Source organism: Rutidosis leptorrhynchoides, chromosome 1, assembly GCF_046630445.1.
Source record: "Rutidosis leptorrhynchoides isolate AG116_Rl617_1_P2 chromosome 1, CSIRO_AGI_Rlap_v1, whole genome shotgun sequence".
NCBI lineage: Eukaryota > Viridiplantae > Streptophyta > Magnoliopsida > Asterales > Asteraceae > Rutidosis > Rutidosis leptorrhynchoides.
This window is the reverse complement of record NC_092333.1, coordinates 375,241,748-375,313,836: the sequence shown is the minus strand read 5'-3', so window position 1 is coordinate 375,313,836 and position 72,089 is coordinate 375,241,748.

The window sequence follows — 72,089 nt, the reverse complement described above, 5'->3', positions numbered from 1 at the left end:
TAAAATGTATATACATGTAGTGTATTTAGATGTATTAAAATACTTTTGAAAGACTTAAAGACATATATCAAAACACTCATACTTAACGAAAATGGTTACAGTTACTTTCCCATTCTTTTCTTTCATCAAGAATTCTAGTCGTATTCTTACCCGTATTATACACAGCTTCAAAATGTACTTACTATGAGTATATACCAATAGGAACTAGCATGGGATTCCACTCTTGATTATGTCATGTATGACTAATCAATTTTAACTTCTACCATGAGCTAGTCAACTAACTAGAACTCCTTTTAACCCCACTCACCACTCACCAATTACCACTCATCATTCACTCCATTTCACTTCCAATTCTCTTTCTAATTCTCTCTCAACACACACACACACACACTATTATGAACGTATTTTTCCAGTAGTTAATCATCATCTTCATCAAAAATCACTTCAAGAATCAAGCTATAATCATCATAGGAAGAACACTTCAAGAACACTTCAAAAATCCCTTCAAGTTTACTAATTTACTTCCAAGCTTTCTAATCCATTCCAAGTAATCATCTAAGATCAAGAAACCTTTGTTATATACAGTAGGTTATCTTTCTTATTCAAGGTAATATTCATATTCAAACTTTGATTCAATTTCTATAACTATAAACTATCTTAATTCGAGTAAAAATCTTACTTGAACTTGTTTTTGTGTCATGATCCTACTTCAAGAACTTTCAAGCCATCCAAGATCCTTTGAAGCTAGATCATTTCTTGTCACTTCCAGTAGGTTTACCTACTAAACTTGAGGTAGTAATGATGTTCATAACATCATTCGATTCATATATATAAAACTATCTTATTCGAAGGTTTAAACTCGTAATCACTAGAACATAGTTTAGTTAATTCTAAACTTGTTCGCAAACAAAAGTTAATCCTTCTAACTTGACTTTTAAAATTAACTAAACACATGTTCTATATCTATATGATATGCTAACTTAATGATTTAAAACCTGGAAACACGAAAAACACCGTAAAACCGGATTTACGCCGTCGTAGTAACACCGCGGGCAGTTTTGGGTTAGTTAATTAAAAACTATGATAAACTTTGATTTAAAAGTTGTTATTCTGAGAAAATGATTTTTATTATGAACATGAAACTATATCCAAAAATTATGGTTAAACTCAAAGTGGAAGTATGTTTTCTAAAATGGTCATCTAGACGTCGTTCTTTCGACTGAAATGACTATCTTTACAAAAATGACATGTAACTTATTTTTCCGACTATAAACCTATACTTTTTCTGTTTAGATTCATAAAATAGAGTTCAATATGAAACCATAGCAATTTTATTCACTCAAAATGGATTTAAAATGAAGAAGTTATGGGTAAAACAAGATTGGATAATTTTTCTCATTTTAGCTACGTGAAAATTGGTAACAAATCTATTCCAACCATAACTTAATCAACTTGTATTGTATATTATGTAATCTTGAGATACCATAGACACGTATACAATGTTTCGGCCTATCATGTCGACACATCTATATATATTTCGGAACAACCATAGACACTCTATATGTGAATGTTGGAGTTAGCTATACAGGGTTGAAGTTGATTCCAAAATATATATAGTTTGAGTTGTGATCAATACTGAGATACGTATACACTGGGTCGTGGATTGATTCAAGATAATATTTATCGATTTATTTCTGTACATCTAACTGTGGACAACTAGTTGTAGGTTACTAACGAGGACAGCTGACTTAATAAACTTAAAACATCAAAATATATTAAAAGTGTTGTAAATATATTTTGAACATACTTTAATATACATGTATATATTGTTATAGGTTCGTGAATCAACAGTGGCCAAGTCTTACTTCTCGACGAAGTAAAAATCTGTGAAAGTGAGTTATAGTCCCACTTTTAAAATCTAATATTTTTGGGATGAGAATACATGCAGGTTTTATAAATGATTTACAAAATAGACACAAGTACGTGAAACTACATTCTATGGTTGAATTATCGAAATCGAATATGCCCCTTTTTATTAAGTCTGGTAATCTAAGAATTAGGGAACAGACACCCTAATTGACGCGAATCCTAAAGATAGATCTATTGGGCCTAACAAACCCCATCCAAAGTATCGGATGCTTTAGTACTTCGAAATTTATATCATATCCGAAGGGTGTCCCGGAATGATGGGGATATTCTTATATATGCATCTTGTTAATGTCGGTTACCAGGTGTTCACCATATGAATGATTTTTATCTCTATGTATGGGATGTATATTGAAATATGAAATCTTGTGGTCTATTGTTACAATTTGATATATATAGGTTAAACCTATAACTCACCAACATTTTTGTTGACGTTTAAAGCATGTTTATTCTCAGGTGAATACTAAGAGCTTCCGCTGTTGCATACTAAAATAAGGACAAGATTTGGAGTCCATGTTTGTATGATACTGTGTAAAAACTGCATTCAAGAAACTGATTTCGATGTAACATATTTGTATTGTAAACCATTATGTAATGGTCGTGTGTAAACAGGATATTTTAGATTATCATTATTTGATAATCTACGTAAAGCTTTTTAAACCTTTATTTATGAAATAAAGGTTATGGTTTGTTTTAAAAATGAATGCAGTCTTTGAAAAACGTCTCATATAGAGGTCAAAACCTCGCAACGAAATCAATTAATATGGAACATTTTTAATCTATAAGAACGGCACATTTCACCACTGGTGCAGCTCCTGGTACTAGATCTATTTGAAATTCTACAGATCTAAATGGAGGTAATCCCGGCAACTCTTCCGGAAAGACTTCAGGAAAATCTCTTACCATAGGCACGTCGTTGATGCACTTCTCTTTTTCTTTCGTTTCCACTTTATTAACATGTGCTAGGATAGCATATCACCCTTTCTTCAAGCACTTTTGGGCTTTCAAACAGCTAATGAGTTTTAGCTTTGAGTTACTCTTCTCTCCATAAATCATTGCTGGCGTTTTATCCTTACGAGGAATGCGAATTGCCTTCTTGGCACACACAACTTCAGCTCCTATTTTGGACATCCAGTCCATGTCGACTATTACATCAAAACTTCCTAATTCTACGGGTATCAAATCAATTTTAAACGTTTCTCCGGCTAAATTTATTTTACAATCACGGCAAATTTTATCGGCTTTAATTAGTTTACCATTAGCTAACTCAATCATGTACTTAGCATCTAGAGGTAATGATGAACAATTCAATTTAGCGTAAAAGTCTCAACACATATAACTTCTATTGGCACCAGTATCAAATATAATAGATGCTGATAAGTTATTAATGGTAAACGTACCCGTAACAAGCTCCGGGTCTTCACGCGCCTCTCTAGCATTAATAATAAATGCTCTTCCATGTGCAGGTCCGTTATTCTTCTCTGGATTCGGGCACTGGCTCTGATAATGACCCTGTTTCCCACACCCATAAAAAGTAACAGTGGCCAAGGCAGTTCTATTTGCATTGGTGGCAGGAGTCTTGGTGTCATTTGTAATTGTAACGGGAACCCTACAATCTTCAGTAAGATGACCCCTTCGATTACAATTGTTGCACACCACATTATAATGACCAGAGTGATGTTTGTGGCATCTGTTACATAAAGGATTTCGTCCCTTGTAACCTGAGCTCGAACCGCTACCCGCACCTTGCGTGGTTTCTTGTTGGATTGTTGATGATTACCTTCCCACTTTCTTTTGTTTCCCGATGTCTTGGCATCGGTGTTCTTATCCAGAATAATCTGGTCCATTAACTCGTTTGCCATAGTGATGGCTTCATGAATATTCTTGGGTTTCAATGCTGTAACATTTGTCTTGACATTTTTAGGCAAACCATCTTTGTACAGTTCAATCTTCTGTTCTTCGGTTGGTACCAATTCGGGACATAGCAAATCTAATTCCATAAATCGCTGATTGTAGTTGGTGAGTTCAGTACCAACAACTTTCAGGCTTCGTAATTCAGTTTCCAACTTCCAAACCTCCTTCCTTGGACAATACTCGTTGATTAACATTGTTTTGAATTCTTCCCATGGAGTATCATAAGCTACATCTCCTCCTACGGCCTTCACATAGTTTTTCCACCACGTGAGTGCACTATCTTGTAGGGTGCATGATGCAAACTTGGTCATGTCCTTCTCAATACAACCACTGATTTTAAACACAGACTCAATCTTTTCGATCCACCGGGTTAAACCGACCGGTCCTTCTGTTCCACTGAATGATGAGGGCTTGCAACCTTGAAAAGTTTTGTAGGTGCATCCCACACGAGGATTTGGGTTAACTGCAGCACCTCTTGCAGCCTCGACCCATAACATTCTGTCGTTCACTCGCTGATTGATGAGTTCCTCGATTTCTTGTTCCGTCATTCGGTTCAATCGCGCCATAATCTTCAATAAGAATGAAAAAAATAATTATTCACATGGAATATTATAGATGTAGTGTGTATTTACAGTACATCGTAGCTTATTAATAATATGAACCAGTTATTATTATAAAAGCCTTTTCTTCTTATTAGCATTTTATAATTATATCTAGGGTAGTACCTACCCGTTAAAGTTCATACTTAATAGCTTAGTACGAAAATCAATTACTACCACCCAAATAATACTCAACCATGGAAAATTATTGCATTTCACACTTCACTATTTTACATATGCTTATCTTACATCGAACATTAAACAAACCACACTAGTAATATTATATAAAATGTTATATGATCCCATGGTTAAAAACAACATCGCATCATTTAACCCAAAACGTTTGTGTTCAAAGAAATCGCTTAAAGGTTATCCTGGCTATCTCCCTGCATTTTGGATGAGGGACCGAAGAACTGGATATCGGGATAGAACTAATAGGAATAGCAGGAATAGGGGTGGAAGTGTCTGGTGGAGTTGGTGCCACAACATCCTCACTAAACTCGGGATTTGGATTTTCCAATTCATTAGCCTTTCATTTCTTTCCTCGTTCGAACTTATTTTTCGTAATTTCCTGTATTTCTTCCTCCTCAGGATCACTTTCTGGTTCCTCTTCAATTGATTCATCCGAAAATTGTGAGTCTTTCCCAAAGGTGTCATTTTCATCATCGGATAGGTTAATGACTGGAACACTATCTGAGGATTCTTGTTCGGAGTCGCTGAATATGATAACAAGTTCTAAGCCAGACATCTATCACACAACAACTAGCACGTTAGTACCACATAATATTTACATATTAATTTTTAACCAACAAGGATAAGCAATAGTTTTCGAAATCAAACACGGTCAAAGTCCAGACTCACTAATGCATCCTAACAAACTCGATAAGACACACTAATGCAAATTTTCTGGTTCTCTAAGACCAACGCTCTAATACCACCTGAAGTGTCCCGTTCATATCGAATATAAACGTCACGTACTCATTGGTGTCATTGCGAGGTATTGACCTCTATATGTGACATTTTTCAAAATCTGCATACATTTTTATAATACAAACCATAACCTTTATTATAATCGAAGGTTCAAACAGCATAATAATGATTATAGTTTAGTGATAATCTTAGTTTTACAAACTTTACATTTGATAATAACAATACGATTTCCAACATATTTCACATTACAAATCTTCCGATATGCAGTTTTATTTTTGACACAAATATGCATACTCCAAATCTTGCTTAAATTCAGCATAATGCAGCGGAAGCTTTTAATTATCACCTGAGAATAAACATGATTAAAACGTCAACATAAAGTTGGTGAGATATAGGTTTAATGCTAGCAGCGTTATAAATATAGGCCACAAGATTTCATATACACAAACGTTTTAATAAAAATATTCTAAGTGGTTTAGCACTTGATAACCATACTTAACATTTAATCAACATCGCATATTCCCTATATTATGAAATCTCACTACACCGTACCAAGTATAGTTACCGAAACGAAGTACTGTGCAACCGTTGAATACTGGTCGTCCAGTCCGGTTGGGGTTGTCAGGCCCGATAGATCTCTCAACAGTATTCGCGTTTACAATACCGCATGTAAATAGTAGTTACCAAGTTACAGGGAAGTATGCCAGTGGTACAACTCAACGTAGAATATATATATTTTTTATCTCTTGTGTCCATAACGTAAATCATAAAATGCATGTATTCTCATCCCGAAATATTTAGAGTTTAAAAGTGGGACTATATACTCACTTTTGTCTTGAAGATATACGACTTGGTCTCCGATAGATATCACGAACCTAACCATATATAATATATCAACATGTTTTCTTTTCAAATAATCGTTACATGTATACTTATAATACTTTTAATATCTAATTGTCCGTAGTTAGCAGTCCGATATTAGTGGTCCACAATTATTTGTTCAATAAAATAAATAAAGACCCCATCGTATTCGTATTGATCGGAATTAATCTCGACCCATGATACCATGTTGTCAAATGACGTGTTGCGTACATAAAGTACCGTGTTGTCAAATGACGTGTTGCGTACAATCATGAAGTCTTATGATTAATCTTCTCGTGTTGTTTACGGGTGGTCCTGAAATATGTAGAATTAAATCATGAGTAAATATATATGAAATATCATATTAATTAGCAAAGATATGATTAGTTTAGTTTTACTCCAATTAATTTCGTAGCTAACCTAGCTTCGGATACCCAATTTTGTTTTAGCCGTAGTTTCTTCAATATAACTCCGTTTTTGTTGGTTCAACTTGCCACTTCCTTGGATCGAGCCATTATTTATGAATATGAACTGTAAATACCTTAGTTTGCATTTGAAATCACAGGTTATAGGTCAAACTTTTGTGAATCTTATGAAAGTGATCATTTCCGTCGTAAAAACAACATCTAGATGATCATTTTTACAAAAATACTTACACTTTGAGTTACACCATGAGATTTTTATATATTAAAATATTCATAAGAAATATCATTTTTCCAGAATATAAACTTCCAATTGAAAGTTTAAGATGGTTTTTAATTATCCAACCCAAAACAGCCCCCGGTTGCACTCCGACGACGTAGATTCAGTTTTAAGGTGTTCTTTGTAAAATCAAGTTGTATCTTGTTAAGTTAGCATATCATTATGATATATTACAGGGCTTTAAGTGTTTTAAAAGTCAATTTAGAAGGATCTATTTAGTTTGCAAACAAGTTTGAAATCATTCAAACTATGTTCTTGTTGTTATATATATTCGTAGTAAGATAGTCATATATGAATTGAACAAGATGATGAACCATGGTTATACCTCAAGTATGATGAAGAAATTTACTGAATAAACAAGATATGAACTTGTTCTTGATGACTTGGAAGATTAAGAAGTGAAATCATGAAAATAAACAAAAGTTGTAAGTAAGTTTATATCTTGATTTAAGATAAATAACTTACATGAATTGAATCAAAGTTTAAACATAGTTTTACCTTGATTATGAAGCTAAAAGATGGTGAAAATGCTTGGAGATGATCAAGTATGATGTTAGGAGTATTTTGAGAGAGAATTTGGAGTGTAAGTATGAGAAAATGGAATGAAAAAATGAGGTGAAATCATAAAAACAAATTTACTTGTTATATAGAAAAAAAAATCCTTAAGTTTGTTTTTTAGCTCACTAGTCATACAACTTGATAAATAATGGTTCCACATATTTTTGACTCTAAGATGACTACTAAGAATGAATGATTAAAGGTGTATATACCAATAGTAAATACATCTAGAAGCTGCGTACAATACGGTTACATATACCCTAGGTATACGTGTAAAAATCTTGAGGAAACGGAATGAGAATTCATATATAACTATCTTTTGTGAATATACTTATATTGTTTTATGTATTTAAGCCCTTTAAAAGTAATTAAATACGTATTTATACGATACTTGTATAAGCATTATAGGTTATAGGTATATATATCAAAGAACGTTACGTATAGTTACCGTTTTGAAAACTTTAGTTAGTAGTCTCAAAGTATACTTATAACTCATTGTTATTAGTACACAATAATATGTTAAACCATCCTTAGGTCATGTTAAATATGTATAAATATGTATATGTACACAATCGTATAATTATCGTATGTTATATAGTTCGTGATATCATCGGTCAAATTGGACGGTCAAACGTTGTGTAAAACTCTTTTCAAAAACACAAGACTCAACAATTTGGATTGCTTATTAAGTTGGTAATGTTTAATTTATGTAAATATTAATCTTATATGTATAAAATGATCAGAAAAATCCGGGTCGTTACATATTAATTCACGATCACAATTATCTACACCATCATAACCTAATCATCATCTTATTCTATCATCGTGTATCTGCACATGAAATCATGGAATTATGTTCTCATCTTCTCTTCCTCTTCATAATCGTGATCTCCTCCTGAATCAATCTCATTCGTAAAATAAAAACAGCAGCCTTGCAGTCATTTACGACCCAAGAGATATGTTAGCCCAACACTCACACAAATCTTGACCCACAACACATGGACGAGATCTCTGGCCCAACAAGTATGTTCTTTTATGGCCCAAATTGTAAAAAAGAAATAATAACGATCCAGCTAGTATTCTTTTTATAACTGATTGATATCCTTTTTAATATACAAGTGGAGTTATCTTTTAGGTAAATGTCGACTATTAAGAAAAGGCACAAACTAGCAATGATAAATAGATTAGAATAACAAACACGGTAGTCGATATAATAAGATTTCTGTTTTGTTTGAGTGCCCATCAAAAGAGAAAGAAAAGAAAGAAGGAATAATTAACTTAACAGAAGTAAGCTTGTGAGGGTTCATGGTGATGTTTACCAGCTGTACACAGCAGCAAGGCTACGGTGGTGGTGGCAGTTTATGGCTACAATTGACAGCTGTAGCAGCGACAGAATATAAGTGGTCTATGGTACTTGGTTATTAATTCATCATCATCTTTATCTCTGATGTAGCAAAACAGAAACATGAATTACAAGTGGTGTGTTGGGGTTTGTCGAGCATGAAAACAAGAACATGAAATAGTTGTTGTGTTTGTGGCTTGATTGTTCACGAAATAAAATAAAAAATGAAGAGAGAGAAAAGAGAGAGTGAGGTGGTCGGAGGTGGTAGTCGGTTAAGGTCGTGATGAGTGGTGTCGTGGTGATCATGGTGGTGAAGGGTGGTGATAGATGGACGTATGAGTAGTAACGGGTGGTGGTTTAAAGGTTACTTGGTGGTTGTGATTCGATGGTGACAGAAACAATAATGAAGAAGTAGCAGTTTGATTGGTTTAAAAAGCGTTCAATGATGGTTGTTTTTGATGGGTATTAATCAGTAGTAGTCCAACATATTAACAACAACAATATCATGGTGGTGACCAGTGGTAGTGATGTTTTATTATGGTTTGAAGGTTAGAGGTGGCGGTATTTAAGGTTCACCAAGGTGGAAGAGATAGTGAAGGAGAGAGATGGTGGATATGGTAACCATGGGTCACGGCTTTAATAGAAACAGTGACAGTGATCGGCCAATAAAGATCACAACAAGAATGATAACCGAAAGGACAAAGAGATGGAGTTGTTGTTCGGTTGGGAGCTTGACAAGGAGAGAAAGAACCAAAAAGAATAGACGCAGGGATAGTGGTTGTAGGGTGGTGAATTAATGATTTTGGAGGATGAAGGAAGGTGAGCAAAGATGATCAAAGTGATGGTGAATGATGGGGGTTTGATTGAACTTAAGATAGTATGCAGCTAGCAATTGTACAAGTTGGTGTTTGATGATGATGCTCGCCAGAAGTAGAACAGGAAGTGAGCAATAGTGATGGTTCGGTTGATAGCAGAGGAAAGAAGAAAAGATTATAAGTGTTATACATGTGTGTCTTCTATGAACAACATCATGTATAAGCATATATGTTTTCCCATATGCAAGACAAATTAGAATAAAATTAAGATCAAACAAGTTGCCATCCTATATAACCCGTGAACCATTATTGTTGTCTTTGTGTCTCATCAACAAGAAAAAAAAAATTAAAGTGTTTTTGTATTACATCAGTCAATCAATTATAGAATTATATACATCCATTTGATTTACCTCATTGCTCAAGAAGAAATAAAATAGAAAATGAAACAGTCGCCTTTTACTTTACGATTACTAAACTACTACTCTAATTTCTTTTCTTTTCTTTTAGATGGTACATAATGCAAACTGGGACGAGTCACACGCCTTTAAGTTTTTTTTTGTAATTACTATTAACCTTAAACCATGATAGTTAACTTATTCGTTTAAACTTATGGTATGTAACACTGACTATGGATCTAGTAATTGTTGATTAAGTTTTTGTTGGTTATCACTAAAAGTTAATTAATTACAATTAAAAATAATATCATAATGTTTGATACAAAAGTACCTATAATTGATGGGTACAAGGATATTTATAAAAATGTTCTAAACAAGTTTCCAATATATTATTATATATTTTTAAATATGCTTTAATAACAAGTTTATTATATCACAAGTTATTTTACATAATAATTAAATCATGTAATAGTTTATTAATATATTTAAAATTATTATATATAATTATTTATATATACATAACTGTTGTTCGTGAATCGTCGGGAATAGTCAAAGGACAATTGAATATATGAAACAGTTCAAAAATTTTGAGACTCAACATTACAGACTTTGCTTATCGTGTCGGAAATATATAATGATTAAGTTTAAATTTGATCGGAAATTTCCGGGCTCACATTTTACCCTGAATAATATGAAGGTTATCTAGTTAACATCTATATACGAAATCGAACAGGAAACTCCACTAAATTTTGTCTAGTTCCCGTTAATTGACACCTTTGTTCTTACTTAATTCACATTAGCAATTAATCTGAATACCGTTAAAAATGATAGATTTCTTAAATCATAGTGGACCTCATAACAGAGACTCATAATCATACAATGTATCTGATAAATCAATCATTTGATATTATCTTCTAATTTCACAGATAAACATATTGAAACAAATACGTTCATGTAAAGTATTATACGTTTAGTATTTTGTTAATATCCTCAAGTTAATATATATATATATATATATATATATATATATATATATATATATATATATATATATATATATATATATATATATATATATATATATATATATAATCATATTCATTTATATAATGGTTCGTAAATCGTCGCGGTTTGGTCGAGGTTAAATAAATGTATGAACACAATTTGAAATTCTTGAGATTCAACTTAACAAACTTTGCTTATCGTGTCGGAATAATATAAAGATAAAGTTTGAATTTGGTCAGAAATTTTCGGGTTGTCACAAAGACAAGTGTTTAGCACTTGTGTTTTGGTTTAGTTGGCGTTATAGGACTATTTTCACTAATGTTAGTGATTATTGGTTAGTTTAGGCACGTGTTATGCTCGGAAGTGCAATTGGGTCACAATTGCACTAAGTGTCAATTTGGGTTGGTTTGTAATCCACCATAATTGTGTTGTTTGTTTATGTGATAATGGAATAGGTACATTCTATTAACTGATTGCGGATTTGGTATTGCATTCATCAAGGCAACATGGTGAGTGTAAATATATTATATGCATATGTATGCATAGGATGGGTGCGGGTGGGATAGGGTGATCCTTGTGCGTTCGGGTTCGCTTTACATGTGTGTGGGAGAATGGACCCTGTGAGTTTCAGGTCCACCTTGCACGTTTGTGCATTTTGGGTTATCACCCTTGGGGTAGTGAATCGCGTGTGTTTTCGGACTCACATTGGCGTGAGTAAGCCAACCCCATTGATGTTGTTGAGGTGTTTTGTGAAATGAATCGTGTATGTTTTCGGATTCACAATGTCACGTGAGTTTCAGATATTCCCATTATTGTTGTTATGGCTTAGGGTAGTGAATCACGTGTGTTTTCGGATTCACTAGGGTGCGTTTGTTTTTGGCCAACTCTATTGTCCTATGGATTGGGGTAGTGAATCGCATGTGTTTTCGGATTCACTAGGGTGAGTGAGTTTTCGGCCGACCCCTATTGTCGTTGTGGTGAAGGTAGTGAATCGCGTGTGTTTTCAGATTCACTAGGGCACGTGAGTTTTCGGCCTACCCCGATTGTCGTTGTGGTGAAGGTAGTGAATCGCGTGTGTTTTCGGATTCAATAAGGCGCGTGAGTTTTCGGCCAACCTTCATGCGGTTGCGGTTAAGGGGTTAACCTTGGGGTATATATATGTATAGATATATATATATATATATATATATATATATATATATATATATATATATATATATATATATATATATATATATATATATATATATACTGTTGTGTTGTAGCTAATCTTGCGGAATTAACATGGAGGAACGTAATGTATAGCCTGCTTAGTTATACATGGGCATGGTATGTAATGGTGTGTCATAAGGACACAAGCATTAAAGCATCATTTTTACACAAAAGGAAGGATAAAAAATGTAACGACCCGACTTTTTCGACTTATATTTGTGATTATTACTTTCACGAAACTGCGTATTTGTGCGTACTGTGTTATTCTGGAATCATTATTCATGTTAATTACTTTAGTTAATACCTTACAACGTGCTATTAAGTACTTGGTTACTTAACTTGATCCCCGAATGCTTTTATGACTGTTAGTGTCAGTTTTCGTTTAAAGCGAGCTACGTACTTGATACACGTTTAACTTTTGTCATAATTGGAATAATATCGCTACGTAATACTAATTGTTATTTTCTAGTGACAATTGCTTGGCTTATTGGTTGCTTAATTACTCTTAGTAATTTACTAATGCACACTAGTTAGTCTTATTGGACTTTTATCTTAATGGACTTAAGCCCACCCTACCCTAGTTAATGGACCCTTGAATTAGCCCAACTTTAATGAATTTATGATCCATTAAGATGTAGGACAAAAACCTATTAAGATGATCCAACATACTAGCATTTTTGTTAACCTTTATCACATGTGTTGCATGGGATCCCAACAATAAGCACCACCTTTAGACCACCACTAAGAAAAAAGCAAAAAGTCCCCCCCCCCCCAAACCCACGGCCTACACCACCCACTACCATTATAAATATCAAGCCTCATTCACCCATTTCACACTTGATTTCATTCTCATTTTACACACACTTACTCTCTAATTTCCTATCTAGTCTTTCTCTCACTAAAATTGTAAGTTTTAACTTTTATTCTTCTTCTTCTTATACACGACATCATCATCATCATCATCATCATCATCATAAGATCAAGCTTTTTAGCTTCTTGATCTTGTTATATCTTGTAGATTCAAACTTTGATTTGAATCCTTCAAGAACATAAAAGATTCAATCTTTCTAGCTTTGAATCTTCATTACTTTATTGGATCTAAGTTTTCTAGCTTATGATCTCTTTATTTTTGTTAAAAGATCAAAACTTGTGTTTATGATCTTCATGAAACTTGAAGATCTAACCTTTTGCTTTAAAGATCTTCAAGAACATAAAAGATTCAAGCTTTCTAGCTTTGGATCTTCATTACTATGATGGATCTAAGTTTTATAGCTTAAGATCACTTTGTTTTTGCTAAAAGATCAAAACTTGTGTTTATGATCTTCATGAAACTTGAAGATCTAGCTTCTTGCTTTAAAGATCTTCAAGAACATAAAAGATTCAAGCTTTCTAGCTTTGAAATCTCATAATTATTTGTTAAGGGATCCAAGCTTTCTAGCTTAGGGTTTCATTACTTTGTTTGATCAAATTTATGTCTTGCTTGCTTGATTTGATTTATAGTTTGGAGCTTTAATCTTGAATAGAACTTGTATTTGTATTAAGACTAAGAACATGATGTAACCTTGGTTCATCATCCATCTAAAACTCTTAAGTGAGTTGTATTTTTTCTTAGTCTTGACATTGTGTGTTGATGGTTGAAACTTTGTCAAAGTGATGCTAAAACATCAAGAGTTGTACACTTGAGGCTTATACGCATCAAGGATGAGAACCGTGATGAGCATCAAGCACCAAGAAACCCACCAAAGCACTTTTTTTCTGTTGTTCGGGGTCTGATTATACTTCTGGGACTTCTGAAAAATTTATTTTCATATATTTCGGTTCGAGTAGATGACTTTTCGTTTAAGACTCGACTAAATCCGATATACGGTTTAGGATTTATAGCCTTCCGAAAATCACTACGCCTTTGTAACGACGTGCTGAAAATTCTGACCTACTCGCGCTTGAACAGTCACCACGGTCAAACAACACTGAGTTAGGATCTGAAAATTAGATAGCGGTACAAGGACTCACATACGGAGCCTTGGCCACTGACCACACGTCTTTTCAGTTTGTATAGAGGTCGTAGCAGCTGTCCGAATTTAGCCTTTTGTTTCGACCTCTATTCTTGTTGAAAACTTACTTTATCTTTTACGAATGATGATGATGATGATGATGATACTTAAGACTTAATTTATTCACTTTTAAACTTTTGGGGACAATATACTGACTTAGTAACCTTTGAATTAGGTTGAGGACCTTTCGGACCGACTTACTACTTGCATACTTTTCATATCAACTTTTACCGCATTGTTCACTGTGAGTTATAGCTCCCTTTCTACTTTAATTATTTTTGGGACTGAGAATACATGCGCTTTTTATGTTTTACTTACTTGACACGAGTACTTAAACTTTATATATGTGTGGGTTATATAGCGACATAAACTTTCCCCTTAGCACGGTAACGTTTAACTATTGGTTTTTGAACCGGTAGACGTGAATCTTAGATATAGATCCATAGGGTTTGACATCCCCATTCGGGCTAGTCGCGCTTGCATTTAACGGGAGTTTAATATTTTGAGAACATACGCATTCGCCAAGTGTACTTTTAGGGGGTAATATATTATTTTTACGTTAAGTTAGTTACCGGGTGCCCATGGATAAGCATATACTTTATCATACTGATTTGAATTACTGATTTGAAATACTGATTTGAAATGCTGGTTGAAGCACTGAAATCTCGTGGTCTACATTACATTACTGATTACAAACAAACTATAGCTCACCAACATTCGTGTTGAAATTTTTAAGCATGTATTTCTCAGGTGCTTAGACGTTGTTGCTTCCGCTATTAGACTTGCTGTTAGACTTGCTGTTAGACCTGCTATGTTAGACTTCCACTGCAATGTTTAGAGATGTCTCAATCATGGAACTTTTATTTTGCATTCGCAACTTATATTATTTTTGAACAATGGCTTTGTAATGACCTTTGTGTCACATACTTATGTTTATGTTTTCTATTCGTAGAAGCACGTTATCTTTTGTAAAACTTTTGACGATTTCCATGAATGCAAAACTTGATTTTAAACAGCATATAGTGTTTGACCTTGTAATGATCCTGTTGTTGATGATCCGTACACGTTGATTTTGTACGGGTGTTACATTTGGTATCAGAGCATTGGTTGTAGGGAATTAGGTTGTATTATTGAGTCTTGACCGAGTCGAGTAGGATTCACTAATAGGACGAATCTACAACTTGCTCGTTTACTTGTTTCTGTGGAACTGCTGCATGCTACTGCTTACTTTTACTGCCATATGAACTTGCTGTATGCTATTGCTTATTCTCGTTACTGCATGCTACTATATTCTTTTGATTGCATGTTACTTCTATTTGATACTACTTATATTGCCATGCTATGTACTGCTGTAGACGATCTAGGCTGATGTAGTTATTATGCCTAATTACGTTCTTGCTACATGTCTGCTATTCGCTGTACCGACTTGAAAAATTTATCTTTCCTAGTTCAGATGTTTTTCTGAACCCTCTTCCCACTCGTCTAACCCTAAGAACTAGTAATGTAATCCACCTGTTACTACCGTTCCACCGTTCCAGAGATCGAAACATTACTTCACGCAATCTAGGAAGAGTACCCCTCGGATTGCACACCCACTAAAGTTGATTTTTGGAGAAGGAGATATGTGAGGACTTGTCGGAGTAACCACACCTCGCCCCACCCCCGAGCTCACCCTAATTAGCCACGTACAACGTATGAACATTAGAAGGTTGTTAAATTTCGGCAAGTTGACCCGTATCCCGTACGCTTTTGTGACCGTCACTTATCTCTTTCATCCATCACCACTGCTCGATGATCTAACGACACTTCTGGACTTAGGTCCCTAACACTCTTAGTCATTGGAGAAGTCGGGAAGGCACCTCCTTTCACAAGGTTAGAGTGTCTCCTACTGATGCTCCGCCATACCCAAAGACTTGGGAGTCACCTCAAGACATATCATATTACTACTTGCTACACGTACAACTCCACACGAGACCCAGATTGAATTTCTAGAAAGGAACCTAACGACATTACCTGAACCCGAACAATTGGAAGAAAATTTTGGGTCATTTAGGCATTGATGCAGGACCTACGGAACCTACGCACCCACACCGAGAAACTGTGAGACTAATTATGTAGATTTTGTTTTGAGATAACATAGATAAAGCACCGTTAGATGAAATTGAGTAGAACTTGAAGTGATCACGTTACATTGACAATATGGAGTGATATTAGAATGAACGTACAATTTAGTATAATATAATTGAAATGTCCCGTTCATATTGATTATAAATGTTCCATATTAATTGATTTCGTTGCGAGGTTTTGACCTCTATATGAGACGTTTTTCAAAGACTGCATTCGTTTTTAAAACAAACCATAACCTTTATTTTATCGACAAGGTTAAAAAGACACCACTTAGATTATTTAGAAATGATAATCTAACAAATATCACACTTACAAACTACAAATACATATTGGTTTACAAATATTAATATGTTACAACAAAATAAATCTCGAATGCAGTTTTAAACAATATTATACAAGCATGCTGACACCAAATCTTGTCCATATAATAGCATGCAACAGTGGAAGCTCTTAATAATCACCTGAGAATAAACATGCTTTAAACGTCAACAAAAATGTTGGTGAGTTATAGGTTTAACCTATATATTTATCAAATCGTAATAATAAACCACAAGATTTCATATTTTAATATATATATCCCATACATAGAGATAAAAATCATTCATATGGTGAACACCTGGTAACCGACCTTAACAAGATGCATATAGAATATCCCCTATCATTCCTGGATTCCCTTCCGACATGATAAATTCGAAGTACTAAAGCATCCGGTACTTTGGATGGGGCTTGTTGGGCCCAATAGATCTATCTTTAGGATTCGCGTCAATTAGGGTGTCTATTACCTAATTCTTAGATTACCAGACTAAAAAGGGGCATATTCGGTTTAATAATCTAGCCATAGAATGTAGTTTCATTTACTTGTGTCTATTTTGTAAAACATTTATCAAAACTGCATGTATTTTCATCCCAAAATATTAGATTTTAAAAGTGGGACTATAACTCACTTTGACAGATTTTTACTTTGTCGAGATGTAAGACTTGGCACTGGTCGATTCACGAACCTATAACAAATATGTACATATATATCAAAGTATGTTCAAAATATATTTACAATATTTTTAATACATTTTGCTGTTTTAAGTTTATTAAGTCAGCAGTCCTCGTTAGTAACCTACAACTAGTTGTCCACAGTTAGATGTACAGAAAATAAAGCAATATATATTATCTCGAATCAATCCATGACCTCGTGTATACAAGCCTCAGGCTAGATCACAACTCAAAGTATATATAATATTTTGGAATCAACCTCAACCCTGTATAGCTAACTCCAACATTACTGCATATAGAGTGTCTATGGTTTTTCCGAAATATATATATAGATGGGTCGATATGATATGTCAAAACATTGTATTCATGTCTATGGTATCCCAAGATTACATAATATATTAGAATACATGTATAATACAATATGAGTTAGCTAGGATATGATTAATATAGATTTGTTACCAATTTTCACGTAGCTACAACAAGAAAAAATTATCCAATCTTGTTTTACCCATAACTTCTTCGTTTTAAATCCGTTTTGAGTGATTCAAGTTGCTATGGTTTCATATTGAACTTAAGTTTATGAATCTAAACAGAAAAAATATATGTTTATAGTCAGAAATACAGGTTACAAGTCATTTTTGTAAAGGTAGTCATTTCAGTCGAAAGAACGACGTCTAGATGAGCATTTTAGAAAACATACCTCCACTTTGAGTTTAACCATGATTTTTAGATATAGTTTCATGTTCATAAGAAAAATCATTTTCCCAGAAGAACAACTTTTAAATCAAAGTTTATCATATTTTTTAATTAACTAACCCAAAACAGCCCGCGGTGTTACTACGACGACGTATATCAGGTTTTACGGTGTTTTTCGTGTTTTCAGGTTTTAAATCATTAAGTTAGCATATCATATAGATATATAACATGTGTTTAGTTGATTTTAAAAGTCAAGTTAGAAGGATTAACTAAACTATGTTCTAGTGATTACAAGTTTAAACCTTCGAATAAGGTAGTTTTATATATATAAATCGAATGATGTTATGAACATCATTACTACCTCAGGTTTTGTGGATAAACCTACTGGAAATGAGAAAAATAGATCTAGCTTCAAAGGATCCTTGGAGGGCTTGAAAGTTCTTCAAGTAGAATCATGACACGAAAACAAATTCAAGTAAGATTTCCACTCGAAATAAGATTGTTAAAGTTATAGGAATTGAATCAAAGTTTGAATATGAGTATTACCTTGTATTAGAAAGATATCTTACTGTAAATAAGAAAGATTTCTTGAGGTTGGATGATCACTTAAATTGGATTTACAAGATTGGAAGTAAGCTAGTAAACTTGGAAGTGTTGTTGGTGTGTTCTTGAGTAGTTGTTTTATAACTTGGTTTATGTATGGATTTATGAACTAGATTGAGCTAGATTTTGATGAAGATGCCGAAGAACACTTAGAACAATGAAAGAACACTTTAGAGAGAGTAGTTTGATGCATGTTAGTTGCAAAATGAAAGTGTTTGTGTACCTCCTCATTCACGTGAACTTTGCTCTATCATATAGGCTCCATTAGTTTGTTATTTTGTGAGATATTTCATGCTAGATGTTAAATGATGGTTACCACATGGTTAGGTAACTTACATGGGCTTCTAAGAGCTGATCATTAGAGTATATATACCAATAGTAAGTACATTTGGAAGTTGTGTATTGTACGAGTACAAATACGAGTGTATACGAGTAGAATTGTTAATGAAAATGAATGAGGATGTAATTGTAAGCATTTTTGTTAAGTAGAAGTACTTTGATAAGTGTATTGAAGTCTTTCAAAAGTGTATAATACATATTAAAACACTACATGTGTATACATTTTAACTGAGTCGTTAAGTCATCGTTAGTCGTTACATGTAAATGTTGATTTGAAATCTTTAAGTTAACGATCTTGTTAAATGTTGTTAACCCAATATTTATTATATCTAATGAGATGTTAAATTATTATATTATCATAATATTATGATATATTAATATATCTTAATATGACATATATACATTTAAATATCATTACAACGATAATAGTTACATATATGTCTCGTTTCGAAATCCTTAAGTTAGTAGTCTTGTTTTTACGTATGTAGTTCATTGTTAATATATTTAATGATATGTTTACTTATAATTTATCATGTTTATATATAGTGTAACAATATCTTAAAATGATTCATATGTAATTAGTAAAACGTTGTTATAACGATAATCGTTATATATATCGTTTTTAAGTTTCTTAATTCAATAGTCTCATTTTAATGTATATAACTCATTGTTAAAATACCTAATGAGATACTTACTTATCATAATATCATGTTAACTATATATATATATCCATATATATGTCATCATATAGTTTTTTATAAGTTTTAACGTTCGTGAATCACCGGTCAACTTGGGTGGTCAATTGTCTATATGAAACCTATTTCAATTAATCAAGTCTTAACAAGTTTGATTGCTTAACATGTTGGAAGCACTTAATCATGTAAATATCAATTTTATTTAATATATATAAACATGGAAAAGTTCGGGTCACTACAGTACCTACCCGTTAAATAAATTTCGTCCCGAAATTTTAAGCAGTTGGAGGTGTTGACGTATCTTTTGGAAATAAGTGCGGGTATTTCTTCTTCATATGATCTTCTCGTTCCCAGGTGAACTCGGGTCCTCTACGAGCATTCCATCGAACCTTAACAATTGGTATCTTGTTTTGCTTAAGTCTTTTAACCTCTCGATCCGTTATATCGACGGGTTCTTCGATGAATTGAAGTTTTTCGTTGATTTGGATTTCGTCTAATGGAATAGTGAGATCTTCTTTAGCAAAACATTTCTTCAAATTCGAGACTTGGAAAGTGTTATTTACAGCCGCGAGTTGTTGAGGTAACTCAAGTCGGTAAGCTACTGGTCCGACACGATCAATAATTTTGAATGGTCCAATATACCTTTGATTTAATTTTCCTCGTTTACCAAATCGAACAACGCCTTTCCAAGGTGCAACTTTAAGCATGACCATCTCTCCAATTTCAAATTCTATATCTTTTCTTTTAATGTCAGCGCAGCTATTTTGTCGACTTTGGGCGGTTTTCAACCGTTGTTGAATTTGGTTGATCTTTTCGGTAGTTTCTTGTATTATCTCCGGACCCGAAATCTGTTTATCCCCCACTTCACTCCAACAAATCGGAGACCTGTAGTTTCTACCATAAAGTGTTCAAACGGTGTCATCTCAATGCTAATTGGTAGCTGTTGTTGTAGGAAAATTCTGCTAACGGTAGATGTCGATCCCAACTATTTCCGAAATCAATAACACATGCTCGTAGCATGTCTTCAAGCGTTTGTATCATCCTTTCGCTCTGCCCATCAGTTTGTGGATGATAGGTAGTACTCATGTCTAGACGAGTTCCTAATGCTTGCTGTAATGTCTGCCAAAATCTTGAAATAAATCTGCCATCCCTATCAGAGATAATAGAGATTGGTATTCCATGTATGGAGACGACTTCCTTCAAATACAGTCGTGCTAACATCTCCATCTTGTCATCTTCTCTTATTGGCAGGAAGTGTGCTGATTTGGTGAGTCTATCAACTATTACCCAAATAGTATTAAAACCACTTGCTGTCCTTGGCAATTTAGTGATGAAATCCATGGTAATTTTTTCCCATTTCCATTTCGGGATTTCAGGTTATTGAAGTAGACCTGATGCTTTCTGATGCCCAGCTTTGATCTTAGAACACGTCAAACATTCTCCTACATATTTAGCAACATCGGCTTTCATACCCGGCCACCAAAATTGTTTCTTGAGATCCTTGTACATCTTCCCCGTTCCAGGATGTATTGAGTATCTGGTTTTATGAGCTTCTCTAAGTACCATTTCTCTCATATCTCCAAATTTTGGTACCCAAATTCTTTCAACCCTATACTGGGTTCCGTCTTCCCGAATATTAAGATGCTTCTCCGATCCTTTGGGTATTTCATCCTTTAAATTTCCTTCTTTTAAAACTTCTTGTTGCGCCTCCTTTATTTGAGTAGTAAGGTTATTGTGAATCATTATATTCATAGCTTTTACTCGAATGGGTTCTCTGTCCTTTCTGCTCAAGGCGTCGGCTACCACATTTGCCTTTCCCGGGTGGTAACGAATCTCAAACTCGTAATCATTCAACAATTCAATCCACCTGCGCTGTCTCATGTTCAGTTGTTTCTGATTAAATATGTGTTGAAGACTTTTGTGGTCGGTATATATAATACTTTTGACCCCATATACGTAGTGCCTCCAAGGCTTTAATGCAAAAACAACCGCGCCTAATTCCAAATCATGCGTCGTATAATTCTGCTCGTGAATCTTTAATTGTCTAGACGCATAAGCAATTACTTTCGTTCGTCGCATTAATACACAACCGAGACCTTGCTTTGAGGCGTCACAATATATCACAAAATCATCATTCCCTTCAGGTAATGACAATATAGGTGTCGTAGTTAACTTTTTCTTTAACAATTCAAACGCTTTTTCTTGTTCATCTTTCCATTCAAATTTCTTCCCTTTATGCGTTAATGCAGTCAAGGGTTTTGCTATTCTGGAAAAGTCTTGGATGAATCTTCTGTAGTAACCAGCCAGTCCTAAAACTTGGCGTATATGCTTCGGAGTTTTCGGGGTTTCCCACTTTTCAACGGTTTCAATCTTTGCTTGATCCACCTGAATACCTTCTCTGTTCACTATGTGACCGAGGAATTGAACTTCTTCCAACCAAAATGTACACTTTGAAAATTTAGCGTACAGTTTTTCTTTCCTTAACAACTCTAGCACTTTTCTCAAATGTTCTTCGTGCTCTTGGTCGTTCTTTGAGTAAATAAGTATGTCATCGATGAAAACAATGACAAACTTGTCAAGGTATGGTCCACACACTCGGTTCATGAGGTCCATGAACACAGCTGGTGCGTTAGTCAACCCAAACAGCATAACCATAAACTCGTAATGACCGTAACGCGTCCTAAAAGCAGTCTTTGGAATATCATCCTCCTTCACCCGCATTTGATGATACCCAGAACATAAATCAATCTTCGAATAAACCGACGAGCCTTGTAGTTGATCAAATAAGTCTTCGATTCTCGGTAGTAGATAGCGGTTCTTGATGGTAAGTTTGTTCAACTCTCGGTAGTCGATACTCAACCTAAATGTACCATCCTTCTTCTTGACAAACAAAACAGGAGCTCCCCATGGTGATGTACTTGGTCGAATGAAACCACGCTCTAAAAGTTCCTGTAATTGACTTTGTAATTCTTTCATTTCGCTGGGTGCGAGTCTGTATGGAGCACGAGCTATTGGTGCAGCTCCTGGTACAAGATCTATTTGAAATTCAACGGATCGATGTGGGGGTAATCCCGGTAATTCTTTCAGAAATACATCGGGAAATTCTTTTGCGACGGGAACATCACTGATGTTCTTTTCTTCAGGTTTAACTTCCTTGATGTGTGCTAGAATGACGTAACAACCTTTTGTTATTAGTTTTTGCGCCTTCAAACTACTAGTAAGATTTAATTTAGCGTTGTTCTTTTCTCCGTACACCATTAAAGGTTTTCCTTTTTCACTCATAATGCGAATCGCATTTTTGTAACAAACGACCTCTGCTCTCACCTTTTTCAACCAGTCCATGCCAATTATTACATCAAAACTCCCTAACTCGACTGGTATTAAATCAATTTTAAACATTTCATCCCCCAGTTTAATTTCTCTATTCCGACATATATTATCTTCTGAAATTAATTTACCGTTTGCTAATTCGATAAAAAATTTATTATCCAAAGGCGTCAGTGGACAACTTAATTTAGCACAAAAATCTCTACACATATAGCTTCTATCCGCACCCGAATCAAATAAAACATAAGCAGATGTATTGTCAATAAGAAACGTACCCGTAACAAGCTCCAGTCTTCCTGCGCTTCTGCCGCATTAATATTGAAAACTCTTCCGCGGCCTTGCCCATTAGTATTCCCTTAGTTTGGGCAATTTCTAATAATGTGGCCCAGTTTTCCACATTTATAACAAACTACGTCGGCATTATTTGTTCCGACCTTATTTGTTTCTTTATTTTTGTTGTTTTTTGGTCCGTAAACCTCACATTTTGCGGCGCCATGACCACTTCTCTTACACTTGGTGCAAACTGTTATGCAAAACACATTCAAATGGTACTCTGCACACCTGAAGCATGGTTGTTTCTGTTGTTTGTTGTTATTGAGGATTTTGTTGGGATTGTTATTGTTGTTGAAACGGTTGTTGTAGTTGTTGTTGTTGTTGTTGCTGGGACGTTTGTTGTAGTTATTGTTAGGATTGCGGTTATTGTTACGATTGTTGTTGCGGTTGTGGTTGTAATTGTTATTGTTGTTGTACTGGTGACTCTTGTCACTGTTTTCCTTTCACTTCCTCTTGAGTTGTTTTGTGTTGGCTTCTTCGGCCGCCTGTTCTTTAATTCTCCCCTCAATCTAATTTATGATTTTATGAGCCATTCGACTTGTCTTCTGTATGGAAGCGGGCTTGTGTGAACTCACATCTTCTTGAATCCTTACTGGTAACCCTTTTACAAACGCGTCGATCTTCTTTTCTTCATCTTCGAACGCTCCCGGACACAATAGGCACAACTCTGTGAATCGTCCTTCATATGTGGTAATGTCAAATCCTTGTGTTCGTAACTCTCTAAGTTCTACCTTGAGCTTATTGACTTCGTTTCTAGGACGGTACTGCTCGTTCATCAATTGCTTGAATGCCGACCACGGTAGTGCGTAAGCAGCATTTTGTCCTACCTGTTCAAGATAGGTGTTCCACCACGTTAACGCGGTACCTATGAAGGTATGCGTAGCGTACTTAACTTTGTCCTCTTCAGTACACTTACTTATGGCAAACATCGATTCGACCTTCTCGGTCCACCGTTTTAATCCAATTGGTCCTTCGGTTCCATCAAATTCCAAAGGTTTGCAGGCAGTGAATTCTTTGCAGGAACATCCTACACGATTTCTTGTGGAATTAGTTCCAATACTAGATCCAGAGTTATTGTTATTTTACATCGTAGCCTGTACTGCGGCTATGTTTGCTGCAAGGAAAACACGAAAGTCTTCCTCGCTCATGTTCAAATTATGACGAGTCGCCGGTGCCATTTCCTTCAAAAATAGCCCAAAAGAATTGAGTTAATCATATAGAATTTAAGAGTAGTCAATAGTATTTCGTAGCATAACATAAACTTATTTATAAAAGCTTTTTCTTCATATTAGCATTTTATAGTTTTAATTCGGGTAGTACCTACCCGTTAAGTTCATACTTAGTAGCTATTATACAATTCAACTACTACGATTCTATATGAAAAACTTATTACAATAATAATTCGCGTTCAAACTTTTATACAATATTTACAAACATACAATACCACTATTATACATATAAGATGAAATATAGCACATAATAACTTGATACACGGCAGCTATAAAGGTAATTCTAATTAATACGCAAGTTGTTCAGCAAAGGCAATAAAGACACGTAATTCATAAGTCCAGAAACAGGTCATGCATTCTGGTTTTACTAAAATGACTTCCCATCCTTGGTCTTGTGGAAAGTAACCGTTATGACCATTGGCTAGGTAGAATGTTGTAATGTCGTCAAAAGGACGAGGGTTTCGTAATGCCCAACAGCCTCGTAGCAATCTAAAAACCTTGTTTCTTACCCCAACTACTGAATCCGTCACTTGTGGGAATGTTTCATTTAATAGTTGTAATCCGATGTTCTTTTTCTCACTTTGGTGAGAAGCGAACATCACTAACCCGTAAGCATAACATGCTTCTTTATGTTGCATGTTAGAAGCTCTTTCTAATTCACGAAATCCTATGTTGGGATATGTTGAGTCAAAATAGGTTCTTAACCCGTAGCGAAAAATTGCATTTGGGTTCCCCGCATTTAACGCTTTAAAGAAAACACGGCGTAACTTACGGTCTCCACAATGTGATATACCCCACCTATCAAAGGAAATCCTTTTATAAACTAAGGCATTTCTGGAAAGTATTTCAAATGTTTGACAAGTTAATTTCGCCATAACTAATTGTGTTGATGAATTATGACCGACTCTAGATAAGATTTCATCAATCATATCCTCTGGTAGGTCTTCTAAAATATTTGGTTGTTTACCCTTAACGTCCATTTTGTGTTTTTATACTGTTAAAAATAGACGAGGGTTAGATTCATAAAAGATAATTAACAAACAATACAAGCAATTTTACATTTATCATAAAAGCACAAGCACACTATATTACATATATTACACAACATGATTACAACTCTTTAATCCGACTCACTCCTTTCTTCTTCTTCGGACTTGGTTCATTTTGATAATTTCCTAGGGATATATGATGCTCCCCTAATACGAGCTGTCGTTTTCCATAATGGGTTAGAAAAACCTGGTGGTTTAGAGGTTCCCGGGTTATTGTTACATTTTAGGAAATACGGACGTTGCCGATACATATAAAGTTCATCGGGGTTGGAATCAGGTTTCTCTATTTTTATACCTTTTTTCTTATTATTTTCTTTTGCTTTATTAAATTGGGTCGAGGTAATTTCTATAACATCATCGGAATCCTCATCAGGATCCGATTCATCAGAAAATTGGTAATCTTCCCAATATTTTGCTTCCTCGGCGGAAACACCATTGACCATTATTGACTTTGGTCCGTTGGTTGAGGATTTTCTTTTATTTAACCGATTTACTATAGGTATCAATATTTCTTCCTCCGGAACCTCTTCTTCTTCTGGTTCCTCCTCTTCCGGTTCCTCCTCTTCCGGTTCCTCTTCGGGAATTTGTGAATCTTCCAAAAGTATATTTGACTCTTCATTATTATTAGGTGAGTCGATGGGATTTGTACTAGAGGTAGACATCTATCACACAATATCAAACACGTTAAGAGATTAATATATCACATAATATTTGTAGTGACCCGAACTTTTGCATGTTTTTATATATTAAATGAAATTGATATTTACATGATTAAATGTTTCCAACATGTTAAGCAATCAAACTTGTTAAGACTTGATTAATTGAAATAGGTTTCATATAGACAATTGACCACCCAAGTTGACCGGCGATTCACGAACATTAAAACTTGTAAAAACTATATGATGACATATATATGGATATATATATAGTTAACATGATATTATGATAATTAAACATATCATTAAGTATATTAACAATGAACTACATATGTAAAAACAAGACTACTAACTTAATGATTTTGAAACGAGACATATATGTAACGATTATCGTTGTAACGACATTTAATGTATATATATCATATTAAGATATATTAATACATCATGATATCATGATAATGTAATAATTTAACATCTCATTTGATTTAATAAACAATGGGTTAACAACATTTAACAAGATCGTTAACCTAAAGGTTTCAAAACAACACTTACATGTAACGACTAACGATGACTTAACGACTCAGTTAAAATGTATATACATGTAGTGTTTTAATATGTATTCATACACTTTTGAAAGACTTCAAGACACTTATCAAAATACTTCTACTTAACAAAAATGCTTACAATTACATCCTCGTTCAGTTTCATCAACAATTCTACTCGTATGCACCCGTATTCGTACTCGTACAATACACAGCTTTTAGATGTATGTACTATTGGTATATACACTCCAATGATCAGCTATTAGCAGCCCATGTGAGTCACCTAACACATGTGGGAACCAACATTTGGCAACTAGCATGAAATATCTCATAAAATTACAAAAATATGAGTAATCATTCATGACTTATTTACATGTAAACAAAATTACACATCCTTTATATATAATCCATATACCAACGACCAAAAATACCTACAAACACTTTCATTCTTCAATTTTCTTCATCTAATTAATCTCTCTCAAGTTCTATCTTCAAGTTCTAAGTGTTCTTCATAAATTCTACAAGTTCTAGTTTCATAAAATCAAGAATACTTCCAAGTTTGCTAGCTTACTTCCAATCTTGCAGAGTGATCATCCAACCTCAAGAAATCTTTATTATTTACAGTAAGATATCTTTCTAATACAAGGTAATACTCATATTCAAACTTTGATTCAATTTCTATAACTATAACAATCTTATTTCGAGTGGAAATCTTACTTGAACTTGTTTTCGTGTCATGATTCTGCTTCAAGAACTTTCAAGCCATCCAAGGATCCTTTGAAGCTAGATCCATTTTTCTCATTTCCAGTAGCTTTATCCAAAAAACTTGAGGTAGTAATGATGTTCATAACATCATTCGATTCATACATATAAAGCTATCTTATTCGAAGGTTTAAACTTGTAATCACTAGAACATAGTTTAGTTAATTCTAAACTTGTTCGCAAACAAAAGTTAATCCTTCTAACTTGACTTTTAAAATCAACTAAACACATGTTCTATATCTATATGATATGCTAACTTAATGATTTAAAACCTGGAAACACGAAGAACACTATAAAACCGGACATACGCCGTCGTAGAAACACCGCGGGCTGTTTTGGTTTAGTTAAATAAAAACTATGATAAACTTTGATTTAAAATTTATTCTTCTGGGAAAATGATTTTTCCTATGAACTTGAAACTATATCCAAAAATCATGGTTAAACTCAAAGTGGAAGTACGTTTTCTAAAATGGTCATCTAGACGTCGTTCTTTCGACTAAAATGACTACCTTTATAAAAACGACTTGTAACTTATATTTCCAACTATAAACCTATACTTTTTCTGTTTAGATTCATAAAATAGAGTTCAATATGAAACCATAGCAATTTGATTCACTCAAAACGGATTTAAAATGAAGAAGTTATGGGTAAACCAAGATTGGATAATTTTTCTTGTTGTAGCAACGTGAAAATTGGTAACAAATCTATATTAATCATATCCTAGCTAACTTATATTGTATTATACATGTATTCTAATATATTATGTAATCTTGGGATACTATAGACACGTATGCAAATGTTTTGACATATCATATCGACCCATGTGTATATATTATTTGGAACAACCATAGACACTCTATATGCAGTAATGTGGGAGTTAGCTATACAGGGTTGAGGTTGATTCCAAAAATATATATACTTTGAGTTGTGATCTATCCTGAGACGTGTATACACTGGGTCGTGGATTTATTCAAGATAATATATATCAATTTTTTTCTGTACAACAACGTTGGACAACTAGTTGTAGGTTACTAACGAGGACAGCTGACTTAATAAACTTAAAACATCAAAATGTATTAAAAGTGTTGTAAATATATTTTGAATATACTTTGATATATATGTACATATTTGTTATAGGTTCGTGAATCGACCAGTGGCCAAGTCTTACTTTCCGACGAAGTAAAAAATCTGTGAAAGTGAGTTATAGTCCCACTTTTAAAATCTAATATTTTTGAGATGAGAATACATGCAGGTTTTATAAATGATTTACAAAATAGACACAAGTACGTGAAACTAAATTCTATGGTTGAATTATCAAAATCGAATATGCCCCTTTTTATTAAGTCTGGTAATCTAAGAATTAGGGAACAGACACCCTAATTGACGCGAATCCTAAAGATAGATCTATTGGGCCTAACAAACCTCATCCAAAGTACCGGATGCTTTAGTACTTCGAAATTTATATCATATCTGAAGGGTGTCCCGGAATGATGGGGATATTCTTATATATGCATCTTGTTAATGTCGGTTACCAGGTGTTCACCATATGAATGATTTTTATCTCTATGTATGGGATGTATATTGAAATATGAAATCTTGTGGTCTATTGTTACGATTTGATATATATAGGTTAAACCTATAACTCACCAACATTTTTGTTGATGTTTAAAGCATGTTTATTCTCAGGTGAATATTAAGAGCTTCCACTGTTGCATACTAAAATAAGGACAAGATTTGGAGTCCATATTTGTATGATATTATGTAAAAACTGCATTCAAGAAACATATGTCGATGTAATATATTTCTATTGTAAACCATTATGTAATGGTCGTGTGTAAACAGTATATTTTAGATTATCATTATTTGATAATCTACGTAATGCTTTTGAAACCTTTATTGATAAAATAAAGGTTATGGTTGTTTTAAAAATGAATGCAGTCTTTGAAAAACGTCTCATATAGAGGTCAAAACCTCGCAACGAAATCAATTAATATGGAACGTTTATAATCAATATAAACGGGACATTTCAGTTGGTATCCGAGCGTTGGTCTTAGAGAACCAGAAAATTTGTATTAGTGTGTCTTATCGAGTTTGTTAGGATGCTTAGTGAGTCTGGACTTCGACCGTGTTTTCTTTAAAAATGATTGCTTAACATTTTTGTTGGAAACTATATATTTTTAAATGCTAATATTATGTGATATATTAATCTCTTAATGTGTTTGATATTATGTGATAGATGTCTACCTCTAGAACAAGTCCCGTTGACTCACCTAATAATAATGAAGAGTTAAATATAAATTGGAATGATTCGTGGACTGATTCACAAGTTCCCGAAGAGGAACCGGAAGAAGAGTCGGAACCGGAAGAAGAATCGGAACCGGAAGAAGAATCGGAACCGAAAGAAGAAATCGAACCAGTGGGGGAAATAATAAAACGGTTAAGTAGAAGAAAATCCTCAACCAACTGACTAAAGTTAATTATGGTCAATGGTGTTTCCGCCAAGGAAGCAAAGTATTGGGAGGATTACCAATTCTCCGATGAATCGGATCCCGAAAAGGATTCCGATGATGTTATAGAAATTACCCCAACACAATTTAATAAGGAAAAAGAGAACAATAAGGGAAAGGGCATAAAAATAGAGAAATTTGATTCCAAACACGATGAACTTTATATGTATCGTCAACACCCGTATTTCTTAAGTTGTGACAATAACCCGGGAACCTCTAAACCACCAGGTTTTTCTAAACCAATGTGGAAAACGACGGCTCGTATTAGGGGAACATCATATATCCCTAGAAACTTGGCAAAACGAACCAAAACCGAAGAAGAAGAAACGAGCGAGTCGGAATAAGATAGTTATATTCGTGTGGTGTAATATATGTAATATAGTGTGCTTATACTTTATGATATATGTAAAAATTGCTTGTATAATAAGTATTTTTTATGAATCTAACTCTTGTCTATTTTACAGTATAAAAACACAAAATGGATAGACAACCCAATATTTTAAGAGACCTACCCGGAGACATGATTGATGAAATCTTGTCTAGAGTCGGTCAGAATTCCTCGGCACTACTATTTAAGGCGAGATCAGTTTGTAAGACATTCTAAGAACGTTCCAAGAATGCCTTGATTTATAAAAGGCTGTCGTTCAAAAGATGGGGGATATCACATTGGGAAATCCATAAGTTACGATGTGTTTACTTTGACGCATATATTGCGGGGAACCCAAATGCTATTTTACGCAACGGGTTAAGAAATTATTTTGACTCAATATATCCGAATATAGGACTTCGTGATTTAGAAAAAGCGGCTAACATGCAACATAAAGAAGCATGTTATGCTTACGGGTTAGTAATGTTCACTTCTCACCAAAGTGAGAACAAGAACATCGAGCTACAACTATTAAACAAAACGTTCCCACAAGTGACGGAGTCGGTAATTGGGGTAAGAAATGAGGTTTTTAGGTTATTACGAGACTGTTGGTCATTACGTAACCTTCATCCTTTTGACGACGTTACAACACATTGTCTTACTATCGGTCACAACGGTTATGTTCCACAAAACCAAAGATGGGAAGTGGTATTAGTAAAACCAGAATGCATGACTTGTTTCTGGACGTATGAATTACGTGTCTTTATTGCCTTTGCTGAACGCCTTATTTATTAACTAGAATTATCTTCGCAACTACTTTGTATCAAAGTTTTATGTGCTATATTTCATGCTATATGTAAAAAAAAAACGGTATTGTAAGTTTGCAAGTTATTGTATAAAGGTTTGAATATGATATTTTTTTTTTTGTGATTAGTTTTTCATATAGAATTGTAGTAGTTGAAATGGTATGTTAGCTACTAAGTATGAACTTAACGGGTAGGTACTACCCGAATTAAAGAGTATAAAACGCTAATATGAAGAAAGAGGTTTTATAAATAAGTTCATATTACGCTACGAAATACTATTGACTACTCTTGATATTCTATATGATTAACTCGTTTCATTTGACTATTTTGAAGGAAATGGCACCGACTACTCGACACACCTTGAATATGAGTGAAGAGGAATTTTGTGCCTTTCTTGCTTCAAACATAGCCGAAGTATAGGCTGTGCTACATACCAACAATAACTCCGAATCTAGCAATGCAGCTAACGGCGCAAGAAATCATGTAGGATGCACCTACAAAGAATTCACTGCCTGCAAACCTTTGGAATTTGATGGAACCGAAGGACCGATCGGATTGAAACGGTGGACCGAGAAGGTGGAATCGGTGTTTGTCATAAGTAAGTGTACTGAAGAGGACAAAGTGAAGTACGCTACGCATACCTTCACAGGTACTGCATTAACATGGTGGAATAGCTATCTAGAGCAAGTGGGACAAGATGATGCTTACGCACTACCGTGGTCAGCATTCAAGCACTTGATGAACGAGAAGTACCGTCCCAGAACCGAGGTCAATAAGCTCAAGACAGAACTTAGAGGGTTATGAACCCAAGGATTTGATATTACCACGTACGAAAGACGATTCACAGAATTGTACCTATTGTGTCCGAGAGCGTTCGAAGATGAGGAAGAGAAGATCGACGCGTTTGTGAAAGGATTACCGAAAAGAATCCAAGAAGATATAAGTTCACACGAGCCAGCCTCCATACAACAGGCATGTAGAATGGCTCACAAACTAGTGAACCAGATTGAGGAAAGAATTAAAGAATAGGCGGCTGAAGAGGCCAATGTGAAGCAAGTCAAAAGAAAGTGGGAGGAAAACGGTGATAAGAATCACCAATACAACAACAACAGCAATTACAACAATAATCGCAACAACTATCCCAATAACTATCCCAACAATTGCAACATCAATCACAACTACAACAAACGGTCCAACAACAACAACAACAACAACAACAACTACTACTACTACTACAACAATCATGCCAACAACAATAACAACCGCAACAACAACAACAATCAGAAGTAGCTATGCCAAAGGTGTGAAAAGTATCACTCGGGGTTCTGCACCAAATTTTGAAACAAGTGTAAAAGAAATGGTCATAGCGCGACGAAGTGTGAGGTCTACGGACCAGGGGTTAACAGAACGAAAGGAACAAATGGTTTCAGAACGAGTAATGGCGGAGCAAGTAGTGTCGGAGCAAGTTATGACAATGTAGTTTGTTATAAATGTGGAAAATCGGGCCACATTATTAGAAATTGCCCGAACCAGGAGAACACGAATGGACAAGGCCGTGGAAGAGTTTTCAATATTAATGCGGTAGAGGTACATGAAGACCCGGAGCTTGTTACGGGTACGTTTCTTATTGACAATAAATATGCTTACGTTTTATTTGATTCGGGTGCGGATAGAAGCTATATGAGTAGAGATTTTTGTGCTAAATTAAGTTGTCCATTGACGCCGTTGGATAGTAAATTTTTACTCGAATTAGCAAACGGTAAATTAATTTCAGCAGATTATATATGCCGGAATCGAGAAATTAAACTGGGTAGTGAAATATTTAAGATTGATTTGATACCCATAGAGTTAGGGAGTTTTGATGTAATAGTTGGCATGGACTGGCTGAAGAAGGTGAAAGCAGAGATCGTATGTTATAAAAATGCAATTCGCATTGTACGAGAAGAATGTGAACCCTTAATAGTGTACGGAGAAAAGGGCAACACGAAGCTACATCTTATTAGTAATTTGAAGGCACAAAAACTAATAAAAAAGGTTGCTATGCTGTTCTAGTACATGTCGAGAAAGTACAAACTGAAGAAAAGAGCATCAATGATGTTCCCGTCGCAAAAGAATTTCCTGATGTATTTTCGAAAGAATTACCGGGACTACCTCCACATCGATCTGTTGAATTTCAAATAGATCTTGTACCAGGAGCTGCACCAATAGCTCGTGCTCCTTATAGACTCGCACCCAGCGAGATGAAAGAACTTAAAAGCCAACTGCAAGAACTATTAGAACGTGGTTTCATTCGACCAAGCACATCACCATGGGGAGCTCCTGTTTTGTTTGTCAAGAAGAAGGATGGTACATTTAGGTTGTGTATTGACTACAGAGAGTTGAACAAACTTACAATTAAAAACCGTTATCCACTGCCAAGAATTGATGACTTATTTGATCAACTACAAGGCTCGTCAGTTTATTCGAAGATCGATTTACGTTCTGGATATCATCAAATGCGAGTAAAGGAGGATGATATTCCAAAAACTGCTTTTAGGACGCGTTATGGTCATTACGAGTTTATGGTTATGCCGTTTAGATTGACTAACGCACCAGCTGTGTTCATGGACCTTATGAACCGAGTGTGTGGGCCATATCTTGACAAGTTTGTCATTGTTTTCATCAATGACATACTTATTTACTCAAAGAATGATCAAGAGCACGAAGAACATTTGAGAAAAGTGCTAGAAGTATTGAGGAAAGAAAAATTGTGCGCTAAGTTTTCAAAGTGTGCATTTTGATTGGAAGAAGTTCAATTCCTCGGTCACATAGTGAACAAAGAAGGTATCCAGGTGGACCCGGCAAAGATCGAAACCGTCAAAAAGTGGGAAACCCCAAAAACTCTGAAGCATATACGTCAATTTTTAGGATTGGCTTGTTACTACAGAAGATTCATCCAAAATTTCTCCAAAATAGCAAAACCCTTGACTGCATTAACGCATAAAGGGAAGAAATTTGAATGGAAGGATGAACAAGAGAAGGCATTTCAATTATTGAAGAAAAAGCTAACTACGGCACCTATATTGTCATTGCCTGAAGGGAATGATGATTTTGTGATTTATTGTGACGCATTAAAGCAAGGTCTCGGTTGTGTATTAATGCAACGGACGAAGGTGATTGCTTATGCGTCTAGACAATTGAAGATTCACGAGCAAAATTATACGACGCATGATTTGGAATTAGGCGCGGTTGTTTTTGCATTAAAGACTTGGAGGCACTACTTATATGGGGTCAAAAGTATTATATATACCGACCACAAAAGTCTTCAACACATATTTAATCAGAAACAACTGAATATGAGACAGCGTAGGTGGATTGAATTGTTGAATGATTACGACTTTGAGATTCGTTACCACCCGGGGAAGGAAAATGTGGTAGCCGACGCCTTAAGCAGAAAGGACAGAGAACCCATTCGAGTAAAATCTATGAATATAATGATTCATACTAACCTTACTACTCAAATAAAGGAGGCGCAACAAAGAGTTTTAAAAGAGGGAAATTTAAAGGATGAAATACCCAAAGGATCGGAGAAGCATCTTAATATTCGGGAAGACAGAACTCGGTATAGGGCTGAAAGAATTTCGGTACCAAAATTTGGAGATATGAGAGAAATGGTACTTAGAGAAGCTCATAAAACCAGATACTCAATACATCCTGGAACGAGGAAGATGTACAAGGATCTTAAGAAACATTTTTGGTGGCCAGGTATGAAAGTCGATATTGCTAAATATTTGACGTGTTCTAAGGTCAAAGCTGAACATCAGAAACCATCAGGTCTACTACAACAACCTGAAATCCCGGAATGGAAATGGGAAAACATTACCATGGATTTCATTACTAAATTGCTAAGGACTGCAAGTGGTTATGATACTATTTGGGTAATAGTTGATCGTCTCACCAAGTCAGCACACTTTCTGCCAATAAGAGAAGATGACAAGATGGAAAAGTTAGCACGACTGTACTAGAAGGAAGTCATCTCCAGACATGGAATACCAATCTCTATTATCTCTGATAGGGATGGCAGATTTATTTCAAGATTCTGGCAGACATTACATCAAGCATTAGGAACTCGTCTAGACATGAGTACTACCTATCATCCACAAACTGATGGGCAGAGCGAAAGGACGATACAAACACTTGAAGACCTGCTACGAGCATGTGTTATTGATTTTGGAAACAGTTGGGATCGACATCTACCGTTAGCAGAATTTTCCTACAACAACGACTATCATTCAAGCATTGAGATGGCGCCGTTTGAAGCACTTTATGGTAGAAAGTGCATGTCTCTGATTTGTTGGAGTGAAGTGGGGGATAGACAGATTACGGGTCCAGAGATAATATAAGAAACTACCGAGAAGATCATCCAAATTCAACAACGGTTGAAAACCGCCCAAAGTCGACAAAAGAGCTACGCCGACATTAAAAGAAAAGACATAGAATTTAAAATTTGAGAAATGGTCATGCTTAAGGTTGCACCTTGGAAAGGTGTTGTTCGATTTGGTAAACGGGGGAAATTAAATCCAAGGTATATTGGACCATTCAAGATTATTGATCATGTCGGACCAGTAGCTTACCGACTTGAGTTACCTCAACAACTTGTGAATGTACATAACACTTTCCACGTCTCGAATTTGAAGAAATGTTTTGCTAAATAAGATCTCACTATTCCGTTGGACGAAATCCAAATCAATGAAAAACTTCAATTCATTGAAGAACCTGTCAAAATAATAGATCGTGAGGTTAAGAGACTTAAACAAAACAAGATACCGATTGTTAAGGTTCGATGGAATGCTCGTAGAGGACCCGAGTTCACCTGGGAGCGTGAAGATCAGATGAAGAAGAAATACCCGCATCTATTTCCAGAAGATTCGTCAACACTTTCAACAGCTTAAAATTTCGGGACGAAATTTATTTAACGGGTAGGTACTGTAGTGACCCGAAATTTTCCATGTTTTTTATATATTAAATGAAATTGATATTTACATGATTAAATGTTTCCAACATGTTAAGAAATCAAACTTGTTAAGACTTGATAAATTGAAATAGGTTTCATATAGACAATTGACCACCCAAGTTGACCGGCGATTCACGAATGTTAAAACTTGTAAAAACTATATGATGACATATATATGGATATATATATAGTTAACATGATATTATGATAAGTAAACATATCATTAAGTATATTAACAATGAACTACATATGTAAAAACAAGACTACTAACTTAATGATTTTGAAACGAGACATATATGTAACGATTATCGTTGTAACGACATTTAATGTATATATATCATATTAAGATATATTAATACATCATTATATCATGATAATGTAATAATTTAACATCTCATTTGATTTAATAAACAATGGGTTAACAACATTTAACAAGATCGTTAACCTAAAGTTTCAAAACAACACTTACATGTAACGACTAACGATGACTTAACGACTCAGTTAAAATGTATATACATGTAGTGTTTTAATATGTATTCATACACTTTTGAAAGACTTCAAGACACTTATCAAAATACTTCTACTTAACAAAAATGCTTACAATTACATCCTCGTTCAGTTTCATCAACAATTCTACTCGTATGCACCCGTATTCGTACTCGTACAATACACAGCTTTTAGATGTATGTACTATTGGTATATACACTCAAATGATCAGCTCTTAGCAGCACATGTGAGTCACCTAACACATGTGAGAACCATCATTTAGCAACTAGCATGAAATATCTCATAAAATTACAAAAATATGAGTAATCATTCATGACTTATTTACATGTAAACAAAATTACACATCCTTTATATCTAATCCATATACCAATGACCAAAAATACCTACAACCACTTTCATTCTACAATTTTCTTCATCTAATTAATCTCTCTCAAGTTCTATCTTCAAGTTCTAAGTGTTCTTCTTAAATTCTACAAGTTCTAGTTTCATAAAATCAAGAATACTTCTAAGTTTGCTAGCTTACTTCCAATCTTGTAGAGTGATCATCCAACCTCAAGAAATCTTTATTATTTACAGTAAGATATATTTCTAATACAAGGTAATACTCATATTCAAACTTTGATTCAATTTCTATAACTATAACAATCTTATTTCGAGTGGAAATCTAACTTGAACTTGTTTTCTTGTCATGATTCTGCTTCAAGAACTTTCAAGCCATCCAAGGATCCTTTGAAGCTAGATCCATTTTTCTCATTTCCAGTAGCTTTTATCCAGAAAACTTGAGGTAGTAATGATGTTCATAACATCATTCAATTCCTACATATAAAGCTATCTTATTCGAAGGTTTAAACTTGTAATCACTAGAACATAGTTTAGTTAATTCTAATCTTGTTCGCAAACAAAAGTTAATCCTTCTAACTTGACTTTTAAAATCCACTAAACACATGTTCTATATCTATATTATATGCTAACTTAATGATTTAAAACCTGGAAACACGAAGAACACTGTAAAACCGAACATACGCCGTCGTAGTAACACCGCGGGCTGTTTTGGGTTAGTTAAATAAAAACTATGATAAACTTTGATTTAAAAGTTGTTCTTCTGGGAAAATGATTCTTCTTATGAACATGAAACTATATCCAAAAATCATGGTTAAACTCAAAGTGGAAGTATGTTTTCTAAAATGGTCATCTAGACGTCGTTCTTTCGACTGAAATGACTACCTTTACAAAAACGACTTGTAACTTATATTTCCGACTATAAACCTATACTTTTTCTGTTTAGATTCATAAAATAGACTTCAATATGAAACCATAGCAATTTTATTCACACAAAACGGATTTAAAATGATGAAGTTATGGGTAAAACAAGATTGGATAATTTTTCTTGTTGTAGCAACGTGAAAATTGGTAACAAATCTATATTAATCATATCCTAGCTAAATTATATTGTATTATACATGTATTCTAATATATTATGTAATCTTGGGATACCATAGACACGTATGAAAATGTTTTGACATATCATATCGACCCATGTGTATATATTATTTGGAACAACCATAGACACTCTATATGCAGTAATGTGGGAGTTAGCTATACAGGGTTGAGGTTGATTCCAAAAATATATATACTTTGAGTTGTGATCTAGCCTGAGACGTGTATACACTGGGTCGTGAATTGATTCAAGAAAATATATATCAATTTTTTTCTGTACAACAACGTTGGACAACTAGTTGTAGGTTACTAACGAGGACAGCTGACTTAATAAACTTAAAACATCAAAATGTATTAAAAATGTTGTAAATATATTTTGAATATACTTTGATATATATGTACATATTTGTTATAGGTTCGTGAATCGACCAGTGGCCAAGTCTTACTTCCCGACTAAGTAAAAATCTGTGAAAGTGAGTTATAGTCCCACTTTTAAAATCTATTATTTTTGGGATGAGAATACATGCAGGTTTTATAAATGATTTACAAAATAGACACAAGTACGTGAAACTACATTCTATGGTTGAATTATCGAAATCGAATATGCCCCTTTTTATTATGTCTGGTAATCTAAGAATTAGGGAACAAACACCCTAATTGACGCGAATCCTAAAGATAGATCTATTGGGCCTAACAAACCCCATCCAAAGTACCGGATGCTTTAGTACTTCGAAATTTATATCATATCTGAAGGGTGTCCCGGAATGATGGGGATATTCTTATATATGCATCTTGTTAATGTCAGTTACCAGGTGTTCACCATATGAATGATTTTTATCTCTATGTATGGGATGTATATTGAAATATGAAATCTTGTGGTTTATTGTTATGATTTGATATATATAGGTTAAACCTATAACTCACCAACATTTTTGTTGACGTTTAAAGCATGTTTATTCTCTGGTGAATATTAAGAGCTTCCGCTATTGCATACTAAAATAAGGACAAGATTTGGAGTCCATGTTTGTATGATATTATGTAAAAACTGCATTCAAGAAAAATATGTTGATGTAATATATTTCTATTGTAAACCATTATGTAATGGTCGTGTGTAAACAGTATATTTTAGATTATCATTATTTGATAATATATGTAATACTTTTGAAACCTTTATTGATAAAATAAAGGTTATGGTTGTTTTAAAAATGAATGCAGTCTTTGAAAAACGTCTCATATAGAGGTCAAAGTCTCGCAACGAAATCAATTAATATGGAACGTTTATAATCAATATGAACGAGACATTACAATATTTACATGTTAATAATATATAGTTTCCAACAAAAAAATGTTAAGCAATCGTTTTTGAAGAAAAACACGGTCGAAGTCCAAACTCACTAATGTATCCTAACAAACTCGGTAAGACACACTAATGCAAAAATTCTGGTTCTCTAAGACCAACGCTTGGATACCAACTGAAATGTCCCGTTCATATTGATTATAAACGTTCCATATTAATTGATTTCGTTGCGAGGTTTTGACCTCTATATGAGACGTTTTTCAAAGACTGCATTCGTTTTTAAAACAAACCATAACCTTTATTTTATCGACAAGGTTAAAAAGACACCACTTAGATTATCCAGAAATGATAATCTAACAAATATCACACTTACACACTATCAATACATATTGTTTTACAAATATTAATATGTTACAACAAAATGAATCTCGAATGCAGTTTTAAACAATATTATACAAGCATGCTGACACTAAATCTTGTCTATATAATAGCATGCAATAGTGGAAGCTCTTAATAATCACCTGAGAATAAACATGCTTTAAACGTAAACAAAAATGTTGGTGAGTTATAGGTTTAACCTATATATTTATCAAATCGTAATAATAGACCATAAGATTTCATATTTTAATATATACATCCCATACATTGAGATAAAAATCATTCATATGGTGAACACCTGGTAACCGACCGTAACAAGATGCATATAGAATATCCCTTATCATTCCGGGACTCCCTTCGGACATGATAAATTCGAAGTACTAAAGCATCCGGTACTTTAGATGGAACTTGTTGGGCCCAATAGATCTATCTTTAGGATTCGCGTCAATTAGGGTGTCTGTTCCCTAATTCTTAGATTACCAGACTAAAAAGGGGGCATATTCGGTTTAATAATCCAGCATAGAATGTAGTTTCATTTACTTGTGTCTATTTTGTAAAACATTTATAAAACTGCATGTATTCTAATCCCAAAATATTATATTTTAAAAGTGGGACTATAACTCACTTTCACAGATTTTTACTTCGTCGGGAAGTAAGACTTGGCCACTGGTCGATTCACGAACATATAACAAATATGTACATATATATCAAAGTATGTTCAAAATATATTTACAACATTTTTAATACGTTTTGCTGTTTTATGTTTATTAAGTCAGCTGTCCTCGTTAGTAACCTATAACTAGTTGTCCACAGTTAGATGTACATAAAATAAAGCAATATATATTATCTCGAATCAATCCACGACCTCGTGTATACAAGCCTCAGGCTAGATCACAACTTAAAGTATATATAAGATTTTGGAATCAACCTCATCCCTGTATAGCTAACTCCAACATTACTGCATATAGAGTGTCTATGGTGGTTCCGAAATATATATATAGATGGGTCGATATGATATGTCAAAACATTGTATTCGTGTCTATGGTATCCCAAGATTACATTATATATTAGAATACATGTATAATACAATATGAGTTAGCTAGGATATGATTAATATAGATTTGTTACCAATTTTCACGTAGCTACAACAAGAAAAAATTATCCAATCTTGTTTTACCCATAACTACTTCATTTTAAATCCGTTTTGAGTGATTCAAGTTGCTATGGTTTCATATTGAACTTAAGTTTATGAAAAAGTATATGTTTATAGTCAAAAATACAGGTTACAAGTCGTTTTTGTAAAGGTAGTCATTTCAGTCGAAAGAACGACATCTAGATTACCATTTTAGAAAACATACCTCCACTTTGAGTTTAACCATGATTTTTGGATATAGTTTCATATTCATAAGAAAAATCATTTTCCCAGAAGAACAACTTTTAAATCAAAGTTTATCATAGTTTTTAATTAACTAACCCAAAACAGCCCGCGGTGTTACTACGATGGCGTATATCCGGTTTTACGGTGTTTTTCGTGTTTTCAGGTTTTAAATCATTAAGTTAGCATATCCGATAGATATAGAACATGTGTTTAGTTGATTTTAAAAGTCAAGTTAGAAGGATTAACTTTTGTTTGCGAACAAGTTTAGAATTAACTAAACTATGTTCTAGTGATTACAAGTTTAAACCTTCGAATAAGGTAGTTTTATATATATAAATCGAATGATGTTATGAACATAATTACTACCTCAGGTTTTGTGTATAAACCTATTTGAAATGAGAAAAATAGATCTAGCTTCAAAGGATCCTTGGATGGCTTGAAAGTTCTTGAAGTAGAATCATGACACGAAAACGAATTCAAGTAAGATTTCCACTCGAAATAAGATTGTTAAAATTATAAGAATTGAATCAAAGTTTGAATATGAGTATTACCTTATATTAGAAATATATCTTACTGTAAATAAGAAAGATTTCTTGAGGTTGTATGATCACTCAAAGTGGATTTGCAAGATTGGAAGTAAGCTAGTAAACTTGGAAGTGTTGTTGGTGTATTCTTGAGTAGTTGTTCTATAACTCGGTTTATGTATGGATTTATGAACTAGATTGAGCTAGATTATGATGAAGATGATGAAGAACACTTAGAACAATGGAAGAACACTTGAGAGAGAGTAGTTTGATGCATGTAAGTTGAAAGGACCCGTCCTAATCTATCTGGACGAGTACATTACATTTGGTTACATCGCGAGGTACTTGACCTCTATATGATACATTTTACAAATATTGCATTCGTTTTTAAAAGACAATCTTTCATTTCATCGACAGTTAACGGCATTCATACCATTTCATAATATATCCAACTATAATTGATTTAATAATAATCTTGATGACCTCAATGACTCGAATGCAACGTCTTTTGAAATATGTCATGAACGACTCCAAGTAATATCTCTAAAGTGAGCAAATGCTCAGTAGAAGATTTCTTTCATACATGAGAATAAACATGCTTTAAAGTGTCAACCAAAAGGTTGGTAAGTTCATTAGTTTATCATAATCAATCACTTCCATCATTTTAATAGACCACAAGAATTTCATTTCCAGTTCTCATAAATATACGTCCCATGCATAGAGACAAAAATCATTCATATGGTGATCACCTGGTAACCGACCTTAACAAGATGCATATAGAATATCCCCATCATTCCGGGACTCCCTTCGAACATGATAAATTCGAAGTACTAAAGCATCCGGTACTTTGGATGGGGCTTGTTGGGCCCAATAGATCTATCTTTAGGATTCGCGTCAATTAGAGTGTCTGTTCCCTAATTCTTAGATTACCAGAATAAAAAGGAGCATATTCGATTTAATAATCCAGCTATAGAATGTAGTTTTAAGTACTTCTGTTTATTTCGTCAAACATTTATAAAGCAGCGCATGTATTCTCAGTCCCAAAAATATATATTGTAAAAGCATTTAAAAAGGGAGCAAATGAAACTCACTATACTGTATTTTGTAGAAAAAATACATATGACGACATTGAACAATGCAGGGTTGGCCTTGGATTCACGAACCTATGTCAATTTGTATATCTATTAAAACATATTATCGTGACAGAATAAATTTATTTATTATATCTTTAATTTATGTATTAAGTATGTTTAATTTGTGTTTATATTCATAATAGTTAATATTTATATAGTTATATTATTATATTCATATTTATATACATAATTGTTTAATGTTATATTTAAAATTCGATAGTTTGTTATTTGTATGTATTTATAAACGAAATGTTAAAATGTTTGATATATATCTATATGAAGTTTTAATATAATTATAGTATACGTAATAAGTATATTTTTTTATATACAAAATATTTATTAAAAAATGCTAGTTTTGATAATACTGAATCTTTTAATAATAATAATAACTTTAATAATAATGCTAACATTCATAACAAAAATGATAATGGTAATAATAATAATAATAGTAGTCATGTTAATAATAATAGTGTTAATAATTATAAAATAATACAATTTCTAATATTCATGATAATAATAATTTTTTATTACTTTCATAATACCAATAATAATATTAATAATCATAATCATAATAATGGTAATAGTACTAAAATGATACTTATAATAATTATAATTCTTATAATAATAACACTAATTAATAATGATAATCTTAATAATAATCCTAACTTTCATTATACATAATAATAATACTAACAAATAATGATAATACTAACAAATATTAATTATAATACCAATAACAAAAATAATAATAATAACATCTACAATAATAATAATAATAATTATAATTTTCTTTTTGAAATTAAAAACTACCTCTCAAGTGCTTCTAAAAAGAAATCGCCCCAAACCGGGCTCGAACCCGCGACCTCCCATTCAATGCTAACACTCTTAACCATTGGGCTGTTGCCCCATTTCTGTAATTAAACTGAACCCACATATATAAAACCCGACTGTTTCTGTTCATCTTCTTCTTAAAAAAAATTAAAACGTACAATGCCAAAAATTAATCAAAGTAATCAATTAGCTAAACTGTGTTTGGTTCTTTAATTGAAAACGAATCGATTAACCTGTACTGATTTGGTTAATATAAATAGAAAAAAAAAACTGTACAGCTTCATTTGAATACGAAGAACTCAAGGTTTGATTTTGAAATTTAGAACTTTTAAGACTAGGGTTTCAACATGAAAAAGATTCTAACTCTGCCCTATAAACTTTCTAGATCGTTAATTTAACTTCAAACCTCAAGAAATTCACGAATTTTTTCTATGAATATATAATTTGACTTTTTGAATTTAAGGTTTGACTCTAAAATTGGAACTCGATAGATAAAATTGAACCGTGGGATTTTCCAGATAGTTTAAGAAGAAGATTTCTAACAATACTGCAATTTTACATTTTGTAAATTGATTCGTTTTCGATGTTTTAAAAAAAAGAAGCAAGAACAGAGAACGTGTCTGTGTTTCTTCAAATTTCGTTTTGATTTTTATTTATTAAGCTCAAATTGTTTTATTAGGGTATCATATAAAGTTTATCAGATATTATTACAACATAATTGACTTAATTACCTTTGTTTTGTAGCTTGGATTGCTCGATACTAGATATTCGATTAGTACGAAGATAAAGATAAAAAAATAAAAAGTGAGGCCGACCCCTAACAGAATTTGGATGTTAACTAGTGTTTGAAATCGTGATTGAAGATAGAAAATCAATTCACAAAAAGCTGGACAGCGATGCACAACAGAATACAAATTTTCTGTATCTTTTTATATATGTATTCGTATTATAATTGTTGTTATATATATATATATATATATATATATATATATATATATATATATTTAACTGTATATTATATGAATATCCATATTTATTTATATATATATCGATCTTATATCTGTATTTATATATGTAAATCATAATATCTATATATATAACTAATCGTGTTTATGTTTTTATATCTATATATCTGATCTGTATGTATGTATATCTTATTTATATCTGTATCAGCTTAATTTATATATACAGGAACATATTAATATTAATAATTAATATTTAATATTAATTAATACTAATAATTATAATGAAACTAATAATCATAATGATAATAATAATTAAAATTATAATTTTACTAATAACAATGATACTAATAATGATAACAAAAATTTATTGCATCAAATTTTATATCTATATGTAATATAGTAATATTAATAATACTGATTTTAATATTAATATTTATTTTTAATCACAATGAAAGTAATAATCATAATGTTGAATACTAACTTGTATTTTCGTTTAATATATTACTTGTTACAATTTATTACTTATGTAATGTTTACCAGTTATCAATTGAATATTTATACACTATACATATATATTACAATATATATATATATATATATATATATATATATATATATATATATATATATATATATATATATATATATATATATATATATATATATATATATATATATATATATATATATATAAACTATACATAGATATCATAACTATTTATCTAAAGATTCATTTTAGATTATAACATAATTATTTTGTATTTTATTTTACATATTTAATTTTATATGTTTAATTTATAATTTATTATTTTCAGCACACATATATCCTTACATTTATATATATACATATTTATTTACAACAAATGTCCGTGAACCATCGAGCACGACCAAAGGGTAATTGATTACATGATATAGTTTCAAATCTTTTTGAGACTCAACATTCCAGACTTTGCTTATCGTATTGAAATCATATGAAGATTAAGTTTAAATTTGGTCGGAAATTTTCGGGTCATCACATAAGTTGCAAAATGAAAGTGTTTGTGTACCTCCTCATTCACGTGAACTTTGCTCTATCTTATAGGCTCCATTAGTTTGTTATTTTACGAGATATTTCATGCTAGATGTTAAATGATGGTTCCCACATGGTTAGGTCACTCACATGGGCTGCTAAGATGAAATGTCCCGTTCTTATTGATTAAAAACGTTCCATATTAATTGATTTTGTTGCGAGGTTTTGACCTCTATATGAGACGTTTTTCAAAGACTGCATTCATTTTTAAAACAAACCATAACCTTCATTTCATAAATAAAGGTTTAAAAAGCTTTACGTAGATTATCAAATAATGATAATCTAAAATATCCTGTTTACACACGACCATTACATAATAGTTTACAATACAAATATGTTACATCGAAATCAGCTTCTTGAATCTAGTTTTTACACAATATCATACAAACATGGACTCCAAATCTTGTCCTTATTTTAGTATGCAACAGCGGAAGCTCTTAGTATTCACATGAGAATAAACATGCTTTAAACGTCAACAAAAATATTTGTGAGTTATAGGTTTAACCTATATATATCAAATCGTAAAAATAGACCACAAGATTTCATATTTCAATACACATCCCATACATAGAGATAAAAATCATTCATATGGTGAACACCTGGTAACCGACATTAACAAGATGCATATATAAGAATATCCCCATCATTCCGGGACACCCTTCGGATATGATATAAATTTCGAAGTACTAAAGCATCCGGTACTTTGGATAGGGTTTGTTAGGCCCAATAGATCTATCTTTAGGATTCGCGTCAATTAGGGTGTCTGTTCCCTAATTCTTAGATTACCAGACTTAATAAAAAGGGGCATATTCGATTTCGATCATTCAACCATATAATGTAGTTTCGATTACTTGTGTCTATTTCGTAAAACATTTATAAAACCTGCATGTATTCTCATCTCAAAAATATTAGATTTTAAAAGTGGGACTATAACTCACTTTCACAGATTTTTACTTCGTCGGGAAGTAAGACTTGGCCACTGGTTGATTCACGAACCTATAACAATATATACATATATATCAAAGTATGTTTAAAATATATTTACAACACTTTTAATATATTTTGATGTTTTAAGTTTATTAAGTCAGCTGTCCTCGTTAGTAACCTATAACTAGTTGTCCACAGTTAGATGTACAGAAATAAATCGATAAATATTATCTTGAATCAATCCACGACCCAGTGTATACGTATCTCAGTATTGATCACAACTCAAACTATATATATTTTGGAATCAACCTCAACCCTGTATAGCTAACTCCAACATTCACATATAGAGTGTCTATGGTTGTTCCGAAATATATATAGATGTGTCGACATGATAGGTCGAAACATTGTATACGTGTCTATGGTATCTCAGGATCACATAATATACAATACAAGTTGATTAAGTTATGGTTGGAATAGATTTGTTACCAATTTTCACGTAGCTAAAATGAGAAAAATTATCCAATCTTGTTTTACCCATAACTTCTTCATTTTAAATCCGTTTTGAGTGAATCAAATTGCTATGGTTTCATATTGAACTATATTTTATGAATCTAAATAGAAAAAGTATAGGTTTATAGTCATAAAAATAAGTTACAAGTCGTTTTTGTAAAGGTAGTCATTTCAGTCGAAAGAACGACGTCTAGATGACCATTTTAGAAAACATACTTCCACTTTGAGTTTAACCATAATTTTTGGATATAGTTTCATGTTCATAATAAAAATAATTTTCTCAGAATAACAACTTTTAAATCAAAGTTTATCATAGTTTTTAATTAACTAACCCAAAACAGCCCGCGGTGTTACTACGACGGCGTAAATCCGGTTTTACGGTGTTTTTCGTGTTTTCAGGTTTTAAATCATTAAGTTAGCATATCATATAGATATAGAACATGTGTTTAGTTGATTTTAAAAGTCAAGTTAGAAGGATTAACTTTTGTTTGCGAACAAGTTTAGAATTAACTAAACTATGTTCTAGTGATTACTAGTTTAAACCTTCGAATAAGATAGCTTTATATGTATGAATCGAATGATGTTATGAACATCATTACTACCTTAAGTTCCTTAGATAAACCTACTATAAAAGAGAAAAATGGATCTAGCTTCAACGGATCCTTGGATGGCTCGAAGTTCTTGAAGCCGAATCATGACACGAATACAAGTTCAAGTAAGATCATCACTTGAAATAAGATTGTTATAGTTATAGAAATTGAACCAAAGTTTGAATATGATTATTACCTTGTATTAGAATTATAACCTACTGTAAGAAACAAAGATTTCTTGAGGTTGGATGATCACCTTACAAGATTGGAAGTGAGCTAGCAAACTTGAAAGTATTCTTGATTTTATGTAACTAGAACTTGTAGAATTTATGAAGAACACTTAGAACTTGAAGATGGAACTTGAGAGAGATCAATTAGATGAATAAAATTGAAGAATGAAAGTGTTTGTAGGTGTTTTTGGTCGTTGGTGTATGGATTACATATAAAGGATATGTAATTTTGTTTTCATGTAAATAAGTCATGAATGATTACTCATATTTTTGTAATTTTATGAGATATTTTATGCTAGTTGCCAAATGATGGTTCCCACATGTGTTAGGTGACTCACATGGGCTACTAAGAGCTGATCATTGGAGTGTATATACCAATAGTACATACATCTAAAAGCTGTGTATTGTACGAGTACGAATACGGGTTCATACGAGTAGAATTGTTGATGAAACTGAACGAGGATGTAATTGTAAGCATTTTTGTTAAGTAGAAGTATTTTGATAAGTGTATTGAAGTCTTTCAAAAGTGTATAAATACATATTAAAACACTACATGTATATACATTTTAACTGAGTCGTTAAGTCATCGTTAGTCGTTACATGTAAGTGTTGTTTTGAAACCTTTAGGTTAACGATCTTGTTAAATGTTGTTAACCCAATGTTTATAATATCAAATGAGATTTTAAATTATTATATTATCATGATATTATCATGTATGAATATCTCTTAATATGATATATATATATATATTAAATGTCTTTAGCAAAGGTTCTTTAGCTTATTCCAATAGCAAAACTTAATCAACAAATCATAAATTCATTCAAACACAATCATAAGCATGAGTAATGAACAATCCTTAGCTTACAAGCTTCATAATAAAGTGTACATATAAGAATCTGGCCAAGCATGGCTAGAACTAATCTAATAAGAGAAGTAAATGAAGATTCTACCATCATATTGCAATATTAAAGATAAAATTGTACTAGAAAATGAAATTACAACTTTGAGATAGAGGTAGAAGATGAAGATTGTAACGACCCAGCCCGTCAGTTTTCGGCCCATAAATTTTTTTCCTTTATAATACATTAATATTATTAATATTAAGGTCCCATTTATGTTTCCAAAACGCTTCCATTACAATAGTAAGTTTGGAAAACTTTAAAACGTTTAATACATAAGTTTAAATATCCAAACGGGCATACACATCATAGTTTACCAAAACCCATTTACATCATCAAAAGATAGTTTTGACCCGACTAGTTTAATTTCCAACAAAACCGAGCATGGTGATTGGGAAAACACTACTCAATCCTAAATCGATAAAAAAGCATGTTTTCTAAAGAAACCTACAAAATTCCACTAGTTCCCACGCTTACCCGAGCCGCCACCTTGCGAACCTATAAAAATAATATCAACGAGAGAGTAAGCTGAAATACCCCGTTCATATACAATAAACGATTCACAATAGTTGATTACATTGCGAGGTAATTGACCTCTATATGATACATTTTACAAACATTGCATTCGTTTTTAAACGACAAAGTTACTTTACATTGAAAGTTGACGGCAATCATATTATTTCATAATACCTCCAACTATAATTGACTTAATAATAATCTTGATGAACTCAATGACTCGAATGCAACGTCTTTTGAAATATGTCATGAATGACTCCAAGTAATATATCTAATATGAGCAAATGCACAGTGAAAGATTTATTTCATACCTGAAAATAAACATGCTTTCAAGTGTCAACCAAAAGGTTGGTGAGTTCATAGGTTTATCATAAAAACAATAAAATTCATCATTTTGATAGACCACAAGATTTAAATCCTGCATGGTACAAATGGGCCCGAATCCTATACCCACCTGTAATGTACATGCGATATCTTTTAAACACAGTACACCTTTCTCGTGTACAAAATCATCTTTCATAAATCTTATTAACCGTACACATATCTCGTGCACAAAAATAACATACACATAACCTGTGTATAAAATCATTCTCTCGATACATAACTTTCACTTTACTTTCATTGCTTTGCTTGGTAACCGACCTTAACATATAATGCGCATAATAATATCCCCAAAACAGAACATCTCGACTGTATAATAATCATATAAACTTCGAAGTACTAAACACCACGCCCACTAGCCCTTCCGTCTAGTGAACATTCTGGGTGGGGGTGTTAAACCCGGTAGCTACCTTTAGGATTCGCGTGAATTAGGGCCATACCCGTTTCTAATTCTTAGGTTACCAAGGAATAATAATCAGGGGAAAAATATTCACAACAATTGGTGGCAATTATCAAGTCCACATAATTCAATAATAATCCACAGAACTTCTGTCTGCATAATAATTCATTCGAGGAATGTTTTGCTTGTGTCTATCTCGTCAAACATTTATAAAAACATTTCATGTATTCGCAGTTCAAAAATATATTTCAAAAGCATTTAATAAAGCAGTTGTAAAAACAGCGCATGTATTCTCAGTCCCAAAAATGTAAAGAGTAAAAGGGAATCAAATGAACTCACAATACTGTATTTTGTAGTAAAAATACATATGACTATATTGATCGACACGGGGTTGGCCTCGGATTCACGAACCTATATCCAATATATATATTAAATAATATAACGAATTGTAATAGTAATAAAACAACTTTTAATTAATTATATAGTATTCTTTTTAGTACCATGTATATATTTCAACTACTATATATGTATATTTATAATTTCATATCTGTTTAGTATTTTAACAATTTATATGTTCTGTTAGTAATTCAATAGATTTATATTATCAATTTTAAATCATTCATTAAAATATTTTAATCAATAATTAATATTAATATGTTTAATTAATTATAAATATTAGTATATTAGTAAGGGTTGAATTAGATTTAATCATAATTAAACAGAATGTATCATATTAAGTTTTTAGCAATATCCCTATATCTTTAATATTTTAATTTAAAAAAAAATTAATTAAATATGTTAAGCACTTATTAATATATTTAAGCTTATATAAGTTTAATTAGTATCTAACAAAAAAAAAATTGATTTTTATGATTATTAATTTTTTTATATATCTTATGATTATAACCCATTAATAAGAAATACTTATAATTATTTTCATAATATACTTTTCATATCTTCTATTTTCCTTATTATAAGTATAATGATAATCATAATAATAATAATAATAATAATAATAATAATAATAATAATAATAATAATAATAATAATAATAATAATAATATTAATATTAGTAAATAATAATAATATTAATAATTGTTATATCAAGTATTAGTAATACTTATTGAAAAATCATGGTCCGATGAGCCAAGTATTAAGATCACGGCCCAACAGAACATGTTAGCCCAACTTTGGAGTCCAAGGATTTAGTTTAAGAGGCCCGATTAAATTGGTTGGTACGTTGTTGTTGTTCAGAAAAAAAATATATAAAAATAAGTAAATAAAAGAATCACGCATTGTTGACTCCCACAAACAGATCAAATAGCAGATGCAAGGAGAAGGTAATACGGATTTAGGGATCTTTGATTCGTCAACAAATAAATAAATCAAGAAAACAATCATCGATATACACCAGATTATCATCATCATCGTTCAATCGTCATCATCAATCCTAATCATCATCGTCATTCATCATTATCATCTGGTATACCAAATTTTTTTTTATTTAGATTCAAAATTCATCTCATGGTTTAAAGCTGCGTTATTCTGAATCATTTATCATACCGACATCTTAACTAACCCTTCAATTTCACTTCTTACCTATGTAAGGGAATTACGGTGAAATTAGGGTTTTGAACTTGATGCAATTTGAATTAATTAGTTTAAAGGTATGCGTTTTATATTTGTTCTTCAATTATACAGAGTATTTTAGATTTCTGATTGATTTGAGAAATTAATATTATTATTATTTATTTATTTATATAAACATATATATATATATTTTTTTCTATTTATTTTTCTGTGTATATACATTTGTTCGTAATTAGTTTGCAGTTTTCAATTTGATAACTTCATAGTTACAATGAGTAAATGTGAAAATCAGATAAATGGATGATCACCTATATAGATTCGAAATTGTACCAGCTTTCTCTTGGTCTACACTTTCGAACAGGTTGTTACAAATGACGGAAGTGTAGTTGTGTTATTATGAAGGTAACTCCACAAAGCTGGATCGGCAAAGTGTTGTTCTTCTCTAACTCTCTAGTTAAGATTGTGAATGTTTTACTCCGTTGACATATGTTTCATTGGTTAATCACTTAATAGTGAAGATTCTTGACATGGGTTTGGATGATTGTGGGTGGTGGTAATTAAACGGGTTTATAATGGGTGGTGGTGGTGCCTTCGGGGCTGTTGTGGGTCAAAACAGAGACAAGGTGGCAGCAGCTATATAGTTGCATCTTGTGATGGTCTCTTATATTGGTTTTGAGTTTAATCGAATATGAGGTAAGAAGCTTGTAGCAGAAATTATAGATGTATTGTTCTATGTTATTGGTGTGTTTGTCGATGGTTTGTTGGAGCAGTTTCAAGTAGTCTTGAGACTGGGTTGTGGTAGGTTTTGTTGAAAGTTGTTTGTGTATATTATTTGATGTAACTAGAACACATAGATAAATTGGTTGTGAAGAATCAAGTAAAAGAGAGTGACATGTACAACCATGCTAATACACAAAAGGTTGAGACACTTGTTTTTGTAAGATCACAAGCATGTAGCATGTGTTGGATTAAATGGTTTAGTAAACGTATACGTTTGAGTTGGTTTCCAAAGATTGAGATTAATTAAATATATTTATTGACATAATGTCAACTATTACACGGATGATGTGTGGGTTTAATAAGTATTAATGTTAATATTGTTTTGTTAATTATTAATGTATTAGTGAAGTTGTTGAATTGATAGTCACTTTATGTGTATGTGGTGCACATGGGCTTTAAGTACGGAATCTAAAGTTGTATGTGTGAATGTTGCAATGTATTTTGCTAGTTGTAAAGGGAAACAAACAAGAATAGCTTATTGTAGTTGTTGGTCGAGGAAAAAGAAAAAGAAACAGAAGACTAAAAGTAAGTGGTGTGTGTTCATATATCTAATTTAATATGCATGTGTAATATATCATTATTGAACACTTTATCAAAATCGTGAATCATATCATCCTGTACGATATTTGATAAAAAAATAAAAATGAAAATGATTGTAAACTGATTTTGGAATTTACTATATAGATCGAATCTGGTTTGTACAATCCGAAAGTGATGTTTACCAAATTACAAATCAGCTATAGGATTGATAACGATTTAGAACTAATCCATTCCCTAAATTTGTGGATTAATTATAAGTAGATATTAAATAAAAACCGAATTTTATTAATTTTAAATTATAATTATATTAGTAGTAATAAAAATGATACAGATTTCCTATTATAAATATCTGTTTATAATAGCATGTATATATATATATATACACACACATTTATTTATGTATCTATATATATTTATTTGTAACTAATTGTTCGTGAATCGTCGGGAATATTTACGGTCAAATGCATTCATGAAAAAAAAAATAGTTCCAACATTTTGAGACTCGGTTTAATAGACTTTCCTTGTCGTGTCAAAATCATATAAGAATAGAGTTTAAATTTGGTCGAAAATTTCCGGGTCGTCACAGTACCTACCCGTTAAAGAAATTTCGTCCCGAAATTTGAGTGTGGTCGTCATGGCTAATAATAAGTATGTTTTTCATGACACATACGAGTTGATAAATGGAGTTTTATCATCATTGATTAATATAGAGATAAAACGATTTCGATTATGTGAAGCGTACAAATGAAGCTATCACAAAAGAGTGAAATGAGTAAATAAAGATTCGCCTTAGCTTTTGACGTAGTCACATTTGAATTTAGAAAATAAGGTGCATTTAATCTTTTGACGTTGTCTTGGTTGAATTTCCGAAATTTAAGGGATTAAAGAAAATTTTGGAAATCTATAAGATCTGATTCTTTGGGATTTAAGGAAATTAAGATCTCTCTAATTAAATGTGATAATCTGCTTCGATTTCAACGTCTGATACTCCCTCTATAAATGAACCTCTTTCGTTCTATTATTTTTACCATTTCTATACTTTCTTCCTCTATTCCTACTTCCAAAATATTGTGTAAATGCTCCATCCGGCTCTGATTCTTGATATATTCCTAACTATCGTATCTGTCATTCTTCTTTTCCATTTACTGCATGAGTAATCTATTCACTTCTACTATTAGCTTAGAGTTATTGTGTTTATCATACTCCCGTGTCTTTATATTGCTATTCGTATTAATGTACACGATTTGTGATTTCTGTGTTGTTGTCGGGTTTTATATCTTCCCTTATGTTTCGGAGCTCTTTGCCTTTTTCTTCTCTTCTCGACCGCTAGTAAAGCGAGTAACGGTCCAGAATTCGTAAGTATGGAGTTTCGAATGAACTTAATGTTCTAATACAGAAAGAACGTAATAGCACGATTTGATTTGTCAAATTACCAGAATCACTGAGAATAGAACTATCAAGAATATATTTTCTTGATATGTTCAGAAGTTAAGTAGAATGGTAGAGTTATGTAACATGACACATGATGATGGTATGATCTACTGTGAACCATCATCACGCTTCATTAGAAACTCAACATGACTTACTATAATATAATCAAATTGGCGAAGCGTCATTATATTATACTAACCCATGCTTCAATTCCCAACACTCCTCTACAATTCATTCCTAATTTATACTTAGATTTTACAGAAGTTTCCAATGTAATGGAATACAGAAAACACGAAGAGGTAGATAATTTTCGGACAAGAATATTTATGAAAATATCCTCAGAAATATCGAAGATATTTATGATGATATTTTGGAATTTCTAAGTTCGAAGGTTGATGAAGAAAAATTTTTCGCAAGATTTTAACATGACCTCGGAGCAAGATATTCTCTAAAGATTTCATCAGATCTAGAATTTCCTGGATTCTTTGAATATAGGGTTGGTCCTTGTATTAGTCCTTGGTCTCCTTCATGGTTAACTCAATCTATTTTTCAGTACCAAATTTTCTATCGAGCGTTCCTAATACCCCATTCTTTATCATCAAACTCATCTACACTTTTGTTGTTTCCTCTGCATTTAATGCTACCATATCTGAATCATCGATTATTAATCCGAGGTGGGTTCAGGAGAATTGTGTTTTTAGATGATTAAACGCTGATGGTAATTGTCAAGATACGAATGATTGTTTAGGATGAAATCAAGTGGTAAACTTATATATCAAAGTTATAATAAGGCTAATCCGAATGAAAGTCGAAGTTGATTTGCTGGAGCTGTGACAAAATTGTCTAATTTTGGAAAGGTATTGTAAAGTTATTTTCGGTAATAACACGCCAATGGATCTGGCACAGTTTTGAATTCAAAGTATGGCTTTGAAAGATGTAGGAATCTAAAAGTGATGTCTTCCGTTAAATCTTGACTTTGATTTTGATCGGTCAAAATCCGAATATGAAATTAAATTTGAATGAAAATGGTTATTCTTTGGTGAACGGATACGTATATCTGTGGTTGTAAGTAGAATAGTAAATGATTGTTGAATCAGATTCGAAGAATGTACAATGTAACTTATTAATGTGAAACTAAATATTCCTTGGGTATTACCTCCCCGTTAAAATATTTTCACCAATATCAGTTTGTATAAAAGAATTTTTTATTACAATCTTTATCAAAACATATATTCATATTTTTTTTTTTACAATTATAATCATGGATTTAATGAGTTAATATGATATTAAACTCATATGATTTTCGGTTTGATCTAGAATAATTAATCTCTAAAACTATTAGGAACCACATATTCTTCGCAGAATATTAATGAAGTTATAGATCAATACTTCATCGTTCATTGTTGTTGGTACTCCTTGGTATCTATGGTGCATATGATGTTGATGTTCGAGGTATAGATTGTGATGTCGAGACGTGTGATGCGGATGTTGTTTTTGGTGGTAATGGTACTGTTGATGCTGGTGACGTTGCTGAAGCTGGTACATTTTACACCATATTTTCCAAAGCTACAACTCGGGCGCGAAGCTCGTTGGCTTCTGCTATTACTCCAGGATGATTTTCGGTCGGAACGAGTGGATGAATAAGATCTAGAATTCGAGATAGTATATAATCATGACAAGATACTCTGGAAATGAGAGAGAAATGATATTTCAGACTGGTTCATCGGTAAGTGCTTCAGGTTCTTCGCCAAGAGGTGAATTTGGTTGGTGGAAGGGATCGCCTTCTTCGCGTCTCCTTTGATTAAGTTGACTACGAACCCATCAGATGAATTGGGGATGACTGATTGGTTGATTCATTCCGGTGATGCTGGTAGGTGAAACTCCATATCGGAATAGCTATCGGAATCCGAGGAATTCGAACTGGTTGAGGGATTCATCTCGTACGATCAGATGAAGGATTTTCGTTAGGAAATAGATTATAGGATGTAGATTAGTACCCTGCAATACATAATTTACATATGCATATATAATACTAAAATCCCATATGTTACGGAGGAATCTACGGAAGCTGTCAGGAAAAGTCTATAGTTGTAACGACCCTACTTCTTCCGTTATCTTTTACCGTTAATTATTTAACGATCGTTAACTGTTATTCGTGCCACGTCATTTCTATGACCTATATTATTATTTTTGTAATAATATATTAATTATTATGTGTTATATGAATATTTGTATTCATATTTTGAGTTAATGTTTCTACGTATCGCGGATTTCTATACGGCGAATCTTTTCGGTTTTTAAACCAACGGTCGAGCTTTTGGGATTTTTAAGTCCTAATTATTTTAAATATAATATTTTAATGTCATATGAATATATATAGTGTTTATATATATTTTTCGTCGCGTATTTGTTATCTCTCCGAATATTTAATCGCGTAGCGGTGTTTTCGCGTTTCGGGTTTCGTTTCGGGCCACAAGCTAATAGACTAAACTTCAAGATGGGCAATAGAGGGGCCCACCCTATCCCTTGTTCGGCCGAAATCACCCATGAGACCCATGGGTTGATTTTTGAAATTACTCCATATCTTTATTTTTCCTTTCTATTTTCTTTCACTACTTCATTTTTATATTTTTCCTAACCTAAAAATTCCTCTCCTTCTCCCATTGTTTTTGGCCGCCATTTTTATCACCATCAATTAATCATCTCCTAGTGCTTGGATCAAAGGGCTTTCATCATATTTGGATTCTACTCTTCGAGCTCTACACATCTATATCTCTTGATTCTTGATTAGGGTATAAACCCTAACCCTAGATTTTTAATTTTTCTGTATTTTGATGTTATATTTATAGTATGATAGTTACATGTTATTGTATTGATGATTGTATGCGTAGAATTGCTCGTTTATACATGTTTTCGGTTTGATTGAATTTGGACAGCAGCATTTTCGATCATTTCTGGTTATGTAACTGTTATAAAAGTGAAATTTAAGTGTTTAGATGAGTTCCTCTCATCAAGACATTAATTTTTGACTCTGGATTCATGTCATTTCGATTCTTGGAGCTTAAGATATGATTAAAATGGTGTTTTGTTAAGATTGAAACATGAAAACGAATTGAACCAGGTTTGGCCTGACTTTGTGACCACTTTTAGAGTCTTTAGGGTGTACTAGTGTGTTAGGATTGATGATGGGATGAACTTTCATGTTCGGGTCATCTAAATCCAAGCCACGGATCACCCGTTATAGCTAAGACACGTTTCTGAGCGGACTGAAGATCCAAACTGATTAGTGGCTGTAATTCACGACTTGTTTACTGTTCTTGGAGTGTTCTTGAGTGCACCAAAGTGTTGGGTGGCTTGATTAGGCGGAGATATATATAAGGCTCGCCGAAAACCGACACCCGGGGCTCAAGATATGACCCGATGAACTTTTAATTAAAACTTATGGTTAATTATTAAAACTTATGATATAAATAATGATTTTCATTATCATTAAATTACTTATGATATAAAAAGTAATTATTATAATTTAAGACTTATGATATATATTTATTATATCATTTAATTATTACTTATGATTTAATTCACATTTTAATTAAACTTATGATTAATAATATTTTATTATTAATGGAAAATACTTATGATAAGTATAAAACTTATATTATGAGATTATTATAATAAGACTTATAATAAGAATTAATTAATTATTTAATTATTATAAGGCTTAGTTATTATTTAATTATAATTTAATTATTAAATACTTATGATTTAATGATTATAATTAGAAACTTATGATATGATTAATATTTCATTATTAATTAATAATACTTATGATATGATTTAAAATTTATTATTAATTAATAATACTTATATTATATTAATTATATCATTTAAACTTATATTAACTTTAATAATTCATTTTAATTTAATTAAACTTATGTTATGACATAATTATACATATTTAACTTTAATAAACATTATAACTTACATTATTATTATAACATACACTTTTAAAATTAACGTTGACTATGTTTGACCAAGGTTGACTTTTGAGTTGACTTTACTTTCAGTTGACTTTTGTTGACTTTCCAAAAATAGAAACTTTCCAAAATTAGAAACTTTCCAAAAATAGAAACTTTCCAAAAATAGAAACTTTCCAAAAATAGAAACTTTCCAAAAATGGAAACCTGCTAAAAATAGAAACTTTCTAAAAATAGAAAGTGTGTGTCCGTACGCTGTTCCGATTAAACCGATGCATGCTGAGTATTGTTCTATGTCTACTTGCAACATGTACAATAGCTATCATACTAAGACTTGATCTAAGTTAGTTATTTATATCGACCTGCTTTATTTATAGGTCGGCGTTGTGATCATTCCTGATCACTGTACTCATTTGCTATTCGTTTATTTGTGTTGGTTACTTCATTATTATTAAGGGGAGTTATAGTCCCATTTTTCTATTTTAAATCTTTTGGGATGAGAATACATGCAATTTATTTTATATTTTTGGACACATGTGGAAGTTAGTTTAAATTATTCATTGTGAGTTGAACAAAAATATTTCCTAGTCTGGTAACTGTAATAACTGGTTTCTACTGGTGAATGCGTATCCAACAGATAGATCTATCGGATTTGACAACCCCATTTCGAGCTAGTCGCGCTAGCAATTTATAATCGGAATGTTTAGTACTTCGTATTTTGTTGTAGATACACTTGTTCGGTGTATATTATTTATTGTGTTTGGCAAGGGTAAATAAATGGTTAAGTGGTTACCAGGTGGCTCACGAAAAATGGAATAATGCTTTTATATGTTTTCTAGCATATAATTTTGTGGTCCAAAAAGGAGTTTTTATGTTTTCAAACATAAATTTTTATGGTTTAAATTAAATATTGTTTGCAATATTAAACCTATAATTCACTCAATATTTTTGTTGACAGTTACTCGCATGTTTTATTCTCAGGTTCATGATTGACTGCTTCCGCTGTGCTTAGAGAGTCTGCATATTTATGATGGCAGCTTTTGTTAAACATTAACTTGCATTCTATTTCGTTACTTTAAATAGTGGGTGTTTGTTGACTTTGTTTTGGTCAAATTTTGGTTAAAATATTTATGTATAGTTTTTCTAAACTTATACATTTTAGTAGATTTCCTTTATAGAAAATCATTTTTAAATAAAGAATGCAAGGTTGTTTTATTAAATTCATATAGAGTTTCGATCAAGCTGTGGGACTAAGATAACGATGGTCGTCAAGTGTACTTTGACGGGTCGTTAAAGTTGGTATCAGAGCTCTGGTTGTAGGGAATTAGGCTGCATTGATGTCATTACCCGAGTCAATAGGGTGCATTAGTGATTCTAGTCTACAGTCCGGCCTATAAAATATTATTATATGTGATTATTTTTATCGTATTGGTATGTATATTATTTTCATATACATACATCTCTTCTATCTTCTGATTCCGGGAGGAACTCCCATTCCATTTAAATGTATTCTTCAACTCTCATGCGAGTTTATCTTTATAAGAACACCTCGGATAGTGAAACCGAGGGATGTCATTCTTGGCTTCTGAAATTCTTGACATTTCTATGTCATCTATTATGATTATGTATATAATGTTTGAGTTATATTACGCGAGATGTCATTTTTGACTTCTAAATGCTCGGCATTTCAATGTCAGCTATTATGTTTAGGTATATAACAGTCTTGTTATATTACATGCCTTTGTGCCGTTGTGCCTACGTTCTTTAGTTTTTGAACCGGAAAACGCCATTCTTGACTTTTAGAGATTCTTGGTACTTCGAAGACATTTTCATGTCATCGTTACTCCTATTCATTACTTTTGATGTTTTTGTCTCTTGTGCTATCCTTAGCACATTGTTTAAGAAATCGTTTTAGAGGAATTGTGTGGAAATTCGAGGTTGATCGCGTGTCCTGACCTCATGTAGTGCTATTGGAATGGAACTATGAATTAGCGAAAATATAATGGGGTCAAGCCAACGTGATTATATTACGTTAATTCATAAAGAAGTCCCAATATTGTTACATGAGGAATAGAAAGCGAGTCAAAGAAAATTTTTACACTACTCATTCAGAAGTTCCGATGTATTACATGGATAGGGAAAATATTCATTATCTTATTTGTTGATATACGTGAAGCTCATTTTAACCAGATTATGTATCTCATGCACTATCCTTCATAACTCGCTTGTTAGCAACAGCTTCGCTCGGGAACAGTTTTGGCCCAAGGACTTATGTGGCGACCCGACAAAATCGTCATTGACGGCGCCGCTAACTTATGTCCCGTTGCGTGGTCATAGTCCCTATATGAGACGCGTTTGACCAAAATTATGTCGCATTCATTTGAAACGTATAAGACTTACAAAGTTTAGTTTACAAAACCGTTCGACAACAAGTTTAAGTTTACAAAGGTATAAAGTATAAATGAAATAACTTGCGACATAATTAGTTTAAAATCACGGTTGCTATAAATAGCGTAAGTATGCAAACATTATGTTTAAATCCAAAGGTGCTATCACTAGCGTATATATGTATGTATGCTTGACCCCAAGCAAGTATGAGTGTACGCGGAAGCATGTATCAAATAGCCAAGTATGAACCTGAGAAACATATAGAAAACTGTCAACGAAAAACGTTGGTGAAATCATAGGTGTTTTAGTAAACGTTGTATTTGAACCACAAGATTTAGTATAAGATGATTATCAAAATCATTTGCATTCCAAAGTTGTTGTTTATATCCCGGGCACCCAATTATCAAACTTAACTGTTTTGCACCCTTTGCGTAGTGTTAGAACATACACTAGACCCGAAAATATATTTCATCTGCTAACGGTAGCGAACCGTCCGAATGAAGCTCGTCAAGCCCATGTGATCACATAATATAAGTTCACGTTTACACCCTGCAAGTGTAACTAATGATAATTGAATTGAGGCTTTTTGTTCAAACCCGTACGTGGAATGTTCATTTTCGTACTTGTGTTCAAAGTGTAATAGCATGATACGTATATGTTTCTCATCCCATAGTTTAAAGCATAAAAGTTATTTGAAAGATGGGACTATGATCTCACCTCGAGTGCACGAGTATAAAAGTACTTCACAAAGTAAACGTGTGCATGAAAGTTGCTTAGCCTTGACCTAAACAAGTAAGTTGTATCAATTAACCGGTTACGATACAAGGTCGGGTGAAATGTGTTCAATTAGTCCTATGGCTCGTTACGACTCGAATAGTATAGCATGTGAATCACGTTGTCAAGTTTCATGCAAGAATCATGTATAAAAGAAGATTAGAACGATTGCGTAAATGTTTGGTTAAGTTTGACAAAAAGTCAAACTTTGGTCGTTCAAGGTCAACAAAAAGTCAACACGTTCGGGTCGGGTCCCGAACTATTTTTCTGTGCTAATTATTCATATATAAGCATGTTGGAATAAGTTTCATGTGAATCGGAGGTCCATAGCGTGCCACACATTTTTCGTATAATTGACAAGTAGGTCAGAACCTAGACACACCTTAGGTCGCGCCGCGACCCAAGACTGCCGCACCGCGGCATTTAACGTGTGCTGGTACCTGGTCAGTCTCAAATATCCAAGTCTCAAATCAAAACTCTTTCAAGCATAAATCACAAACCGCTAACACTTAGAACTCGTATCTTATATCGTTGGAAAGCTCTTTTGAAAAGGAATACAACTAACTACTTTTCACCAAGCAAAAAAAATATCAATTACAATAACCGAAATCTCGTCAAGTGATCATTAAAGGTTTATTTTCAAAGTTTCAAGTTCATCAAATGCATTTTAAGTTTCGGGAATCCGATTCACACATATGATATGCCGTTTTGAAGGTAATGAAACATACATTACAACTATACACTTACAATTTACATTTCATGGCATTCAAGCATCAAAAAGTTCGTTTTAAGTCTATCAAACCTTAATCAAAATTCACAAAAATTAATAATCATGTTTTTGAAGTTTTCTAAATCAACCTATGCATCAAAACGAAGCTAGTGATACTAGTAACACAATTAAAACAAGAACTTTAACAATTTAACAATATTAACTCATCCAAAATGCAAGATTAAGCAAACCCATTTCAAATGTTCAAACTAGTTACCCAAAATAACAAATCGAGCAAACAAATCATATATTCATGTTATACACGAGCCATAGACACTAACTAACACCATTTCAAGTATATAAAACGAACTTATAGAGATTTAGAGTTTTTAGAAAGTTACCCAAACGAGATGAAATTGGTACCAAAATGTAGAGGATGAAGAGAGGATCATGAAAATGTAATTTGTTTTGATGTTTGCTTCTTGATTCGGTTTTAGATGATGATTTTGTGAGTTGGTTGTTTAAGTTCTAAAAACGGAAGTATGAAGAGAGAAAGAGGAGAAAGAGATGAGAAGGTGGGTGGAAATGAATGGGTGGATGAGGTGGGTTGACTAGTTGACCTAGTCAACTAGTTTGCCCACTTGGAAACCTCGGTCCCTCAAGTTTCAAAGCGGGTGCGTGAATTCGCCAAACGAATATTTTAAAAACGCTCGAGTAAACGAGTGATGCTATAATTAAATAACGGGAATATTATGAATGCTAGTCAACGGAAAACTCGGAATTTAAATAACGAAAGATATTATTAAAAAAAAGATAGTGTTAAAAATAAATTTAACGGAAAAACGCGGGATGTTACATTACCTACACCTTAAAAGAAATTTCGTCCCGAAATTTAGTTGGAAGTAGTAGTTGTTGTTTCTTCTTCAAAACCTTGCGTTGCAAATTCTACGAATAAGTGGAGGTACTCTCTTGGGCATTTCAACGAACTTGACAGTCAGGATTTTACGTCATTTTAAAGTTTGATTTCACGAGTCAATGTTTCAACCGGTTCTCCTAGGAAAGAAAGTTTTTCATCGATAGCAAGCTCATCGAAAAGGATAACAAGTTCTTGTTTCGCAAGACACGTCTTTAAGTTTGATACATGAAATGTAGGATGAACGGAGACTCAAATGAGTCGGAAAATCTAAACGGCTAGCAACGGGTCCAAAATGCCCCAAGATTTTAAAAGGATCAAAATATCACGGATTTAGTTTTCTACGTTTCCCAAAACGGATTACACCTTTTCAAGGTGTGACTTTTATCGTTACGCAGTTACCCACTTGGAATTCGAAAGGTTTACGTCTAACATCGGCGTAGCTCCTTTGGCGACTACGGTCGTTTTGAGTCTTTTTGGATTTGAACAAAATTAACGGTTATTTCATGAATGAGTGCGGGTGCGGTGATTTGATTATCATTTACTTGGTTCTACAAAAGGAGAATGACGTTTCTGGTCATATAAGATTTCAAAAGGTGTGACGTTAAGACTTGAGTGATAACCATCGTCGTAAGAGAATTTAGTTAAAGGCAAAGACTTTTCTCAAGAAATTTTGAAGTCGATAACACAAACTCGTATTATGGTTTCCAAGGTTTGAATCGTATGTTTGTTTGGTCCGTCGGTTTGTGATTGGTGTGTTGTACTCATGTCTAAACGTGGTCCCGAGGCTTTTTGTAAGGCACTCCGAAATCTAGAAGTGAAACGAGGATCTCGATCCGAAACGAGGTATATATCCTTAAGAAATTTTAAATAAGTTTGTTAGGACTTGAAAACGTTTGTTGGAACAAGTTTCTGTTTCTCAAGAATTTCGCGCCGCGGAAGATTTATCGGTTTCCGAAAATGTTCGTTAGGACTATTCACCCTCGTGGCGAATACTAGTATAACTTGAAGAGTCTCTCTCTCCATTGAGAATTTAGAATAAAGATTTCCTTAAACGGAAGTACGAGTGTGATGCGAGAGAAGCTTCTGTCTCGATGTGAGCATAATAAGCATATTGTAGTTCGTCGATAAAACTGTGCAAAAACGAGATAATATACACGTGTAACATATGTTTGAAGTTGAAAGAATTTGTCGTTCCTTCGGAAGCATGGGTATGGTTCGACAATAATCGAAGATGTGTCCCTGGTATGGTTGTTATCAACATTCTCGGAGTTTTTGGATATTCAAACAAGAAAAATGAAGTCATGTACATGGCACATGGTGGTGATTAGGTTGATCGAGTCCAATCACCATCACGAGTCATTAGAACTTTGGTATGACTTACCATAATATAACCACGTTGATCGAGTGTCGTTATATTACGCTAACTCATACCTCCATCCCCACATCACTCCATAGATTCAGGTTCGTATAATCGTGAAGTTTTAAAATGAACAAAGGATAGCGACATCACCAACGTGACTCGTATTTAATCGCAAGAATTAGTGCAACTCTAAAGAAGTGTTCCCCGAGGGAAGTGTATAAATGATTGTTCACGTCAATGCGGTTCAAGTCAAACGATAATGTATTTCGGTGCGAGAAGTGTAACGAATCATGATAACGAATAGTACACAACCGTAGTGTTAAGTATTGATGACGATACTCACCTGGAGTAGTGATAGTAGTAACAAGAAGTGGTAGATAGTAAGGAACACCGGTGTGACACCGATAGTAAGTTGAAACGGTGGCGAATAACTATCTAGAATACAGAGTTCCCGAACAAGTGTGACTAATGAAGTCGTCGTCATCCTTACGCGTATGAATCTTGAATTTACGTGTGTTACCAGAAAGTGGCAGAATACGGATTCGTAAGATGAAAGCTTGGTACCATCAAGAAGTTTGCCTAAGAATGATTCAAGTATAATGCACAAGTAGTCAAGTAAGTGCTATTTATAGCAAATGTATGTCAAAATGCAATGGCTAGCTATCCGGTTGTAGTCAAGATTACTAATGCGTCCTAACGACTCTGCCAGACACACTAATGCACGTCCTAGATCCCTACAACCAACGCTCTGATACCATCTGTGGCGACCCGACAAAATCGTCATTGACGGCGCCGCTAACTTATGAAATGTCCCGTTCTTATTGATTAAAAACGTTCCATATTAATTGATTTCGTTGCGAGGTTTTGACCTCTATATGAGACGTTTTTCAAAGACTGCATTCATTTTTAAAACAAACCATAACCTTTATTTCATAGATAAATGTTTTAAAAAGCTTTACATAGATTATCAAATAATGATAATCTAAAATATCCTGTTTACACACGACCATTACATAATGGTTTACAATACAAATATGTTACAACAAAATAAGTTTCTTGAATGCAGTTTTTACACAATATCATACAAGCATGGACTCCAAATCTCGTCCTTATTTAAGTATGCGACAGCGGAAGCTCTTAATAATCACCTGAGAATAAACATGCTTAAAACGTCAACAAAATTGTTGGTGAGTTATAGGTTTAACCTATATATATCAAATCATAATAATAGACCACAAGATTTCATATTTCAATACACATCCCATACATAGAGATAAAAATCATTCATATGGTGAACACCTGGTAACCCACATTAACAAGATGCATATATAAGAATATCCCCATCATTCCGGGACACCCTTCGGATATGATATAAATTTCGATGTACTAAAGCATCCGGTACTTTGGATGGGGTTTGTTAAGCCCAATAGATCTATCTTTAGGATTCGCGTCAATTAGGGTGTCTGTTCCCTAATTCTTAGATTACCAGACTTAATAAAAAGGGGAATATTCGATTTTGATAATTCAACCATAGAATGTAGTTTCACGTACTTGTGTCTATTTTGTAAATCATTTATAAAACCTGCATGTATTCTCATCCCAAAAATATTAGATTTTAAAAGTGGGACTATAACTCACTTTCACAGATTTTTACTTCGTCGGGAAGTAAGACTTGGCCACTGGTTGATTCACGAACCTATAACAATATATACATGTATATCAAAGTATGTTCAAAATATATTTACAACACTTTTAATATATTTTGATGTTTTAAGTTTATTAAGTCAGCTGTCCTCGTTAATAACCTACAACTAGTTGTCCATAGTTAGATGTACAGAAATAAATCGATAAATATTATCTTGAATCAATCCACGACCCAGTGTATACGTATCTCAGTATTGATCACAACTCAAACTATATATATTTTGGAATCAACCTCAACCCTGTATAGCTAACTCCAACATTCACATATAGAGTGTCTATGGTTGTTCCGAAATATATATAGATGTGTCGACAAGATAGGTCGAAACATTGTATACGTGTCTATGGTATCTCAAGATTACATAATATACAATACAAGTTGATTAAGTTATGGTTGGAATAGATTTGTTACCAATTTTCACGTAGCTAAAATGAGAAAAATTATCCAATCTTGTTTTACCCATAACTTCTTCATTTTAAATCCGTTTTGAGTGAATCAAATTGCTATGGTTTCATATTGAACTCTATTTTATGAATCTAAACATAAAAAGTATAGGTTTATAGTCTGAAAAATAAGTTACAAGTCGTTTGTGTAAAGGTAGTCATTTCAGTCGAAAGAACGACGTCTAGATGACCATTTTAGAAAACATACTTCCACTTTGAGTTTAAACATAATTTTTGGATATAGTTTCATGTTCATAATAAAAATAATTTTCTCAGAATAACAACTTTTAAATCAAAGTTTATCATAGTTTTTAATTAACTAACCCAAAACAGCCCGCGGTGTTACTACGACGGGGTAAATCCGGTTTTACGGTGTTTTTCGTGTTTCCAGGTTTTAAATCATTAAGTTAGAATATCATATAGATATAGAACATGTGTTTAGTTGATTTTAAAAGTCAAGTTAGAAGGATTAACTTTTGTTTGCGAACAAGTTTAGAATTAACTAAACTATGTTCTAGTGATTACAAGTTTAAACCTTCGAATAAGATAGCTTTATATGTATGAATCGAATGATGTTATGAACATCATTACTACCTTAAGTTCCTTGGATAACCCTACTGGAAAAGAGAAAAATGGATCTAGCTTCAATGGATCCTTGGATGGCTCGAAGTTCTTGAAGCAGAATCATGACACGAAAACAAGTTCAAGTAAGATCATCACTTGAAATAAGATTGTTATAGTTATAGAAATTGAACCAAAGTTTGAATATGATTATTACCTTGTATTAGAATGATAAACTACTGTAAGAAACAAATATTTCTTGAGGTTGGATGATCACCTTACAAGATTGGAAGTGAGCTAGCAAACTTGAAAGTATTCTTGATTTTATGAAACTAGAACTTTTGGAATTTATGAAGAACACTTAGAACTTGAAGATAGAACTTGAGAGAGATCAATTAGATGAAGAAAATTGAAGAATGAAAGTGTTTGTAGGTGTTTTTGGTCGTTGGTGTATGGATTAGATATAAAGGATATGTAATTTTGTTTTCATGTAAATAAGTCATGAATGATTACTCATATTTTTGTAATTTTATGAGATATTTCATGCTAGTTGCCAAATGATGGTTCCCACATGTGTTAGGTGACTCACATGGGCTGCTAAGAGCTGATCATTGGAGTGTATATACCAATAGTACATACATCTAAAAGCTGTGTATTGTACGAGTATGAATACGGGTGCATACGAGTAGAATTGTTGATGAAACTGAACGAGGATGTAATTGTAAGCATTTTTGTTAAGTAGAAGTATTTTGATAAGTGTCTTGAAGTCTTTCAAAAGTGTATGAATACATATTAAAACACTACATGTATATACATTTTAACTGAGTCGTTAAGTCATCGTTAGTCGTTACATGTAAATGTTGTTTTGAAACCTTTAGGTTAACGATCTTGTTAAATGTTGTTAACCCAATGTTTATAATATCAAAAGAGATTTTAAATTATTATATTATCATGATATTATGATGTACGAATATCTCTCAATATGATATATATACATTAAATGTCGTTACAACGATAATCGTTACATATATGTCTCGTTTCAAAATCATTAAGTTAGTAGTCTTGTTTTTACATATGTAGTTCATTGTTAATATATACTTAATGATATGTTTACTTATCATAATATTATGTTAACTATATATATATAACCATATATATGTCATCATATAGTTTTTACAAGTTTTAACGTTCGTGAATCACCGGTCAACTTGGGTGTTAATTGTCCATATGAAACATATTTCAATTAATCAAGTCTTAACAAGTTTGATTGCTTAACATGTTGGAAACACTTAATCATGTAAATATCAATCTCAATTAATATATATAAACATGGAAAAGTTCGGGTCACTACAGTACCTACCCGTTAAATAAATTTCGTCCCGAAATTTTAAGCTGTTGAAGGTGTTGACGAATCTTCTGGAAATAGATGCGGGTATTTCTTCTTCATCTGATCTTCTCGCTCCCAGGTGAACTCGGGTCCTCTACGAGCATTCCATCGAACCTTAACAATTGGTATCTTGTTTTGCTTAAGTCTTTTAACCTCACGATCCATTATTTCGACGGGTTCTTCGATGAATTGAAGTTTTTCGTTGATTTGGATTTCATCTAACAGAATAGTGAGATCTTCTTTAGAAAAACATTTCTTCAAATTCGAGACGTGGAAAGTGTTATGTACAGCCGCGAGTTGTTGAGGTTTCGGTATGCTACTGGTCCGACACGATCAATAATCTTGAATGGTCCAATATACCTTGGATTTAATTTCCCTCGTTTACCAAATCGAACAACGCCTTTCCAAGGTGCAACTTTAAGCATGACCATCTCTCCAATTTCAAATTTTATATCTTTTCTTTTAATGTCAGCGTAGCTCTTTTGTCGACTTTGGGCGGTTTTCAACCGTTGTTGAATTTGGATGATCTTCTCGGTAGTTTCTTGTATAATCTCCGGACCCGTAATCTGTCTATCCCCCACTTCACTCCAACAAATCAGAGACATGCACTTTCTACCATAAAGTGCTTCAAACGGTGCCATCTCAATGCTTGAATGGTAGCTGTTGTTGTAGGAAAATTCTGCTAACGGTAGATGTCGATCCCAACTGTTTCCGAAATCAATAACACATGCTCGTAGCATGTCTTCAAGCGTTTGTATTGTCCTTTCGCTCTGCCCATCAGTTTGTGGATGATAGGCAGTACTCATGTCTAGACGAGTTCCTAATGCTTGCTGTAATGTCTGCCAGAATCTTGAAATAAATCTGCCATCCCTATCAGAGATAATAGAGATTGGTATTCCATGTCTAGAGACGACTTCCTTCGAATACAGTCGTGCTAACTTCTCCATCTTGTCATCTTCTCTTATTGGTAGGAAGTGTGCTGATTTGGTGAGACGATCAACTATTACCCAAATAGTATCAAAACCACTTGCAGTCCTTGGCAATTTAGTGATGAAATCCATGGTAATGTTTTCCCATTTCCATTCCGGGATTTCGGGTTGTTGAAGTAGACCTGATAGTTTCTGATGCTCAGCTTTGACCTTAGAACACGTCAAACATTCTCCTACGTATTTAGCAACATCGGCTTTCATACCCGACCACCAAAAATGTTTCTTGAGATCCTTGTACATCTTCCCCGTTCCAGGATGTATTGAGTATCTTGTTTTATGAGCTTCTCTAAGTACCATTTCTCTCATATCTCCAAATTTTGGTACCCAAATCCTTTCAGCCCTATACCGGGTTCCGTCTTCCCGAATATTAAGATGTTTCTCCGATCCTTTGGGTATTTCATCCTTTAAATTTCCCTCTTTTAAAACTCCTTGTTGCGCCTCCTTTATTTGAGTAGTAAGGTTATTATGAATCATTATATTCATAGATTTTACTCGAATGGGTTCTCTGTCCTTCCTGCTCAAGGCATCGGCTACCACATTTGCCTTCCCCGGGTGGTAACGAATCTCAAAGTCGTAATCATTCAATAATTCAATCCACCTACGCTGCCTCATATTCAGTTGTTTCTGATTAAATATGTGTTGAAGACTTTTGTGGTCGGTATATATAATACTTTTGACCCCATATAAGTAGTGCCTCCAAGTCTTTAATGCAAAAACAACCGCGCCTAATTCCAAATCATGCGTCGTATAATTTTGTTCGTGAATCTTCAATTGTCTAGACGCATAAGCAATCACCTTCGTTCGTTGCATTAATACACAACCGAGACCTTGCTTTGATGCATCACAATAAATCACAAAATCATCATTCCCTTCAGGCAATGACAATATAGGTGCCGTAGTTAGCTTTTTCTTCAATAACTGAAACGCTTTCTCTTGTTCATCATTCCATTCAAATTTCTTCCCTTTATGCGTTAATGCAGTCAAGGGTTTTGCTATTCTGGAAAAGTCTTGGATGAACCTTCTGTAGTAACCAGCTAGTCCTAAAAACTGGCGTATGTGTTTCGGAGTTTTCGGGGTTTCCCACTTTTCAACAGTTTCTATCTTTGCCGGATCCACCTTAATACCTTCTTTGTTCACTATGTGATCGAGGAATTGAACTTCTTCCAACCAAAATGCACACTTTGAAAACTTAGCGTACAATTCTTCCTTCCTCAATACTTCTAACACCTTTCTCAAATGTTCACCGTGTTCTTGGTCATTCTTTGAGTAAATAAGTATGTCATCAATGAAAACAATGACAAACTTGTCAAGGTATGGTCCACACACTCTGTTCATAAGGTCCATGAACACAGCTGGTGCATTAGTTAAACCAAACGGCATGACCATAAACTCGTAATGACCGTAACGTGTTCTGAAAGCAGTCTTTGGAATATCATCTTCTTTCACCCGCATTTGATGATACCCGGAACGTAAGTCAATCTTTGAATAAACAGACGAGCCTTGTAGTTGATCAAATAAGTCGTCGATTCTCGGTAGTGGGTAGCGGTTCTTGATGGTAAGTTTGTTCAACTCTCGGTAGTCGATACACAACCTGAATGTACCATCTTTCTTCTTGACAAACAAAACAGGAGGTCCCCACGGTGATGTGCTTGGTCGAATGAAACCACGCTCTAAAAGTTCTTGTAATTGGCTTTGTAGTTCTTTCATCTCGCTGGGTGCGAGTCTGTAAGGAGCTCGAGCTATTGGTGCAGCTCCTGGTACAAGATCTATTTGAAATTCAACAGATCGATGTGGGGGTAATCCCGGCAATTCTTTCGAAAATACATCGGGAAATTCTTTTGCAATGGGAACATCATTGATGCTCTTTTCTTCAGTTTGTACTTTCTCGACGTGTGCTAGAACAACATAGCAACCTTTTCTTATTAGTTTTTGTGCCTTCAAATTACTAATAAGATGTAGCTTCGTGTTGCCCTTTTCTCCGTACACCATTAAGGGTTTTCCTTTTTCTCGTATAATGCGAATTGCATTTTTGTAACAGACGATCTCTGCTTTCACTTCTTTCAACCAGTCCATACCGATTATCACATCAAAACTCCCTAACTCTACTGGTATCAAATCAATCTTAAATGTTTCGCTAACCAGTTTAATTTCTCGATTCCGACATATATTATCTGCTGAAATTAATTTACCATTTGCTAATTCGAGTAAAAATTTACTATCCAAAGGCGTCAATGGACAACTT